The following is a 72,089-nucleotide window of genomic DNA, read 5'->3' as shown; positions in this document are numbered from 1 at the left end:
GACAACAATGATGAGCCACAGACACACCTCGTCCATTACTGCTTCTCGATTATCCGTGCCCATTATCTACGTAACTTCTTCAATAAATTGGTCCAAAGAACCATTGTCTAGTTGCCTCACGATCTTCTCGAGTGAGGGGAGGACTCTACCGCATTCTTCTTTCTCTTCAAGAAGAGAGCTTTTTTTCTTCATTCAACGATATATGATCAGAAGGTTTACTTCTGTTCATAATATATAGGATCCATTTCTTAAAATCTTAAACTTATAACGGTGAGGCAAACAGAAACAATAATTTTTGAAATTTTGTTTTCTTTACCTTCTAGCTTTTATGTCCGTGGCAGCAAAGTTGTTTTGATTAATGAGGAAAACGGCATGGCTTCATGCCTTTGTTTTTCAGAGAAGCTGACTTGAGGTAAGAACATCATCTGCGGGCTTTCTCTACCCTTTGCACCAAAAACCCATCCCATTGCCAACTCCAAGCACGATCTTTAGTCGTGCAAAAATTTATGCTTGTTGAGAGTAAATGGTTCGTGCAAAAGTCCACTTGCAATCTACAGATTTAGGCCATGAAAACATAGCATGTCAATGTAAAAATTCACATATTATTGCTTCTTTGCCATACATGAAGCTTTGTAGATCTCAAAACAAGTTGATGGACTCTTTAAAACAAGTGAGAACTTCATGCATTAACAAATTTTAACTCCTACTAGAAAAACATAATGAAGTAAAAGTAAATTAAAAAGGATAGTGGGAGAAAATTAATATAATGTGGCTTGACAAAATTTTCCATATTTTCCACACAAAGGGTTTATATAATTCACTATGATTTTTGCAAGAATTATATTAGATTAACTAAGGGTATATTACTTAGAAATATTTATTTAATTCTCATGTTTTTATTTTATGTTATCAAATCATATTGGAATGATAATCTTATTAAGTGGATAAATTTATTATAAATAATTTAATATTTTTCTTGTGGTATATACGGAATGTAAATTCAGAAGATTATATAGAAGAAGTAAAAACATTTTTTTGATGAAAATCTGAAAAATATATACCCTTTAAATATTTTAGTGAGACCAAGTCAATGGTAATCATAACTTAATTTTTATTGAAAAATCTACAAAATGAATGATGTGTAGACAGAGAAATAAGTAATCAAGAGCTTATGCAATATATAATTAAAGAACTTACAATCAACAAAAAGATTAAATATGTGTAAATGTATGTTTGTAGTGAAATTTTATTTTTATATTTTAAATCTTACAAAAAAGTATCAACTCTGACTTGTAGCTTCCATTATTGTAGGTTGTATAAAGTACAAAGGATTGGTTTTGTCATTTACGGGAAAATTGGCAAAGCCGGCGGAGAAACGCCGGCGAGAAACTCGTCGTAAACAAAGGTTCTCTTCTCTCTGTTGTGTGAGTGGTTACGGAAGAAATTCTAATCGTGATGGAGATGGAGATGGGTGTTTGCGATGTGCTCTCTTGCTTCGCTTTTTCGTAGGTATATTTTCCCAGAAAGAAATGTTGGTGTTTGCAGATGGAGATGTGTGGTTGCGACGTCCTCTCTTGCTGCGCTTTTTCCTAGGTACATTTACTAAGAAAGACATGTAAATGTTTGTAGATGGAGATGCGTCTTCGTCTTCTACTCTCGCCGCGACGGATAGTCTCCCGGCGAGATTATGTGTAACTCGTTTTGCGACCTCCTCCTCTCTATCTTCCATTCCCATTATATCCTCAACTTCTGCAATTAGTCCACCCATCGTTGTTTCTCTTTTAAGGACAACGATGAACAAGAGCCTTATCTTATGATCAGTGAATAACCCACGATTAATACCAGTGAGGGCAAAAAGAAATTAAGAGCTTCTTGGTCTGTAATTATGTGGTTCAGTGCTTTGCTTTGTCCTGAGTTATAGAGGCATTTGGTCCCGAGTTAACTCGGAAAAGGAAATTCTATGCGTACAATAAAACGCGGCGTTTTATTGTATTGGTCTTTCTATTTTTTTTCTTTTCAATAAATTTACACTCACTCTTATCTCTCTCTGCCACTGTATTGGTTTTTTTTTGTTGTTGTTGTTGTAATTCGATCATTAAACGACATCGTTTCACGCCCTTTTCTTATTTTACAGAACCTGACTTCATCTTCTTCCCCGTTTGGGCTCTGGGCCTATAGGCTTTTCTTTTCCTTATCTTTTCTTTTTCTTCGGCTCGGTCAGGCTACTGGGCTTGCTTTGTCTTTTACTCAGATTTGGGTTTGGGATCCCCTCTTTTACTGTTTCTTTTTCTTTCATTTTTTTTCCTCAACTTTAATTAAAAATGAAATTAAAATTATAATTAAAATTAAATAAGGTAAAGCTTAAGAACAAAAACAACCCTAATAACAATAATAATAATAATAATAATAGTAGTAATAATAATTTTATCACCACAAGCGATTTTAATTTAAATCTTCTCTATACCAATTCATTATTATTATTATTATTATTATTATCTTACTATTTTATTGTTTAATATTATATACACACATTTTTATTCGTTATTATTAATATTTTTTTATCTTTTATATTTTTTTAAATACGACACCTTGAAATGTTAACTCCATTAGTAACTCACCTTGGTTGAAGATTTCTCTTCAAATCCTAGAGCCATGAAATCATATGGATTCATGTTGTAGCGTTGTTTCGTTGTGTTTAATCTTCTCGCTTTATGTATTGCCCGTTATTGCAAGGAGTTCCCTATAACACTTGTTGTAGCTTGTAACACTCTTTGTAACAACCTAGTTCACATGCTAAAGTAAGAAGCATTTTTTTTGTTATTTTGATGTATCAATAAGAACAAGTATAGATTGATCATTGATGCTCATGCATTTTTCTTTTATGATAATCTAATGATGTATTTTGATTAGCTTTTAAATGTCAATCTGACATGTTTTGAGATAAGTCTTGCGACACGAAAACTATACACTTAGAAATAATTACTCTAAAATCTTAAAAATAGAATATCAATCTTAATTATATCTCACTATGGGAAGATATTGTGAGATGTCTTAAATTCCTTCATAAGAAGTTTATGTATTCAGCTTAAATTATGTCATGAAAAGATGTTAGACAATTTCGTCATATAAAGATATATAAAGGAATCAACATTAAAAAAAAATTAAATATTGAAAAAAAAAAAATTTTAAAGAGAATTCTAAAAAGCCTTTCATAATTATTATCATCACTCTTATTCATTTTCTTTATAACATTCAAAATCGGTTAAATTCTTTAGTCTTAGTGAGAGGCAAGTAAAAAAAAAAAAAAGAAAAAATGATGAAAATATATGAAAATTATTTAGAAATAATGTTAAAACGGTCAATTTTTCGTCTTATTTTTTAGGAGTGTCAATTCTCTATTTTAAGTATGATAAATTTATCACACGTTATTTTATTATGAAATGTATGTTGAACGAGCATTTTGCATGTATCTGTCTTCTCCCTCAATCTTTTGATGTTCGATTATCTGTGGATTAATGGAATGAGCATGAGGTTCAAACTTAAGCCAAAGAAGTTCTCTTGGGAAATCTTTTGGAAAGGGCATTACTTAGAAAGAATAGTATTTAGTGTTTAAATACTAATTTTCTTATTACTATATTTTACTCTCCTTTCTCCAAAGTATTCAATTTTCTTTTATTTTTAATGAAAAAAGCTAAATTGTTAAATTATATTTAGATATTTTTGTAAAGGGCTGAAACCTTAAGAAAAAAATATATATATTGTAATTGCGGAAGTAAATAGTAATTTAGAGTTTATATTCCTTACACAATAAATTAGAGTACCCAATAGGACTATATGAATGTCTATTTTTCAAAAGTTAAGATAAAGAAATAGAAATGAAACTAAAATCCTATGGGGTTAATCTCCACTAGCAACTTTGATAGGATTTATGAGGTAACCTTATTCGCAACCCTCCTACTATTCAGGATCTGTATTTTGGTCTTGTTGATCTGAAATAGTTAATAGATGAGTGAGCTACAGTAACCCAATAAGAATATCACATTAATCACTGATACGGAAACCGAAAGTTAGTAAAAATTATAAACTAATTAATGAAGCAATTGATTCAGGTAAATTCATTTAATATAAAATTCGTTTATTCCATACTTACCGTTATACGTTCCCAAAATCGACTTACGAAAATAATAAATCAAATAACATTGTGATTTCATATTCGTTTAAATTTAATTTTTAGTTTTCCAATTAACTGTAAATTACATAAAACAAGTAATACATGCATCAAGAAAATACAATCGAATTATCATACCAATTCCAGTGTATTATCATGCAATCGAAACTGTAAAATTATCAATCAGTTAAACATTACAAATAGTAATAAATAGCAAATTTCAGCTCCCTTAGTAACCTTTAATTATCGATATTTCTAAATTACACAAAATACCATATTATTTATAATTAGATTTTAATTCCATAACAGGGAATAAAGTGAGGAATTATTATTTGAATTGATGTCCGAAACACTAAAATTTCAACTGCACCTACTATCGGTCCCCGGGTTCCCTGAATTTTTCTTCGGGGATTAAAACACGTTTCAAGTATATAAAATATTATAAAAACTCAAAATCAGTGCTAGAAATCTTTTTTGGCCAATTTCAGGATTCCGGCACGGCGGGGTCGCTGTGCTCCAACAATGGCACCACCGACTGCAGTAGAGGTTTGCCTCAGATTGGCCATTTTCGGCCGATTTTGTACTCCTCCCTGCGAGAAACATGTTAAAAGGCCTCAGTTGGCAGAAAAAAGTCAAAAAACAGAGGCTTACCGACGGTGGATTTTTCAGTACGGTGGCTCCACCGGCTCACCTTCGCGGTTGGGTGTTTTACTTTGGTTAACCTGTAGAAAAAGAAATGATAATTATAATGGTGGAAAAATTGCATGAAACAGGAATCGGGAAGGGTCTCATCGGAGGTGATTTTTTATTTTTTCTATAGCAATGTCGCCGGGCATTACTCGCAGTTTTCGGCTCATCCACAGGTTCTTTTGCTCCGATTTGGCCATGGGGGTGTTCAAAATCGAATTTTAAGACATAAATTTTTTTTACCTCTTTTGGCGGTCGGAGGTGGCTCCGGCACGACGGTGGGAGGCGGTCGGCTCCCTTCCCGGCAATTGGTTCTTCTTCTCCGGCAGAGGAATATGGTGACTAGAGTTAAAGTTTGATGTGAAGTGGGCTATTTATATCCGTCTCTTTTTAATCTAGACTGTCCATCGCATTTGATTTGAACCATCCGATCGCGTTTAAATAAGGAGTGAATCTGTACCGTTCATCGTGATTTGATCTGAACCGTACGATTGCGTTTTAAAGGGGAGAACGGATCTGGACCGTCCACACGCGTGAAAATAAATCTAGACCATCCGATCGCGGTCACGCGGATTGCCAGCGTGGCATTCCGCATGCCACCATGCCAGCTTGCCTCACCAAGCAGCATGCTCCGATTCGTCGGGGCTACTGACTAGGCATTTTATGTGGCACATTTTTTTTTTAATTTGCGTTTAACCCTCAATTTTTAATTTTTCTTTCAAAAATAGCCCCAGAATCCAAAATTTCACCATTTTGGTAAAAATCGAAAAAATAACTAATGGAACTCTTACTTTATTTAAATACCTTTAAACTTGAAGACGTTTGTTTGATACTTACCGTAATAAGTTTTTTCAAAAACAATCTACAAAAACTCATATCCATATCACTTTTTACTTTCACGCATAATAGAATAAGAGACAATAATTTTTCTTTCTTACATGCTTACTGGTACTCTTGATGATCTATAGGAATGTCCTCCCTACTCGTGAATTTAATATCAAATTGTATAATTAACCGACCGTCCTCATACCCTATATGGTAATGGGCACCAAACATTCCATCGTCTCGATACCCTGTCCGGTATAAGGGTGAACCATATCTCCCAAACCTTTCTGGTAAGGGACTTCTCAGCCCCGTTAGATTGAAGTAACGTTCATGGTAGGGTTCCCTATGTATCAGGCCCGTCCGCCCTTTCCCTGGATACCCAGTAAGTCTTCCACATAAATATTTTCATCAACACAATAACCAATAAACGCATACCAATATCTCGTATTATATTTACCAATCAATTAAACGACATTTATGTAAATGATATAGTTTGTCATAACAACGAATTGAGTAACCAAATTATCAAATAAACTAAATAAATCAATAAGATTATAGAAATTATAAATTAAGAACAAACACCATATAATAATAAGCGAGTAGGACAGTACAAAAAAATAAATAGAAAATTAAGATAATCGTAAACTAACCAGTTCCGCCTCCACTAATGACATGTAATTATTTTTAAAGTTTTCTAATTTTTTTTACAAAAGTACAAAATTATATATCATTAAGTCTCAATTTACCATAACAGAGAATATGATGAGGGATCCTTATCTGGATCGGTGTTTCGAAATATTGCATTATCTACCACACCTCCTAACCGATATCAGATTTCCTAAATTTTCTCTGCGAAAAAATACGTTAGGGAGTCTCGATTGGTTGAAAAATTACCAAAAACACCGAACTTACCGGCGGGGGTCACCGGGTGCGACAGCTCCGCCGATCCTCCTTCGTTGCTGGGGTTCCTTCTTCGGCTAACTTGCATAAAAAATGACAGTGAACGCAATGATAAAAAAATCACGTAAAATGGGAATCGAGAAGGGGTTCATCGGAGGAATTTTGGGGTTTTGGCATCGGCGGCTTCACTGGGCTTTATCCGCACTTTTTGGCACACCCGTCATCCCTCTCCCTCTAATTTGGCCACAAGGGTGCTCAGAATCAAATTTCGAGCAGGTAGGGAGAATTTTTTTTGTAGGAAATAATAAGAAATTGAGTGTTAAAGTAAATAAAAAATTAAGAACTAAACTGTAATAAGGAAACATTTGGGACCGAATTGAAATAACTGTTAAATTTCAAAGATCATGTAATACCCTTAATTAATTTTTAAAAAATTTAAAATTAATATATGAAAATTTATTTTTTAATTTATAAATTTTTATTTGATGTAAAAATTAAGAAAAATATGTGCATGATGAAATTGAAAAAAAATTTGAAAAAAAATGGTAAAATTTTAGATTCTGGGGCTGTTTTTGAAAAAAAAAATTAGAAACTGAGGGTTAAACGCAAACTAAAAAAAATGTGCCACGTAAGACGCCTAGTCAGTAGCCCCGACGAATCGGAGCATGCTGCTTGGTGAGGCAAGCTGTCGTGGTGGCATGCGGAATGCCACGCTGGGAATCCGCGTGACCGCGATCGGATGGTTCAGATTTATTTTCACGCGTGTGGACGGTCCAGATCCGTTCTCCCCTTTAAAACGCGATCGTACGGTTCAGACCAAATCACGATGAATGGTACAGATTCACTCCTTATTTAAACGTAATCGGACGGTTCAAATCAAATGCGATGGACAGTCTAGATTAAAAAGAGACGGATATAAATAGCTCACTTCACATCAAACCTTAACTCTAGTCACCATATTCTCCTGCCAGAGAAGAAGAACCAATTGCCGGGAAGGGAGCCGACCGCCTCCCACCGCCGTGCCGGAGCCACCTCCGACCGCCAAAAGAGGTAAAAAAAAAAATTTGTCTTAAAATTTGATTTTTAACACCCCCATGGTCAAATCGGAGCAAAAGAACCTGTGGAAGAGCCGAAAATTACGAGTAATGCCCGGCGACATTGCTATGGAAAAAATAAAAAATCGCTTCCGATGAGACCCTTCCCGATTCCTGTTTCGTGTAATTTTTCCACCATTATAATTACCATTTCTTTTTCTACAGGTTAACCAAAGTAAAACACCCAACCGCGAAGATGAGCCGGCGGAGCCACCGTACTGAAAAATCTACCGTCGGTAAGCCTCTGTTTTTTGACTTTTCTCGGCCAACTGAGGCCTTTTAACATGTTTCTCGCAGGGAGGAGTACAAAATCGGCCGAAAATGGCCAATCTGAGGCAAACCTCTGCTGCAGGCGGCGGTGCCATTGTTGGAGCACAGCGACCCCGCCGTGCCAGAATCCCGAAATTGGCCAAAAAAGATTTCTAGCCCTGATTTTGAGTTTTTATAATATTTTATGTACTTAAAACGTGTTTTAATCCATGAAGAAAAATTCAGGGAACCCGGGGACCGATAGTAGGTGCAGTTGAAATTTTAGTGTTTCGGACATCAATTCAAATAATAATTCCTCACTTTATTCCCTGTTATGGAATTAAAATCTAATTATAAATAATATGGTATTTTGTGTAATTTAGAAATATCGATAATTAAAGGTTATTAAGAGAGCTGGAATTTGCTATTTATTACTATTTGTAATGTTTAACTGATTGATAATTTTACAGTTTCGATTGCATGATAATACACTGGAATTGGTATGATAATTCGATTGTATTTTCTTGATGCATGTATTACTTGTTTTATGTAATTTACAGTTAATTGGGAAACTAAAAATTAAATTTAAACGAAAAATTGTTTGATTAAATGAATAGATGAATAGTAGCCTTATTGAATATCTTGAAAAATGGTGGATGGACTGAATATATAGGGAACCCTACCGTGAATGTTATCTCATACCGGACGGGGTATCGAGGATTTATATTTTGATGTTCATGCCAGACGGGGTATGGGGACGGCCTGTTTCACCCTCATACCGGACGAGGTATTGAGGGATGATATCTTTTGGTGCTCATATCGGACGAGGTATGAGGACGACCTGTTAGTTTGAAAATGTTGAATAAAAGTTCACGCATAGCAGAGACATCCCTATGAACCCCCATAGATACTAGTAGGCTGATAAATGAGAAAGTTGTTGTTCCGATTGACTGAATATGAGATTATGATATTATTTATGTTATTGCCTCTATAGGTCGGTTTTAGAAATCTCACTACGGTAAGTATGCAGGAAATAATTTTATTTATGATAAATGAATTTACTTAAATTAAGAGCTCCATTAGTAGTTTTTATAATTTTTACCAACCTTTATTTTTGTGTCGGTGAGTAGTGTGACATTCTTATTAAGATAGTGTAACTCACTCTTTCACTAACCATTTCAGATCAAGAGGACCAAGACCCAGAACCTGATCCACAAGAGGGTTGCGAATAGGATACCCAGTTGTTTACTTTCCAGTTATTTCTTTAATTTTTCGTTATTTCTTTTAAAATGGTCATTCCTTTAACCCTATTGGGTAATCTGAATTATTGTGTAAGGAATGTAAACCATAACACTATTATTTCGCTTCCGCACTTGATTTATAATTTATTTTCTTTTAAGTTCTGCGCTGTTGCATATTAATTTAGTATTTTATTTATTATTATTATTATTGTTGTTGTTGTTGTTTTTATTAATATTTAAAAATAATAATTATTTAAATTATATATATTTTTATTATTATTTTTTAAAAAAGATATATATACTAGAGTACATACAGGTATACACATACTCTCTTTTTAACCATATATATATACACCCACTCTTTTTTTTTAGTTCCTTTGCTTGTCTTCTCTTTTTTTTTTTCTCTGGCTTTCTCTTCACATAATAGATTTTTACTTTCTTTTTTTTAATCTTCTTTTAAATCACCTTACCATCCCTTTTCTAAATCACTTGATCATTTTTTTATGACATTATTCTTTTTTTTATAATTATCATTTAATTTTTTAATCACATGATTTTTTGTATAATAAAGTTTTTTTTTTCTACAAAAATTTTACAAAAGATAATTTGATCACTTTCAAATAATCAAGCCTCACAATCTGAAATCTCTGAAGTTAGATTTATCATTAATGATATTATCTTACCAAATATATGAAATTATAACCACAAATTTGAAATTCAGCTAATGAACACCTTGAAAAAAGTCCAACACTTGCAAATTAAGCTTCCTGAAATATCATGAAGATAAATGTTCAAGAAAGTGAAAGATCATGTATTTAATAAAAAGACTTTCCAAGGGAATGGTCAGATTCATTTCTTATTCTCCTAATGAAAAAATGGGTAACTCGCTGACCGACATTCTCCTAATGAAAGCAGAAGTTTGAGAGAATCGTGGAAAGGGAAAATAGAGAGGCACTAATGGAGGGGGTCACAGTCAGCGAGTTATCCATGCTTTCATTAGGAGAATAAAAAATGAATCTGACCCTTCTCCATCGTCGACGAACACCCACCTTTCTTTCTTTGAAAATGTACTTAGGAGAAAGAGTATCTGACCCATCTCCATCTATAATGTTCTTTCTTTTAGACTCTCGAATCATTTTCTGCTCTCACTGCAATGCGTTCTTTCTTAGTCTTTTGCCGACATTATGGATAACTCACTCTTTGTCTTCCGTTCCCACAATATCCTCAACTCTGCAATCAGTTTGTCAAAGGAATCATCGTCCAAGCTGCTCGGATCTTGCCGAATAGATCGACAGACAGCCATTGTTGTTACTTTTTGATGATAAACAAACCACGATGAATATATTCTATGATCAGTAGTGAACTGATTATTTTCTGTTTATAAATTTATACTAGCGGCTTCTTGCAACCCAACCAACCTGATTAATTTTAACCAACTTCAAACGGCTGAGTTTTGGTCTGAAAGGGATTTTCTTTTGCTGTAAAAATTGGATATACTTTTGGAGGAGTATTTCTGGGTGTACGGGCAAACAGAAACAAAAAGTTCAGAGCGAGAAATGGTAAAGTAAACAGGGTTAAGTTTCTGAATGTAAGTCGTCAGTGAGAAAAGTTTTTCGCAATTTTTTTTTTTTTAGGTAGAAAACCCAATTTTTGGCGACAAAAACCTCAATTTTTTCAGTCTTTTCTGAATATGGAACTCTCCCCCGTCTCATAAACAGCAATATCGTTAGGGGAAGGCACAATGGAAGCGTATGATGGAAAAGAAAAAGGATGGAAAAGGAAGGGAGGAGGCACGGTGGCTAGTATAGCGTGCAGAGGAAGAAGGGTTTTGAAGAGAAAATTCTCTTCAAAATGGATTTCGAGTAAGTGATCGCAAACAAACATGTTCTGATAAATCTACATGTTAGCAATGTTACTAATCATTCATATTATTAAATTGTTCCCGATCTGGATACTTTCAGTTATCAGTTTGTTCTAATGTCTTGTCAAGTACATTTGAATGATCAAATGCTTTATGTACAGAGTCCAAGGACGGGTCATACATTTCATGTCAACACAAAGCAGCATCTTAATTTGATTGACAACCTTTCAATTAATGTCGGCAATGATTGAGCGAGGGAATCTGAGGACAAGGCTTTTTGATAAAGTATGAAGCAAGACAATATCAGAAGAGTTCATTATGTAAAAGCTCATAACCGGAGTTGATTTTCAAATTTCCAGATACAAAAATTTTCAATGATCGGATGTATCTGATTGCTAAAAAGTAGAATATACAAAACTAAACAAACATTATATTTGCAGCAGAAATAATACTACACAGCCTCGTTACAATATAAGAAGAAAAGAAAAAGATTAGAGAAAGAGAATAGTTCTCTTCCTCCTGTACAATTCAGGTGTTGACAGGCTTACCAAATGAGGGCCCCACGCTTAAGGCTCAGAAACCCAAAACATCGAATAATGCCACAATTTTTCCGCTACGCTTTCGCCCAACAATGGCACACTGGGTCCTCTGATCTCCAGCAGGTGCAAATAAATTGAACCCTTAGAAAAGAGTCTCCTAAACCTCAAAAGTAGATCCATATTGAATTGAAGCTTTTTAACACCCGATAACAAATCCTTCAAAAGCATTCTTCAACCTGAGTGCGGAAAACAAAACTTGGAAATACTGTGGTGATGTCCCTGCAGGATAAGCAAAGAGTTCAATGGCTTTGGTTCAAAGAAGGGCTGGAATTAAGAGACAAAAAAACCAGGAGGGAACGGGGACAATGGAGATTAAGAAAATGCAAGCAGGTCTCATACTTCAAATAGGGTAGTGTCATGTTCTTTAGCAGGCTTGGGTTTCGAATTACAAATGCTTTCCACTCTTCCTTGTTGATCTTACCATCCTTGTCAGCATCGGCATCAGCAAATGTCTGCAGGGAGAGCAACCATCCTATAGTGTCAAACTAGTCCAGTAAAAGTAAGCAAATAAATCATGTAAATGGTTGACACTCACATTATCAATGATAGACTCAAGAAGGTCATCCGACAATTTCACATTCGATTCCATCAAAATGGCAACCACCATTTGCTTCACCTAAATTTCATTAAAAGCCGATTAGCTAAAGCAGGCTACAGAGTCATTACAAGCTTAACCGTCAGTAGGTTTCAAATCATGGAAATTAAGCCACAGCTAACAAAGGGCTAAATGCAGTCAGGTGGTACTCACCTCTTCTCGCTCAATAAATCCAGTCTGTCTGAGATCATACAGCCTAAATGCAACTGCAATCATTTTTTTTTGGGGAATAAAAGATTGATGTCACAAACACTGTTTATTAGAAGTAAACTCTTTCAAAAAGATTGTATGAATGTGCAGAAACCATCTCTACCCTTACAATCAATTTTTTCTTCAATAGGGGTAAAGGGATGAAAGACATTGAGTGCATGGACAAATTCCTCAAAATCAATCACGCCATTCCTCTTTTCATCAAAAAGATCAAAAACCTGCATGGCCAACAGACTAGTTAGATGCATGCAATTAGAACTAAAGTAAAAGGAAGAATTAAGTGGCACATAACAGATCATACAACAAAAAAAGAAGAAATTGCATATTATAACTTCAGTAATGACCAGAAAATGCTTTAAAAAACAGATCAAATCACAGGAATGTCATCAGGCATGAAACTTCAACTCACAGTCAATCGATATGGTCATCTTTTCATGAAAGAGATCAAGCCACTCATGCAGAGAAAGATCTTATGATGGTGTCGAAGTACTCTTTTTAAAAATTTCCCTGTAAAGATTGGACCGGAACAAAAGGACAGGGCTATTTTTGTACACTATTTATTTGGCAGACATCAGAATTTTGAATAACTTAACAGAGCTCTAAGCTATAAACTGCAGTATTTAATTCTAAACTGGTCTGTTCATCGTTAATATACTAGTTCTCCACTTCATCATCTGCATCTGCCCTTTTCAATACATGAAACCAACTCAAGACTGTAAAAACTGTTTAATTTTCATTGAGCAGCAGAGAAATTCACTCAGATACTTACCCTGTCCAGAAAGAGATTCTCTCCATACCGAGTTTGGAAGAGTGCTAATTGAAGCTCTTCCTGCAAAATGTAGTAACAAATATTTACATCATAATTGTGAGAACGCAACAAGAGATGGAGGAAACCGCTTGGAGGGTCTCTTAAGACTAAAGAGCAATAACATGGCAGCTTCTTGATAATGACATGAAAGAGGGACACCCTATTTAACAGTCAAACGTCAATGAAACACGTGATATTTGAGTGCAATGGTAATGGAAAAAATGCTTAGAAATTTACAGATTAATGCTCTCAAAAAAAAAAAAAAAAGAAAGGCTTCTGATGTTAAACCCCAAGATTCATGAAATGGCAATGCAAGAGTCTGATTTCCCATAAATGTTTCACTAAAACAACTTCTGCTGGCTGGATTAATCTTATAAAGTAATACAATATGATAAATTTTGTAATACAAAGTATTATACCTAATTAAGTAGGTAAAAGTGCCAGAATTACAAGCTTCTATCCTTTCACAGAAAGTCAAGAAAGCAGATTAATAACAGAAATTAGTAAACCACTCTTGGCACCAGATGCAGAAGATGGATTCTTACAATGCCAGAAAATTTACTGAAATTACCTTGTGGATGAGGCCGTCATCAATAATCGAACTACTCAACTTGGTGAAAAGCTCATACAATGCCTCCACTTCGTTAACCGTGACTGCCACATAACCAGCAAACATTTAACTTCCATTCAACTGATTTCTCAAAACCTTCATTTCCAAATGCAAAGTAAACAATAAGGTCGAACTATTTCATTTTCTCATTAACCAAATCAATCAAAATCCAAAAGTGAGAAAACACTTGCATCGAGATTCATCAGCAAGCCGAGCCAAATATCTGTAATCAAACCAGCCTTTTCTAGGTTTACGCCGGTGCTCCAAGTCGACGCAGAAGCAGCCACCAACAGCAGTTAAAACCAAATCAATTACGGCTAACAATGGCGTAAACACATAGCAGATCCTCTCTCCAAACGTTAAAAAGCTCGATCTCTGATTTCATAACAGATCACAGTCATCAGCTACAAAAAAAAAAAAACAACAACAACAACACACTCAAAGCAAAACCAGAGGAGAGTAATTACAGAGGAAGTTTCAACGGTCTCCATGCTAGCGGCCAAGAGTTGCTCATGTGGAAGCCTGTGGGAAGAAAAAAACGAGTCAGGTCGAGTTCGGAAACTCTGGATGAAGATTTGAATATCACAAAAAAATCATTAATTTTTAGCATATCACAAAAAGCAAACAGACAATGATTGATTTTTTTTACTAAAATGGGAATTTATGAAAATAGAAGATTGAGGAAAATATGTATGAATAAATGGTGATGTGGACATAATTAAATAAATAAATAAATAAATAATTGTTGCTCTTATCCAAACATCCTTTATATTATAATTATCAATATTCACACTTATAAATAAATTTTTTTACCAATAAAATTTGAATATATCATCATGTTTCAACACATAAAATTTAATTAAAAATATTTGAAAAATACAAAAATCAAAAGAAACTTTTGAAAAATTATATTAATAAATTTATACTTATTAAAAAAAATTAAGAAATTAATAAGTCATGAATATAAACTTATAGATCCATTTCATTAAAATACTCAAAAATAAAAGTTTTAAAAAAATTAATAAAATTTTGACGCAAATTTGTACGTCATACAGCAGCGCAGACATAGTTAGAAATTAGAGGAGTTTATTTAAACAAAACATACATGGCGGACAGGAGTTTATTTGCAATACGATGATGAAATAAAAAATTAGGTACCAAAAATTTGAATCGCTTATAAATAAATATATATATATTTTTAAAAAAATTGAGCAATGACTCTGTGGGGTCAGGTGTATCGCTATTTATAGTTGTTGCGATATAAAAGAATTGCATTATTGGGTTTGCGTAGGTCACCACCACAAATAGCGACCTACTTGGAGATCATTAATTGGTGCACATGTTGATGTACACATGAGGAGTTTTATTTAGTCACGTCAATTTTTTGTTTTACTACCCAATTTTCAAAAACTATGCATCTCTTATTATTAATGGGAATAAAAAGTATAAATTGTATTATAATAATACCATGGTTAAATAGTTAAGAATTTTTGTACTTGAAATTAAATATCTAATTTATCAATGTACTATATAGTAATATTGTTAATTTTTTTATTACAAATTTAATTCTCAATTATTTATTTATTTTAAATGTTTAATTTTTTTTAAAGATCATATTTCAAAAATAATTGTAACTAATTAACGAAATAAAATAATAAGAATACTAAATTTGTCTTTTATTGTCATTAATTGAATTACTAAATCAAGAAATTTGTTCTCTTAATTGATTTTTTAAATATTTTAAATGTAATTTAACTATTTAAAATTTTTATTAATAGAAGAAATAAAAAAATTATTAAAAAAAAAAAAAAAAAATCCATGTGTGGTTAAGGTAGTTCTAAATTATGAGGTAACTTTCAGTTGTACTGTAGAGCCGCAAGGGCTATAAATTCCTTTGAAAAATTAACTCCGTCTATCAACGTTCCAATTAACGTTGTCAATTGACAGCGATCCATTCTGCAACTAACAGTGTTCTCTTCCTCGTGATTCGTAGTCATTTACGTAATGCTGATATGTCAAATTAACGTGGTCAAATAAATCATTATTGGATAAAAATTTTGAAAATAAAATTCTTAATATTGACATTAAAAATAATTAAAATTCAACCGAAATTAATATTAATAAAAGAAACTAAACTATCATAAAACAAAATGTATAAATAATTTAAAATTATTATAAATATATATTTATTCTCATAAATGCTGTTAAGTTTGCAGCAAAGTTTTGTGAAGAAGAGTTTCCTTTTCTATTAAATATAATTATTTAATATATAAATAAATAAATTTACATGAAAAGATTAAAATTATTCTTAGTCTTTGAGTAAAATAAATACATGAGATACGAGGAGATCGCCTTCTAGAACTTACATTATTTCCCCTCAAGTGTGGTTGCTGATATATTATATTTATGAAAAAATATTTTTCTTCTCATATATTTGGATATGATATAATTAATCAATTATAGCATAAATATTTAATTTGAAAATTTTACCATTTATTTAGAAATATTTTATTAAAAAAGTTGTACAACATTTTCCTGAATATTTAAATTATCAAAAATAATTATAATTAATTCCAGACTTTAATAGTCAAAAATCAATCACTTCTCGTGACAGTGGCCTGAATGTATTTAAGACGTGTAAAAATAGAAAATAATTTTGAAAAAAAAAATATAATCATTCTCAAATTTTGTTTTTTTTTCATTTAAAATATTTAAATAGATTATTATTTATATTATCACATTAAACAAATAGATAATTTGTAACGACCCTATAAATTTAAAAATAAAAGTAATATAATAATTTGAGTACGGAAACGAAATAAAAGTTAAGGTTAACATCCCTTACACGATAACTCAACAGTACTAACAAACATCACGGAACAAATTCTCTGAAAGAAATACGAAAAATGAAAAAATAAAGGAAACTATAAAGTATCTAGCATCTACTGTAGCCTTTTTGCGGATCGGGCACGGGAACTGGGTCCTCCTGATCTGAAATGGTTAAATAAGGAGTGAGCTACACTAACCAAGTAAAAACATCACAATATATCGCCGTCACAGAAATAAATGTTTGTAGAAAATCAAAAACAACCAATGGAGCACAAATTTTAAACCAATACATTCATTAAAATTAAAATCATTTTTCCTTTTTCTTACCCTTGGAGAACTTGTGAAAACAATCTATAAAGACAATAACGTCATACAGATCATAACTTCATGCGCAATCAGTAACATATAACATATCATAAATTCATATTCATTAACAATAACTAATTATCACCGTTTCTCATTTCACCATCCTACTAGTATTCATGGGGATCCATAGGAGTGTCTTCACTACACGTGAACCATTTCCATTAACAATATTAATTTCAGGACCATCCACATATCTGTCCAGTATGAACGCCAAATGACCAAGTCTCCATACCCCATCCGGTATGAGACAACGTTCACGGTAGGATTCCCTATTAACCCGATCCGTCCACCATCTTCCAGGATATCTAGTGAGGCTGTCATCTTATCCATTTATCATATCACATCCCATTTCTATTTGTCCTTAGTCTCTGTCACCAAATCAAATATAAATACATAAACAAGTAACGTGTATCTAAAAATGCAATCATATCTTAGATTTCCAAAATCAAACAGTAGTGAAGTAAGTAGTGACACATACGTTTAAAACCATAGAATAGATAAACTAGATACCATGATGCATCTAAATTGTAAAATAAATCAAACAGGATTCGATGGAGAATAATGTCCGGTCGCGCTCCATTAGTAATCGTAATTAATTATGCATATCTATTTAATTTGTACAAAATACAGTATTATCATTTATTCAAACTTCAATTCCATGATAGGAAATAGGATGAGGGGTTCTTACTTGATTCGACGCCGAAAACTAAATGGTTACAGCGCCTACGGGCGGTCCTTGGGTTTCCTGAATTTTCCTTCGGAAACTAAAACGCGCTTACAGTACCTACAAGTGTCCCAAATAATCCAAAAATCAGACCCAGGGCCTACTCGACCAATTTCAGAATTTCGGCACGGCGGCTCCGCCGCCCGCGGCGGCAATCCGTCTCGGGTTGGCTGTTTTCGACCATTTTCGACCGAATTCATATGAACTTGCACCGGTTTCTGCGAGAAAACAACCTTAGCGCCCTCTGTGGGCCGAAAAAATGCAGAAAACAGAAAGTCAACGGCGGTAGGGCTCTCCGGTGCGATGGCTCCTCCGGCTCACATTGCGATTGGGTATTTTGCTTCGATCAACCTATAGAGAAGGAAACAGTGGTCATGACGGTGGAAAAATCACATCGAACGGGAATCGAAAAGGGCCACATCGGAGGCATTTTTTGAAACATCCTATGGCAGCGGTGCCGAGCTTCGGCAGTATTTTTCAGTCAATCGGCTGGTTCTTTCACTCTGATTTAGCCATGGGTGAGTTTAAAATTGAATTTCGTGCAAGAGGAGAAATTTTTACCTCGTTTAGCAGTCGGAAATTGCTCCGGTACGGCAGCGGGTGGCGGTGGTCGGCTCCTCGGCGGCTGGGCTGTCTTCTCAAGCGAGGGGATCTGGCAGCTAGGGTTAGGGTTTGGGTGCGGATGGGGTTATTTATACCCATCCGCTTTTGATCTGGGCCGTCCATCACTTTTAAACTGGACCGTCCGATCGCGATTAAATAGGGAGTGAATCTGGACCGTTCATCGCGATTCAATCTGGGCCATCCGTACGCGATTCAATATGAACTGTCCGTGTGCGATGCAATCTGGGCCATGCGTGCGCACGGGAACGGATCTCAGTCGTTCAATCGCGCGCAAGCGGATCGCCCACGAGACTCCCCCCGCGTGGTCTCCCGCGTCAATGTCTCTGCCACCTGGCGCGTCCTGATTAGTCGGGGTTGCTGACCGAGCAGCTGATGTGGCGTAACTTTTTTAAATTGTGTTTTGACTCCCAGTTTCTGATTTTTCTTTAAAAAATACCTCAAGAACCCAAAATTTCACCCCTTTTTCTCAAAATTGTTTTCAATTAAATCCCTAACTAATTGTTTTACCCTTTTTATTATTATTATTATTACTATTTTCATTAAATCAAATTAAAATTAATAAATTAAATTAAAATCATATAAACAATAATTATATTTATATATAAAAATAATAATAATTAATAAAAATAAAAATAATGAAATATTGGGTGTTACAACTCTCCCTCTCTTAAAATAAATTTGGTCCCTCAAATTTGCATCTTACTCTCGATCAAACAGCTTGGGGTACTGGGCTCTAAAATCTGATTTTAGCTCTCATGTGACCTCCCTTGGTGTGTGGTTCTGCCATATGATCTTCACAAAGGATATCTCTTGGTTGCGGAGTAATTTGCTCTTTCGATCTACAATGCCGACTGGTACTTCCTCATAGGATAAATCCTCCCGGAGTGGAAGAGGTTCATAGGCCAAAACATAAGAGGGATCCGGGTTGTACTTGCGTAGCATGGACACATGAAACACATTGTGAACCTTAGAAAGTTCTGGAGGCAATACTAGTCTGTAGGCGGCAGTACCAATCATGTCTAGGACTTCAAATGGTCCAATAAATCGGGAGTTCAGTTTATCCCTTTTGCCGAATCTACTGATTCCCTTAAAATGAGTGATCTTAAGGAACACTCGGTCACCTTCCTCAAACACTAAATCTCTCCTCTGGGTGTCTGCATAACTCTTCTGTCTGCTCTGAGCCGTTTGAATGTTCTTCTTGATCTTAACTATTTTAGATGTAGTCTCCTCTACCACCTCTGGGCTGAATAGTTTTCTATCGCTCACTTCTTTCCAACAAATTAGCGATCTGCATGGGCGCCCATATAATGCCTCATACGAAGTCATGCTAATACTCGCTTGGTAGCTGTTGTTGTAGGTGAACTCTATCAGGAGTAGATGGTCATCCCAATGGCCCCCCGAGTCAAGGACACAAGCTCGGAGCATATCCTCAAGTATACGGATTGTCCTTTCTGACTGTCCATCAGTCTGAGGGTGGAAGGCAGTATTGACAGACAACTTCATTCCCATGGCTTCCTGAAAGCTACAATAAAACCGAGAAGTGAACCTGGGGTCCCTGTCGGACACCACTGTCACTGAGACTCCATGCAATCTGACTATTTCTCATATATACATTCTTGCCAACTTGTCCAAGAGATCAGTCATCCTGATGGCCAAGAAGTGGGAAGACTTGGTAAGTCGGTCAACAATTACCCATATGACATTATGTCCTGAGCGTACCTTAGGTAACCCTTTCATGAAGTCCATGGTGAAATGTTCCCACTTCCACAATGGGATCGATAATGGCTGAAGTAACCCGCCTGAGCGCTGATGCTTTGCCTTGACCTGCTGATATACCAAGCATTTAGACATAAAGTTAGCTATGTTCTTTTCATCCCATTCTACCAAAATCGAGGTCGCATGCTTTGGTACATTTTAGTACTTCCGGGATGCATGGCAAACTTTGAGCTATGGGCCTCTGTCATGATGTCTCTCTTTAACTCACTGTTACCTAGAACACACACTCTGTCCTGAAATCGGAGTAACCCATCGGCAGAGGCTCAGAATTCTGAGCTAACTCCCTATTCTGCATCGTTCTTGAGGACTACTAGGGCGGGATCAGCTGACTGAGTTTCCCTCATTCTCTAGATTAACTCAGGTTGGACGGTCAGATGACCCAAACATGTGACTCTCCTTAAGTCCTGAAGTCGAACCTGTTGTGTGGCCCCAATTTGCCTGCATTCTGAAACCATCAAATGAGCTAAGATACATGCACTTTTTCTGCTGAGTGCATCGGCTACCACGTTACCCTTATCTGGATGGTATAAGATGTCACAATCATAGTCCTTAAGAAGCTCTATCCACCTTCTCGGACGCATGTTGATATCCTTTTGAGTGAATATGTGTTTCAAACTCTTGTGATCGGTATAAATCTAAAAGGTCTCTCCATATAAAAAATGGTGCTAAATTTTAAAGACGTGTATGATTGCGACAAGCTCTAAGTCATGGGTGAGATAATTTTTCTCATGACTCTTTAACTGTCTGGACCCATAGGCTATGACCTTTTCATGCTGCATTAGAATACAACCCAGACCTAGATAGGAGGCATCACTGTAAACTGTATATTCCCCCAATCTACTCGATAAGGCCAGCACAGGTGCAAGAGTCAGCCACTTTTTTAGTTCTGAAAAACTTCTTTCACAGTCCTCATTTTACTCAAACTTGGCATTCTTCTTTGTGAGTCGAGTTAGGGGAGCAGCTAGACTAGAAAATCCGACCGTATTAAAAAATCCCGCCGCCAGTAAGTTTTTATTTTTTTAACTTTTTTCGGCCAACTGAGCTCCATTAACGTATTTTTTCCTAGGGATGAATATAAACCCGACCGATATCGGAAAAAAATGTTCAGTCCGAGGCAAATCGCCGCCGTGAACAGCGGTGCCATCACTAGAGCACGATGGTGTTTTGGTTCTGAAATTCTACGGCGGTGCCATCACCAGAGCACGATGGTGTTTCCGTTCCGAAATTCTGAAATGGCTGAAAAAGGTCCTTAACACCGATTTTGGATTTGTTTTGGGTATTTCTAGGTACTTGAAGCGTGTTTTAATCTCTAAAAAAAATTCAGAAAACCCGGGGACCGTCAGTAGGTGCAGCTGAAAGTTTAATATTTCGCACACTGATTCAGGTAAGAATCCCTTACCTTATTCTCTGTTATGGAATTGAAATTTAATTATAAATAATATGATATTTTGCGTAATTTAGAAAATATCGATAATTAATTACAGGTTACTGATAATACCAAAACCGATTATTTATTATTGTTTGTTCTGTTTTAACTGATTGTTTGATTTTACAGTTTCGAATGCATGATAATACACTGGAAGTGGTAAGATGATTTAGTTGTGTTTTCTTGATGCATGTATTATTTGTTTTGCGTGATTTATAGTTAAATTGTGAAATTGAAAATTAAATGTAAACGAAAAATTACTTGATTAAGTGGATTGATGAATGATAACCTTATTAGATATCCTGGGAGATGGTGGACGAACCGAGTACATAGGGAATCCTACCGTGAATATTACCTCATACCGGACGGGGTGTAACGGCCCCGGAAATTTAAATGAAGATGTATGTATAAAAAAAATCTTAAATGCAGAAGCGAAATAAAAATTTTGATTAACATCCCTTACACAATAACCAGAAACGTATTCAACATATGAAAGAATAAGCTGATTAAAAGAAATACTCGAAATAAAAACTATAAATAGAACTACAAAGTCTCTGGACGTCTAACTTGCCGTCTTTCTGTGAAACGGTCTCGGGAACCACGTCTTCTTGATTTGAAATGGTTAAGTAAGGAATGAGCTACACTAACCCAGTAAAGACATCATACTATCTGTAGCGGCCCCGGAAATATTAAAATGAAATGAGTATTTAAATATATCAAATGCGGAAGCGAGATCAAAATTTCAGTTAACATCCCTTACACGAAAAACTAAAAACGTACTTAAAATATAAAAGATTAAACTAACTAAGAGAGAAACTCGAAAATAAAACTATGAGTATGACTACAGAGTCTCTAGGCATCCCCTTCGTCGTCCTCCTGCGGAACGGGCTCGGGAACCATGTCTTCCTGATCTGAAATGGTTAAATAAGGAGTGAGCTACACTAGGCCAGTAAGAACATCACGATATCTCACCGTCACGGAGGTAAAGGTGGGTAGAAAAACACAAAAAGACCAATGGAGCATAATTTACAACAAACTCGTTTATTAACATGAAAACCTTTACCATCCACTTACCTCGGTGGAATTTATGAAAACAATATAAGGAAAACAATAACATTATCATAATCATTGAATAATATAAGTTGTAAAACATAACACTTATCACGCCTCTTGTAATTCAATCATTGTACAACATATCTTTTTCTCATTTACCAGCCTACTAGTATCCGTGGGGGTCCATAGGGGTTCCGCTACCCGTTAACCTTTAACATTCATAATCAGTTTCCAGGGCCGTCCCCATACCCCGTCCGGTATGGGCGCCAAAACCATGAACCTCAATACCCCGTCCGGTATGAGGGTGAAACGGGCCGTCCCCATACCCCGTCCGGTATGGGCGCCAAAACCATAAACCTCAATACCCCATCCGGTATGAGGGTGAAACGGGCCGTCCCCATACCCCGTCCGGTATGGGCGCCAAAATCATAAACCTCAATACCCCATCCGGTATGAGGGTGAAACGGGCCGTCCCCATACCCCGTCCGGTATGGGCGCCAAAACCATAAGATCTCCATACCCCGTCCGGCATGTGAGACCACAATCCCGGTAGGGTTCCCTACGGACCCGGTCCGTCCACCATCTCCCAGGATATCTAGTCAGGCTGACCCCCATAATACAATTATCAGTCTACACAATCTTTCATTTTCCTTTTCCTCAGTCAGCATCATCAATTCACATACAAACAAGCAAAACAGTAATTCATGCCAAACAGACAACATACAGTATCAATTTTTCAGTCATTCAACCCATGATTAATAAAAACGTAGTATATGCACACAAATCTGTAAAATGAACACATCAAACCTCATTTTGCATTTAAAGCTGTAAACAGGCCAAATAACAGTAAATCACCAATCACACTAGACTCGGGCTCCATTAGCCACCTTAAACAATTTCACACATTCGTTAATTCAAGAAATACCGTTTTATCATTTTGGACTTTAATACCGTGATAGGAAATAGGGTGAGGGGTCCTTACTCGTTTCGGGGTCCTAACACGGCTTCACGGTGTGCCTACAGGCTGTCCCTAATTTTTCCTGATTTTTCCCGGGGAACTGAAACACACTAACAGCACCTGCACGTGTTCAAAAAAAAAACCCAAATTAGGCCCAGGGCCTCTTTCGGCCCAAATCGCAACTCCGGCACGGCGGCGAGTCGCCTCGGGTTGGCTATTTTCGGTCGTTTTTGGCCGAATTCGGCCACACTCGCATCGGTCCTTGTGAGAAAACAACCCTATGGCCCTCGGGGGGCCAAAAAATCACGGAAAAACGGAGCTTACCGGCGGCGGCGCTCTCGGGTGCGGCGGCTCTCCGGCGAGGTTCGTGTTTTGGTGATTCGGCTCTGGTCAACCTGTAGAGAAAAGAATGGTGATCACGGTGATATAAAAATTGCATCAAACGGAGGCCGAGAAGGGCCTCGTCGGAGGCAAAAACAGAGAGGGGGCGCGGCGGCATCGCTGGTCTTCGGCCGCGTATTCCGGCCGTTTGGCCGGGATTTTGGCTTCGATTTGGCCATAGGAGGAATCAGCGTGGAAAAACGAGCCGGGGGTATGAAATTTACCTCGATCGGCGGTCAGAAATTTCCCCGGTGCGGCGGCGGGTGGCGGCGGTCGGCCTCTGGTTCGTCTTCTCCGGCGAGCGGCAGGCGGCTAGGGTTTGTGGTCTGGTGTGGGGGTTCTATTTATAACCCCTTGCCTTTTGATCTCAGCCGTCCATTTTGTTTTAATCTGGGCCGTTCATTTTTTATTGAATCTGGGCCGTCCGTGCGATTGTATCTGGGCCGTCCGATCGCGCGATTGATCTGGGCCGTCGGATTTCACCCACGCGGATCGCCAACGTGGCTACCTTTCGGAGTGACGTGGTCTTGCCACGTGGCAGGCCCTGGTTGGCCGGGACTGCTGACCGGGCCTGCTGACGTGGCTGCTGACGTGGCCTTTTTTTTTTTCCTCCTCCTTTCCGGGTGCTACACTATCTCACTGCCACAGAAGTAAAAGTTGGTAGAAAACAAAAACAACCAATTGAGCATAATTTATAACAAACTCATTTATTAATAATAAAAACCTTTACTGTCCACTTACCTCGGTGAGATTTGTGAAAATAACATATGAAGACAATAACATTTTAACCATCATCAAATCATATACACTTTGTAACATAGCACATGTTATACTTTTGCACTTCAATAATCAGACAACAAATTTCCTCTTTTATCAGCCTACTAGTATCCATGGGGATCTATAGGAGGTCCCCGCTACACATGAACCATTATCATTAATAAGCTGATTCCAGGGCCGTCACCATACCCTATCCGGTATGGGCGTCAAAACCGTAAACCTCAATACTCCGTCCGATATGAGGGTGAAACGGGCCGTCTCCATACCCCGTCCGGTATGAGCGCCAAAATACATAAGGTCTCCATACCCCATCCGATATGAGAGACCACGTTCCCGGTAAGGTTCCCTATAGATCCGGTCCGTACACCATCTCCCATGATATCTAGTCATGCTGTCCACATTATCCATTTATCACTTCAGATAACCTTTTTCCCATTTTCCTTGGTCTCAATTTTTCAATCATACACAAACACGTAAACCAATAATAACAGCAAACAACAACACAACATCGGGTTCACCATAATTCAAACCATAATAAAAGAAACCATGATTCATGCATACGAAACCATAAAATAAATATATCAAATACCATACTGCATTTAATACTGAAAAATAGATCAAACAACAACTGACCAACAATATATCATATTCGGGCTCCATTGGCAACCTCAATCAACTATACATATCTATAAAGTCATAAAATACCATTTTATCATTTATTAGGCTTTAATATCGTGATAGGAAATAGGGTGAGAGATCCTTACTTGTTTCAGGGTCTGAAATTGGCTCTACAGTGCGCCTACGGGCTGTCCCTAAATTTCCTAAATTTTTCTTTGGGAAACTGAAATACACTACCGGTACCTGCACGTGTCCCAAAAAAAATTCTAAATCAGACCTCGGGCCCCTTTTGGCTAATATCAGAATTCCGGCACGGCGGCTCCGGCGACGGCACCGCCACCTACGGCGGCGATTTGCCTCGGGTTGGCCGTTTTCAGCCGAATTCGGCCAAACTTGCATTGGTTCCTGCGATAAAACAACCCTAAGGCCCTCGGTGGGCCAAAAAATCACAAAAAACCGAGACTTACCGGCGACGGTGCTCTCGGGTGCAGCGGCTTATCCGGCGCGAGTCGCGGTTTGATATTTTGATCTGGTCAACCTGTAGAAAAAAAAATGGTGATCACAGTGGTGTAAAAAATTGCATCGAACGGGAGCCGAAAAGGGCCTCATCGGAGGCAAAAACTGAGGGAAGCTGCGGCGGCGCCGCTGGACTTCGGTGGTATTTTTCGGCCGATTGGCCTGTGGTTTGGCTCCGATTTGGCTATAAGCAGATTCAGCATCGAAAAACGAGCAAATGGGAGAAAATTTACCTCGTATGGCGGTCAGAAAATCCTCCGGTGCGGTGGCAGGTGGCGGTGGCCGGCTCCTTCGGCGTCTGGTTCTTCTTCTCCGGCGAGGCACTGGCGGCTAGGGTTTGGGGTCGGGTGTGGGTGAGGTTATTTATAACCTTCCCCTTTTAATCTCAGCCGTCCATCACATTTTAATCTGGGTCGTCCGTGCGTGATTCAATTTGGACCGTCCACACGCGTGAGATCTAGGTCTTCCATGCGCGTGAGATCTGGGCCGTCCACACGCATGAGATCTGGACTGTTCGATCGAGTGCACGCGGATCGCTCACGTGGCTCCATCCGCGTGGTCTTCGACGTCAGCTTTCTTGCCACGCGGCGTGTTCTGGTTGGTCGGGGCCGCTGACTGGGCTGCTGACTGGGCTGCTGATGTGGCGCAACTTTTTTAAATTACGTTTTGACCACCGATTTTTTATTTTCTTTTCAAAAATACCCCCAGAATCCAAATTTTCATCCTTTTTTCCCAAAATCAATTTCAATTAAATCCCAAAAATAATTTTACCAAATTTTATCATTTTTATCAATTTTATTTCTATTAAATTAAATTAAATTATGTTAAACACATAATTATTACAAAATAAATTAACCATTAAATAAAATAAAATCCAAAAAAAAAAAAGATTCCAATACCCAAAAATAAAAAATTTATTTTTGGGGTGTTACACGGGGTATCGAGGATTGGTATTTTTGACATTCATACCGAATGTGGTATTGAGCGATGATATTTTTGGCGCTAATTCTAGACGAGATATGGGGAGGCCCGTTTCACCCTCATACCGAATGAGGTATTGATGGATGGTACTTTTGGCACTCATATCAGACAGGGTATGAGGACAGCCGGTTAATTGACAATGTTGAATAATGGTTCACGTATAGTTGAGACATCCCTATGGACCCCAATGGATACTAGTAGGCAGATAAGAAGAGAAAATTATTGTTCTGACTAATTGAATATGAGATTATAATATTAGTTATGTTATTGCCTCTATAAGTCAGTTTTAGAAATCTCACTATGGTAAGTATGTGGTAAATAATTTTCTTTATGATAAATTAATTTACTTAAATTAAGAGCTCAATTAGTTAATTTTTATAATTTTTATCAACCTTCATTTCTGTATTGATGAATAGTATGACATTCTTATTGTACCAGTATAGCTCACTCTTTCATTAACTATTTCAGATCAAGAGGACGAGGATCCAAATTCTGATCCATAAGAGGGTTGCGAATATGATGCCCAGTTGTTTACTTTTCATTTATTTCTTTGATTTTTCGTTTGTTCTTTTAGAAAGATCATTCATGTAGCTCTATTGATATTACGAATTATTGTGTAAGGAATGTAAACTCTAACTTTATTATTTCACTTTCGCATTTAATTTATAATTTATTTCATTTTAAGTTCCGAACTGTTATAAAGGCAGCTCCACAAGTTCTCTTTCGCAGCTGGGGATTCTTTTCTAGCTAACCTGCATAGAAAAGAATGACGAACACAATGGTCAAAGAATTGTGTGTAACGAAAAACGGGAAGGGGCTCATCTGAGTGGTTTTTGAGTTTCAGTCGCGGCGGCTCCACCAAAGTTTGTTCGCAATTTTTAGCTCACCCGCCGTCCCTCTTGCTCTGATATAACCACATGGAGGCTCGAAATCGAATTCCAAGCGAGTAGGTGAAAATTTTACCTTTTTTTGGTGGTCGACGGTGGCTCCGATGCAGCGGCAGTCGGAGGTCGACCTTGTTCTCTGGTGTTTGGTTCTTCTTCTTTGGTGGGTGCTGGCGGCTAGGGTTGGGGTTCCTCTGCTATGCGATTTTTATATACTCACCCTGCGTTGATGTCATCCATCCGCGTCGACATGGAGCGAGGAGAGTCATCCGATTGTTATCTGTTTAGGTCGATTACATGGGCGAATCTGGACCGTTTATCGCGATTGATCTCGTCCATCCGATCGCACCTAAGGAGGGAACGCATTTGAGTCATTCACGCGCGTGGGATGGAATTTGGGTTGTCGAATCGCTGGGCACGCTGATCACCCGCGTGACCTCTTGCGTGGCGTAAATGTCAACGTGCTTTGCCATGCTGCGTGTTTTGGTTCGTCGGGGCTGCTGATTGGGTTGTCTCACGAGGCTGATTTTTTTTTTTTTTGCATTTTGACCACATGTTTCTTATTTTTCTTTCAAAAATACCTCTCGAACTCAAATTTTTACTCATTTTCCCTAAAATTACTTTCAATTACGTCCCTAACTTATTTTTCTCAAATAATTTAATAAAATAAAATAAAAATAATTTAAAATTACTTTTTAATTATTTTTATAAATGCTAAAATTAATTCTGAGCTAAATTCTGAGCTTGAGTATTACATAATTTATGAAAAGAACATATATATATATATTGCAATAATTTATCATAGATGAATAAGGGAGAGAGAGAATGTGTGAGAGAGAGCAGAGAAATGGGGTGGACAGTTGAGATTTGGGGGGAGGGAGTTTCAACGGATAGGAAGCAAGTTGGGTGGGGGTATAAAAAGGGAATTCTGGATGAAAAAAAAAGAAAAGAAAAAGAGAGAAAAAGGAAAAGGAGAGCAGCCGAGGGAGATACAAGGGAGACATGAAGGAGACGACGAGGGAGAGTGAAATCATCGGGAGAATTCGAAGGACCAGAGGAGTTGAGTGAGCTATGGTTGAGGGATAGGAAATGGAGGCAAGAGGTAAGGAAATTTAGGGCTTCTAACTCAGTATGGTAAAACAAGATCAATTATATATATTTTCTCTTTTCTTAGAATTGGTTGAATGAGGTGATCGGGACTAAACGAGAAAAAGTGTGGATGAAGTCATTAAGTCGAGTGTGGATGTAGTGATCTCTATTGTGAGGAGGATTAGTGTGGCTAGAGTAGAAGCGGTCAGTTAAGAGTATAGGATGAGCAGAAGTTGTGTAGGATAGGGCAAGGCCATAGGATCCGAATAGAAGAGGTGACTTGAGTATTCTGGAGCGAGAAAGGGTCGTGACGTGATCGGTGTACGTGTGTGGCCATTACAGGTTGAGTGTGATAATCTGAGTGAGTGGTTCAGTGTGGCATCTGGTATGTGTGTGTGTGGCAAATACTAGCTAAGGATTATAGGGATTGAATAGGTGAATTTATGTGATTTAGTGTGTGTGGCTCCAGAAGAGTCGTGATGAGGTCGGTGTGTGTGTGTGGCCATTACAAGCCGAGTGTGACAGTGTGAGTGTGTGGTTAGTGTGGCATCTGGTGTGTGTGTATCTGGTAGAGACTGGCCGAGCATGGTAGGGATTGAGTAGGTGAGCTTATGTGATCTGGTGTGTGTGTGAGTATGTGTCGCCTCTATGGCTGTGGTGGCAGGTTGGGTGATGGATATGCGGAGGGCTTTCATTGGCCAAGAGTTGTATGGAAGGAAGTCGTGCTGTGCAGTACTTTGTGTGTAGGGGTGGCCTGTATAGTCTGTTGGTTGTAGTTGAGATGGAGGTGGACTACGTGTGTGTGTGGCCTCTCTAGGTCGAGCATTATCGATTTTGATATGGACTAAGGTGTTGGTATGTGTGGTCTTTACAGGCCGTTGTCCCAGGTTAGACATGGATAACTTGTTGGTTGGATGTGTGTGTGTGTGGCCTTTCTAGGCCGGGCATTGCCGATGTTAGTATGGGCTGGGGTATGTATGTGTGATCTTTACAGGCCATTGACCCTGGGTTATTAAGGGATAACTGACTGAGTGGTGAATGTGGGTGGCCTCTCTAAGACAGAAAAGTGGGAAGGTGTGGGTGTATGGTCGGTAAAGACTGATTAGTTCCGATATTGAGGCTGAGTAGTGGACATAGACGAATTGTGAATGTGTGTATAGGCCTTCAGGACTGTAGTTACAGGCATTGGGTGTAGGAGTATTTCGGTGTTAGTAGGAGTAAGCAGTAGGTGCAATTAAGTAGATATAGGGAACGAAGTTATAGGGAAATGACTATCTTAGGGTAGAGATAGGAGAGTGGATAGGCAGGAGTGAGGGTCTAAGTGAGGAGTGTTGGGGTGGGAAGTTTCTTGATTTCTATACTGTTAGTCTTAAGTCCTACATTTTTCTTACTGGGCCTATTGATACTCATTACCGTTGTTTTCAAATGTGTTATATCAGAAGTCGAAATCGAAATGCATAGTGATGGAGCCCCACACTTATGGAATGGATGAACACTAGTATAGGATGCTAGTTTGATATACATGAGTGCACACACTTTATCAACATCGAGATTATAATTATTGTAACATGGAACTATGCGAATTAACCATGCACTCTCTAGATGTTTAATTGAAAAGAGTTGATAGTTACTTTTGTGGAATCTAATGATAGAAATTTGTTGCATGATAGAAGATATTCCTGAATTGGGATGATAGGTGGTGGGAATGCCCCATCTTTAGGACGGAGCGTTACATATATATTTATAAATGTTATAGTACATAATGTTAAAATTATTATGATAATTTTTTTTTAGAGATACCGAGAATAAAATTCAAATTTAACTCGTCAACTTTATATATAGCAAATATAAATGGGCATAGATTTTTCTTATCACTAATCATTAATTATATATAAATTTTATTTGCATCTATTATTTTTGTGTTTTGTTTTATATAAAATGAACTTTACAAATAATTTAAAATTGTTATAATATAATAGGTAAATTTACTATAATGTACTATATTTTTATTTAAAAATTACTGAATATACTTTTTATAATTGATGTATTTATGTTCAAAAATATTATGATTTCTTCTTATAATATGATATTTATAAGGGTTGTATCATATCATATAATTTTGTTTTCAGAATTTGGTAAATTATCATGAATGTTTAAATTTTAAAAAATAATGATAATATTAATCTTTGAGGTCAGTGTGTCAAAAATTAATCACCTGCGCACAAATGGAATATATGAGGTCTTGATTAAAGAGCTTATCATTAATGGAATGACATTATTTTTAAGTTCCAAAATATGTATACCCCACTTTTGATGGTAACCAATACATCATTTTCCAACAAGTCACTTCAGCCCACAAAAACCACCCAACCCCTACACAGGCTGAAGAGTACGTACACCCACCTGCAGAAAGCCGAAAACTAAGAAGACAAAAGTCTTAGCACCGAAAGACAACCCGATCATCTTTAGAACCACCACACGTACGAATTATGCTTTTGAAAACCCTCTAAGATCCCCATTGGGCCGAGGAAGAGCAGAGACAGGATCCAACAAAATTAGACACTTGTCTTGGACCAGCATAAACATCATCTTCCCTATCCATACCCAACTTGGCAGGCCCATCTACCAGGAATTTTCTCTCTCTGACTCGTCTTCACAAAAGAAACTGACCCAATATTTCTTAATCAGGTTTTTTTATTCCATTCCCCACATTCATTCAATTTCCAATTTTCTTGTATTATTATTATTTTTTCTATACTACTCCCCCCATTCTCCCTTATTATATTTTACTCCAATTTTTTATTTGAGATTAAATTATTGTTTTTCTTAATTCATTTAGATTTCTATCATTTGGGAATTTGATTTTTCAAATTAGATTCACATATTTTTTTTTTCCTTTTACAGAATTCTAATAACATTGATTTTTGGTTTATTAAATTTTTATTTTTAAATAAAGTAAAATATAGCACAAACTATAATATTAAAATAAATATATATTTTCTTGTTTTTCTCTAAATTTTTATCATATACTTTATTTATTTATTTTAATTAAATTCTATTTTTCCTTCCGTTTTCTTACACTCGTCAATGCGCTCTTTCGTCCTTTGCCACGACTGTTTTAAACTTGGGAATTACGCATGGGATCATACTTTTGAGGACGACGACTCGCGCACTCGTCACCGCTGAGTCGCTTCAAATCTCGTCGCCCGGCATTAAACTTTCTCACTCTATATCCTTACATTCGCTTCGTTAAAATGTTTTCTTCTTCTCCATCTTCATCTGCAACAGATGCAGAAACTCTCCGGCGCAACCGCATCCTCTCCAGCAAGCTCTACTTTGACGTTCCTCGCTCCAAGGTTTGTCTATCTGTTAATTCAGATATATTTAAATTCTGCTGAATTTAGGTTTTATCACTTTTTTACTGACAGTTTCGACAGAGCAGGTTCCGTTAATTTACTCATCTTCTTACGATATCGCGTTTCTTGGCATAGAGAAGTTGTAAGTATATCTCTTGGTTTTTTTTTTTTGATCAAATGCACACACAAGGACAATAACCTGTATCCCTCCTGTAGAGAAACCAGAGATGACTAAGCGGGCTAGAAGCCCTCGTAATACTTTTTCGATTTCATTTATGAAACTTTCAGCTCATTTATTTGCTTATGATTCCATTTTCCTGTTTTATGGTCATTTATGATTACTTTACTTGACGGTCAGTTGGTTGTGTTCCCTTTTTGGCTTTGTAAAAATGGTTTTGGTTGTTATTAGTGTGGCCCGGTGAATTACTGTGGATTAATAAAGGAAGTTAATTGGGCTAGAATTATCTCTAGTTGGTACGATTGTGGATTCAATTCATTTTAGCGTGCGGAATGCAAGTTTGTATGGTTTCCACATAATCCATATTGTTGGCCGAAAGCAGATTTTCTTAAATTGGTTGAAAATATACTTTAACTATCAGGACCCTAGGGCTATAAGCCCAATTATGGTACATAAACTCATTAACTGTCTTATATTCTGGTACTAGATGTAATTTCATTCTAGCACCTACTTTCTGCTTCTATCAAGTAGGTAGAGAGAATCGTAAAATGAACTTGAACCTACAACGTCAATCATGAGTACTAGTTATTTAGCTGTTAGCTTTAAATATTTATAGAATGATAATTTTTTAAAAATTATAGTCCACCAGTTAAAACACTAATTGGAACCTCTTATACTTCCGATCTATATACATTGCAGAGACTTCTCAGATCTCTTTTACCTGCCAACAAAATTAGAGGTCGAGTTATACTTCTCTAGTTATGTGCAATTTTCAGTCAAAAGTAAATTATTGGCATAAGTTTACCTATGTTTATACGTTTGTGAAGGAAATTGTGTACGTGATGCTCATTGTCGGAATTGATGTGATGATGTTGAATAGATTGGGATATTTGCCTATTTGGGCCTAGGATATATTGGTTAGACCTACATATCAAAACTTAGGGGTTAGTGTTTGATGGTTATGAGATAGTTGGAGAAGTTTTGGAAAAAGTGGATCATGTGAAGTATGCATTGCAGAATTACTGGGTTCATTGGCAACATAAAACTAATTTATTTTTGATTTTTGATAAAAGAATGCAGTATGGACTGGAATCCTCTTGTTCTCTTTATAGACTCTTGTGTCGTTTAGATTTTTCTAAAAACACTAGAATTTTGTTGTTTTGTTTCCCTTTTTTGGGATGTAGGTGGTTTTTAGAGGATTTTTTCTTGAGGCCAAAACATTTAAGGTCTTCATTGAAGAATCATTAGTTATCTCGGATTAGCATATTGAATTCACTAGAGGAAAGAGATTCATAATTTTTTTTTTGGTTGAGAGTGAGTTAAGTGGTTGTTAAGCAACAGCAGGATTTTGAGAACCCTGTGGAAGGAAATCAATTGATAGTCCTGTAGGGAGCAAAAAAAACACTTTTTGGTGGATGTGAAGGAGAGAACTCTTAGGGTTGTTTTTCTGCTAATAACAGAATATTTTTGGAGGAGCAAGGAGGAACATTATTTTTATCCCTAAAGATGAGGGTATTGGTTGGAGGGAATTCAGTCAGGTTGTTAAGAGTCTATCTTCCTCTACTTGAGCTGTCTGCGGCAAACACTATATTGAAAAAACAGGAGTAGATATGTGTTTCTTTCATTATACTCCATTGCCATAATTCACACAAATAGCTGGAGACAAATCTTGATTAGGTGTATGAACTTGCTATAGGTTGTTGGTGTCTAACTGATTAAGAACCACGGTCGATGCAAATACCTTCACTTTAAAAGGAACTTTGACTTGCCAGAATGCCTTGGTAAATCGACTATGGTAGCAATCAAGGTATTTGGTTATATGGTCAAAAAAGGACTGACAAGTATATGTGACCAAAGATTCTAGGGTACATCCCCTGCAATTAGGCTGTTGGGACGGTTGGAAAGGCTCTAATAAGCTCAACATGGTTAGAAGTTCTTCCGTTTCTCTATCACTTAAATTGTGAAAAAACCAAAAGTTCTAATTTACATTACCTTTGGTAAGGCTGAAGAATTGGTTAATTGGGGCTTATGGCGTGAGGCTAGGCAAATAAGTGTTAAAATTGAGTACTCAGGGGGGATGTGGTATGAAATTTTTATTTTACCCTCAATCTATCAGATAGGGGAGGTTCTTGAGCTGTAGTTTTCACTTCCAGGTACCAGAATTTGGACCTTGGATTTATCACGGTCATACATTTGTAAGTCTTTTTTTTGAATATCTCATCAAACATCATACCCCTAGCTGATTTCATATCGCCAATTTGTTTTGGGAAACACTACCTCCTTCAAAGTTAAAGGTATTAGTGTGGACAACCATACGTCAAAAACTCAACAATAATGAGATGTTAAAATCTGAGCCCGAACCATGGGCTCTCTCCAGACATCTGCGTAATATGTTTTGGAGGACAAGAGGCACGTTCTCATTTATTTTTCCACTGTGAAGTTGCTTTGAAGTTTTGGACTCAATTGTTAACTCTCTTTGGCATTATGTGGATAACTCCTATACTTGAAAGCCTCTTAAGGGAGTATATTCAGGGTGATGGAATGAGAAAGGAAGCTAAGCCTTTTACGGCGAGGGGCTATTTATGCCAGTTTATAGACTATATGGCTTGCATGAAATCAAAAAATCTTTGACAACTGAAGTACATTTTTTCATAAGATATAGGAGAGGGTGACTTTTTTAGCGTCATTTTGGGTCAGGTGCATGGGAAATTGTTAGACCTGCCTATTTGTAAACCCCTTTGGAATTGGGAGGTTATTATTTTCTGTCCTTAATTTAGTATAATTTTTATGTACTTTGTCTATTTGTAAATTTTTGGCTTGCTATAGTCTATAACTTCTGGAGGATATCTCTTTTTCCTCTCTTTGTATCTTTTTCGTCATACCTTATCTTGTTTTTCTATAAAAAAATTTTTGTACTCAGGGGGTGGTCACCCCTCCAGTGATGCTACCTAAATAGAACCTTGGAGCAATCCCCCACATGGTATATGCTGAGCAGAGTGTAGAGCCGCAACAGGGTGGAGATGGCCTTTCATGGGCTTTTTTGTTGGGTGGATCTTTTGCACCGCATCTCGCTCATTCCACAAAACCCCGTCAATACTTTTGATCACTTTATGCTATAAGGAATTTGGTTCATGCGGAAAACGCTGCAACTATTTAATCAATAATCACAAATTTCTAGATTTTAGGTACCCGATGCTCAAATCCCAAAAGCTCTAGCTAGACTTGCAACATACCCTCTACTTTACTAGGTGATCTCTTTGCGTTTCTCCACTCCCTGTGCATAAAAAATCCCTCTTCGCTCCCTCTAACTGCTCAATCACTCTAATTGGTACCTTAAAGAAAAACGTTTGGTATATTAAGGTACTTTGATAAACAAGCCTGAACAAGTGTTACTCTATCCTCCACGTAAAGTAGATCCTCTTTTCAATTCTGTAACTGTATAGACACTTTATTTATCACCCTATCCGAAATGATTTACACCTAGGGGTTGTTGCCGAAGTGGACACCTAAATAAGTGATTGGCCACGATAAAGTTGCGCATCCTATAACCTCAGCTAGGTTACACACTATACTATATGCCACATTTATTCCCACCAAACCACTCTTGGTCATGTGAATATGGAGACCAGAAATATGCTCAAATACCTTCATTAATGTGAGCCCATTAGTAATAGATGTGTTATTATGTGATACAAATAGTATTGTATCATCTGCAAATTGAAGGTGAGACACCTCAATTCTATCATTGCCAATCACAAATTCTTCAATTGCTCCTCTTTCCAAACTCCTAGTAAACATTCTACTTAGTTCATCAATTACCAGGGTAAAAAGAAATGAAAAGGAAGGACCTCCTTGTCGGAAATCCTGAATACTCTGAAATCACTTTTGTGCCTTGCTGATCACTATGATCACAAATGGGACTGAAGATAAACACCTTTTTATCCATTCTCTCTATCTAGATCCGAAACCATTTTGATCCATCACTAGACACAAGCAGCCCAATTCACCTTACCTATACCGTTTTTAGGACCAATGCTTCATTTGGCAAAGTTTAGTAATTCTTCCTTTTGTGGATTACCATGCCTAATTGGTACACCCCTTCTTTGGGATTCTTGTTTTCTGAAGCATTCTTGTTTTCTCACGATCTCAAGTTTTGTGGGCTTAAATTATTTAGAAGGCAAGTCTAAGTTTTTAAGTTCTTGCTGGCTGTTGCTTCAGTATTTCAAAACTCAGTGTCTGGTTTTTCTTAATGGGGAGAATGATGTGTAATAGGGATATTCTATAGTGGATATATTTTACTATTATGAGATATTCACATGATTATAGTCTTTATGTATTATTGGGGACATTTTGCTTATTTAGGAACTACTAAAATAGACATTGACATAATAATTCTTTTCCTAGTTAGTTAGATGTCTTATTTTATTATATTTTTCACTTAGAAATTCTATTCATTTTAGAATATACGGACAGCTTATAGTACATTGTTAATCCATCATATTATTTAATAGATTGCTTACGAAAAAACTACTGATTCGAGTGTCTAACAACTCAGTTATGGCGATTGTGACACTTCGTGGTTGTGGTTCTTGCCGATTCCCATGATTATGGATTGAATTTATTTTTATCTTTTCTTTAATTATTCTTAATCTTTCTAAATCATTTTATCATGTGCTACATCAGTATGGTTCTGAAGTTGATTTGCTTTCATACATGTGATTGATGTAGGCACCCATTTGATTCTTCGAAATGGGGTCGTGTATGTCGATTTCTCATCGGTGATGCTGTTTTGAATAAATATTCTGTTGTTGAACCCTTGGAAGCTACAAAAGATGACCTCCTTGTGGTAGTTTACTGATTTTATGTCGACTTCACTTGTCTTATTACAACTTGGTGTGTTGCCCAATATTTATTCAGTATAGAATTCCTTGTCCCCTCCCCTTTCCTTTTCTGACTGGAGCATTCAGACTAACTAGTGACCTTTCAATAGGTTCATTCAGAATCATACTTGAATAGCCTGAAGAGTAGCATAAATGTCGCCATGATAGTTGAGGTAACTTGTTGGCATTTTCTAGTAAAAGTTGTCATATTTAATTACCTTTTTTGAGATTGCTATTTATGTCTTTGAATTCTTGAATATTTGGTTTCTTAATTTGTTGTGTATCCAAAGCTGTAGTAAGGTCTCCAACCTTATAGGTACAAGGAATCTGTTACACTTCCACATACCTTCTATCTTGTGAGAGAAAAAGTAAAGGTTTTCTTTTTGTTTTTTGTTTTAGAGGGTGTTTAGTTTGAAATAGAAGAGCTTATAAGTTGTGCGCTAGATTAGCATTGTATGAGCTTTAAGTTCTTGAAAAGTTCTGTTAAACGTATGCTTATAAGTTGTTATTTAATTTGATAAATTTATAAGAAGGTAATAGGAACGTTTCCAAACTTGAAATAATTAAGTTTGAGCGTAAATAGTCTTTTAATTTTGTCAACTAGAATGCTCATGACCACCTCAGAAAAAAAAGGCTATCCTCTACCAACTCTCAAATGCTGTCACAAATACTAACTAACCATAAGCGAACCAACTTATGAGCTAAAGCCTTTGGGGAGCACATCTGCAAAATGAGAGTTGGTTGGTATATAGGGTGTGCAGATCAAGTCATTGCCTAGTTTTTCTTTGATGAAATTTCTATCAACTTCACTGTGTTTGGTCCTGTTATGTTATTTTGATTATGGACAATACTGATCGCTAATTTCTGTTATAGTGAAATCATCAGACTATTTTGCTTAACCTTCAAATCTTCCAATATAGTCTTTAACCATAACAGCTTGCAAACCCTTTTTGCGATTGTTCTGAATTCTAATTTTGCACTGGATTTTTTGCTGTCACATTCTGTTTCTCACTTCTCCGTACGACAAGATTTTCTTCAAAGAAGGTACAGTATCCTGTGGTAGATTTTTTATCCTCTAATGACCCAACATAGTCAGCATTAGTGTAGACTACCAGTTCAGTCTAGTATTCTCTTTGAACATATTGCTGCCTGGGTTCTTTCTAGATAGTGCAATCAACTTGTGGTTGGGATCTATTTGTGTGCTTACAGATTACATGCTAGTTTGCGTTTATTTTTTAACAGATCATTAGTGTACTTTTAGCGGGAGATGAAGATTCCTTATTTTGAGTGAGCAACCTCAATTATTAGGAAGTATTTCAGTCTTCCTAATTATTTTATCTCAAATTCCTTTGTCAGACATTATTTGGTGTCAATCTTGTCGTTATTTTCTGTCATAATGATATCATCAACATACACGAGTAGGGTTGTGAATCTGTCAAGTGTTTTGACATGAGTTCTTGAGGTTCCTAGATAACAGAGAAGAGTAAGATTAAGATGAGAAGAAAAGTAACATGTTGGTTAATATATTCTACTGTGCAAAAACACTTTGCTGTGGTCAGTAATTTTATTTTCTATATATTAAAAATAAATTGTCTTAATATATTTATAATATCTAAATTATAATGTGCAAAATTTATTTAGTAATTTTCGTCAATTAGGTAACAAATAATTGGATAATTTAATTGATATACTATTAGTTTTCCACATCAGACCACTTTCCTATCCTTCTGGCTTCAGATGGCATTCAGTGAGGTCCTATCCCCTTTCGCCTAGACAATTTTTTGGTTAAGGCTTGACAATTCAAATCTATGGTGATAGACTGTTGGAACTCCACACAGGTCAGTGGCACCATTAGTTACAGAATTGCATATAAACTCAGAAGGCTGAAACCAGAGATTAGAACATGGGCTAAAGTCACTAGCAAGAAAGAAGAAGAATATGTTAATGAGATTTTGCAGGAGATTGATTTGCTAGACAGGAAGGAAGAAATTTCAGTACTCTCCCCGGCTGACTGGGAAAAGAAGAATGTGCTTAAGACTGATTTGGCTAACCGTCTTCAGATGGAAGCTACCCCCTGGAAGCAAAAGTCCAGGAAAAAATGGATCAAAGATGGTGATAAGAATTCTAAATATTTTCATTTGTTAGCAAGCCATAGAAGACGGGTCAATTTCGTGGATGAACCCATAATTGGGGATAACTGTATCAAGGGTAATGGGCCCTGAGGGAGGAGGCCTGAGCTCACTTCCAAAAACTGTATTCTGAAGATTTCTGCTACAGGCCGAAGTTTGATAATCTTAACGTCAGTAGGCTCGGTGAAAGGGAAAGAGCTCAATTGGAAGAAATTTTTACTGAAACTGAAATCACTGAATATCTTTGGGATTGCGATGGGGATAAAGCTCCCGGGTCAGATGATTTCAACTTCAAATTCCTCCAAACATTCTGGGAAGTCACTAAAAGTGACATCATTGAGTTCTTCAACAATTTCCACAATCACAGCTCTTTTGAAAGGTCTCTAAACTCAACCTTTCTTGTTATGATTATCAAGAAAAGCAATCCCAAACATATAAATGACTTCCGGTGTATCAGCCTTGTTGGATGCATTTATAAATTGCTCTCTAAAGTACTGGCTAAACAACTATCCAAAGTCTTAAATCAAATTACTAGTGAATGCCAACATGCTTTTGTTTATGGCCATCAAATCTCCGATGTTATCTTAATTGTTAGTGAGACAGTGGATGAAGTAATAAGACACAACAAGACTGGCATTTTATGCAAATTCGATATGGAAAAAGTTTTTGATCATGTCAACTGGAATGTCATCGATTACATGCTCAACAGAATGGGCTTTGGTGCAAAATGAATAAGCTGGATCAAAGCTTGTATTTCTACAACAAGTTTTGCTATCATTGTTAACGGTGGTCCCTCCTCTTTCTTCAAGGCCACTAGGGGGCTGAGGCAAGGTGACCCCCTCTCACCCTTATTGTTTATTATTGTGATGGAGACTCTTAACAAGCTTCTGGAAAAGGCAAAAGAATTACAACTCCTAAGAGGAGTCACTGTGGGAAGCATTGGAAATCTGGTTGAAATTTCTCATTCACTCCATGGTGTTTTTGAGATGCATACTTCTCAGTTTTCAAGCTGTATCAGGATTCTGTATTAACATGCACGAATCAGAATTGGTAATGCTGGGTGATTCAAATTCTGGCAAGTCTCTAGTGCAGGTCTTTGGAGGCAAAAAATTCAACCTGCCAATCTCTTATCTTGGGATCCCCTTGGGGGTCAAGCATAATAATATCAGAAGCTAGGATCCTGTTATTGAAATGTGTCAAAACAGATTAGCAAATTAGAAAAGGAAATTTCTATCTAAAGGAGGCTGGTTGACCTAAAAGTACACTTTCTAATCTCCCTATTTACTACTTATCGATGCTTAATATTCCTTCTAGAGTAGCGAAGAGATTGGAAACAATTCAATGCAATTTCTTATGGGGTGGCAGAGATAATAACAAGAAATTTCACCATGTTAACTGGAATGAGGTCATAAAAACCCTCAAAGAGGATGGTCTGGGGCTGTGTTCTCTGGTTAATCTAAACAAAGCTCTTCTTGGGAGATGGATTTGGAGATTTTGGAACGAGAAAAACAGTTTATGGAAAAAGGTCATCAGTTGTAAATGGTTTAAGGGCAATCTATATGATCTCTCTATAATTAGGAAATACAACTATGGGTTGAGTCTATGGAAAAATATCATGAAACTTAGTGACAGTGTTCTTCAATGTTCTAAATGAATTCTTGGCAGTGGCAATAAAATTTGGTTGTGGGAAGATATTTGGTGTGGAAATGAGACTCTTCTATCAAAATTTTCACATATCCATGCTATTGCCAGGAACAAGGAATGTCGAATTTGTGATGTGTCCAGCTCTGATTGCCTGGGTCTGTGGCATATTTACGTTACAAGGAACCTTCAGGATTGGGAGGTGGAGGAATATGAAACATTGCTTCTTACTTTGTCCAATTTTCAGCTTTCAAACCATGATGATAAGTTAAGCTGGAAACTGAGTAAAAATGACTTGTTTTCTATCAAAACTTTTTACCATCACATAAATGGTTCTACCACTAACAGACAACGGGTTTCCCCCTAAAAAATAATCTGGAAATCAGGAGCTCCACCAAGAATTTCCTTTTTTGCTTGGGAGGCAGCCAAAGGAAGGATTCTTACTCTTGACAATTTGATGAAAGAAGGCATAAATACTGTGAACAGATGCTTCCTCTGTAAGAATTTGAAACTTGTAATTATCTTCTCCTTGGTTGTCCTATATCACACAAACTATGCTCCATGGTTCTTGGATTCCTTGGCTTGTCATGGGTCATGGGAGCACTACTGTCGCTGAACTGTTGGCATGGGAAGGCATTAGTTGCAGGAAAAAAGCTGGCATCGTCCCTCTCACTATTGTTTGGGTTATCTCAGAGGAACACAATAACTGTGCCTTTGAGGGGAAAAAAGTAGATTTCAATATTAGAAAAAATAACTGATTTTATTATTTTGGCTTTCCTATCTTGGGCATAACCTTGATAGTATGGTTGATTTTGGTGACATTGTAGATATGCTAATTGACTTATAAATAATTTTGTATATGGGTGGTGCCCTCTTGGCACCTCACTAATACACTTCCTTACACTTTTATTTTAAAAAATTAAAAAAATTAATTATTTTAATTATATAAAGAAAGATTTTATATATTTGAATGTTATATATTGTTTGATTTGAATAAATTTTCACTTACCATGTAATTATATAAAAAATAGGATATATTTAAAACGATATATCATTTGTACTTTTAATTATTTTAAAATTTAATATATAAATATAGATTAATAAATTATAACAGTTTTAATATTATATTAAATAAATAACTAGAATTACTTTTTTTTGAGAATTATATCATATTCATACACATTGTAACATTTAATATAATCATTATAAAGCAAATTTGCTTTATGTTTATATGATGAAGAAATTTAATAAATATTTAGATAAGTAAACTTCTCGACTGTTTCTCTGGCTTCACGACTGTTTCTCTCTCTCTTTTGGCCGCATACGTTGATTTCCTCTGTGTATGTGTGTGTATCTTATAGCACGTTTTATCATCATAGCAAAGACTACAGGGAGTACATCTTCCACACATCTATGGGAGATGTAACTGTGAGCAGTAAATGACTTCTTTACTAGTTGTAATAGCTTAGGGATTCACATAGTATACATGGATGTCTGCCATTTTTTTCTTTGTTTAATACTTCGTTTTTTTCTTCCTGTAGAAGAATCTTTATCCTCCTCCCTTGTCCTCTCCCTTAATAATATCGCCTTTTTCTATAAAAACAATGAAGTAACTGATACTTCAGTGATGAAACTGGTGGTTATATTCAATTAGACTATTTGAATGTCTGTTCTAAGTAATGTAAATTTTTCCCTGATCGTAGCTGTGGATTATATTGGTGACTGATTCATAGAACTTTAATTACAGGTTCCCCCACTTGCTGTATTGCCCAATTGTCTTGTGCAGCAGAAGGTTCTTTACCCATTTCGGAGGCAGGTGAAATAATTTTTTTTTGGATTTAATTATCCTTCTCCTCCTTAAATGTGGTTATATTGATCATGTCCAACTGCAGGTAGGTGGAACTATTTTGGCAGCTAAGCTTGCAAAAGAGCAAGGATGGGCCATCAATGTTGGAGGAGGATTTCATCACTGTTGTGGTGAAAAAGGAGGTGGATTTTGTGCTTATGCGGACATTTCTCTCTGCATTCATTTTTCCTTTGTTCGGTTAAATATATCAAGGTATTTTATTTTTAGCACCCAAGTTTTATCAGCATTGGATTCCACATATGGGATTTTGTTGTTTCAATCTGGAAAATTTTCCAGGGTAATGATAATTGATCTTGATGCACATCAAGGGAATGGCCACGAAATGGATTTTGCTAGTGACAGTATGTGCTTTTGTTTGTCTCACTCTGTTTTATTTTTGCATCTTTTAGATTTCCCCAACTTGTTTTTGTATTACAGGGCGAGTTTATATTCTGGATATGTACAATCCTGATATATACCCTTTTGTAAGTTGCATGCTTTTGGATTTTTTCATGTTTAGATGCAATTTATCTATCCCGTTACTATGATAAGGTCTCTTTATCTGTTTCTGGTTAACCTCTCTCTCTCTCTCTCTCTCTCTCTCTAATAGGATTATGAAGCAAGGAGATATATTGATCAGAAGGTTGAAGTAGTGGTATGCTTTCAGCATGTCCTGATGGGTTTGGGACACTATGCTTCTCTTTGGTACTTGAAAGTATTTGTTTAATATAACATGTTGAGATTGATAACAATGTTAAATGATAATAAAAGATGATATGATCTTTAAAAGAAATGAAACAATTTATTATGTTCTGGAAAATTATTTTTGTTTATACTTGAGTACCACAGACACCTATGGTCTACATATTTTTATGTATAAACATATTGGATTTTAGGGAATGGGATTAGAAATATTTTTTTTGTATCAAAGGGTCATTAGATTTTTCATTATTCTCCATCCTAATCTTTTTCTCTTTCCAATGCCCTTAACAGAGTGGGACGACTACAGATGAGTACTTGAGAAGACTGGATGAAGCACTTGAGGTATATGTCTATTCATTGTTTTTATTTTCAATAGACTCCATCTTTATGTCCTATTGTCTTATTTGACCTGGTTCAAAATAAGGTTTCTGCTATGCCACGTTAAGAATTTAAGCTTATCAATTAACATGGTTTGTCATGTTTCCTATAATACTTTATTATTTGTAATTAGGATAAGTAAGTGTTTTGATTTTTTATTTCATATTAGATCTCTGCCCCATGTTCTTCTGATGTTTGTATTGCCTGCCATGCCTTTTGTTCCTCACAAATATTGGGGGAAATATAAAAAAACTCTTATGTACTGTTGATTGCTCATTTCACATTAGATCTCTGTCCCGTATCTTCTGATGTTTGTATTGCCAGCCATACATTTTGTTCCTCACAAATTAGAATAAGTGAACATTTTGATTTTTAATTTCATATTAGATCTCCGTCCTGTGTTCTTCTGATGTTTGTATTGCCTGCCAGACATTTTGTTCCTCACAAATATTGGGGTAATGTAAACAAACTCTTACGTATTTTAGGCTTAGAATTAATTAACACTTCACAATTTCAATTGTTAAAATTTACACCTTAAGGTTTTGAATTGCACATTTTGTTTAGCTTTAACTTAATAGGATTATTAGGGTATTGTTATTCTCTAAGCTTTTATTTAATTACATTTTCTCTTCTCTCAAGTCCTCTAATCCTGCTTCTCTTGTTTAGATTTGTGCCAGTTACTGTCTCCCTGTTTCATTTTTTGTTTCACCACATCTGCTCTTCCATTTATTCTTTACATATACATCTTATCTCGAAAAAAAAAAAAACTTTACATATTCATAGGAAAAGACTATCTGAGCTGGTCTCAATTAATTTGGATCATTGTAAAGGGAAAAGAAAAGCTCAGCCACCTTCTAGGTACTGGACAAAACCCGGAGACCCTGCGTTCATTGCCTAGAATAAGGAGGATTCCATAATCATGTCCATGGCTATAGAAATAAGCAAAATTGCAATGTTCCTTCCAACAGCAAAAGCGGTGTGAGATCAATCGGCAAACCTAATCCAAATTCAAGATGCCGCACAAATTTTAGATGTATTGCGTTAAATTATGAAAGGCCATTAAGAGGCATTGAAGATGCATTAATAGCCTTTTTAATTTTAGTGCTTGCAAAAGCAAAAAAAAAATTGTGCCCTTATTTTGATTATAAACCGAACTGGCTGAATAATTTCAGCTGGTTCAGTTTTGGTTTTATTACATATTTTGGCCGTTTGGTTCGGTTACCTGGTCAATTTTTTCAGTTTTCCAAAATTTTTTTATTAAACCGACCAAATTGACTTTTTTCTCAGCCCTGTCAATGATGTTTCCATAATATACCATCTTGCTATTGCATCTCCTGCCCTCCTGTCAAGTTTAATTTTATTTATGCTACCAATTTATTTTTGCTTCATAGCCCGTTATAAAGGCCCATGGTCCCCAGCATATTTAATCCCCAACCTCCAAGATATGTAGGTGGGATTATAGGGAGCATCCTTATAGTTTTGGTTTGGAGTTTGATTATTAAATTTAACCAGTTTTGTGGAATAAAACTGTTTGGACTTGTAGCAGTTGTTGCTTGGAAATGATTAATGTTCTTGCTCTCACTGATTCTCTGGCCAGTACAGATCCAATTTTAAGTTCTGGGAAACAGCTAAATCGAAATTACTTTTGTGCATATGTGGCATTTATGATTTTTGTTCTTAAATATTAGGTTGCTGCATCAAGGTTTGACCCTGAGCTGGTGGTTTACAATGCTGGTACGGACATCTTAGATGGAGATCCATTGGGGAGGTTAAAGGTAAATTTCTTCTGTTAGAAAACTAAAATAAAAATAATATCATACATGATGATGCTTCTTGAAGATAGATAGAGCCCCCGATTGTGAAAGGGATTTTAACAATTTTATCTCCATATTCAGCACAGTTTATTTTGATTCTGCCCTATTACAGTTCTGCACTAATTAATAGAAACTAAATAACTCTCAACCTCAAAGCGAGATGTCTTACTTTAGAAAGAATTTACATTTCTAAATTGCTGAATGGGGTTTTTGCTGTCATTGTTAATCAGTCTTATATATAGTTATGTTAACCAAATACGTGAAATGGAAATGGTAAATAATGATGCGCGATTATACGTGTTTCCATGACTTCTGTGATAACAATTATTGATATACGTTATGGCCTTTTAACATGGACTTTAATAGTACCAACATGCATCAATACATGCATGCATGCGGTTATATGCTGATTCATGCATTTAGGAAATGCAATGATGCATTATTATTACTTGAGTTAAATCATTTTGCAACACTCTCTTACTTGATTTAAATTATCTTAGCATATATAAGTTTATTACATCAAGGTTTGAACTTTTACATGGTGCAAATACACAATAGTTTTCTAGAGAATGTCATCAACTTAAAAGTTAAGAAAGTAAGTGAATAAACTTTGAACTTAAAAATCAAGTAGGAACTATGTGGATAAACGTTGGGCTTAGAATGCTTAAATTTGTCTTAGATGGACAACCTTCCAACTTTGAACTTACCTTGAAAACAAAGAGCCTCAATACATTCATTTTTATTTTTTTCTTACTTCTGCAGGTAGTATTGTTATAATCTGAGTTTAATCCTAAAATTACTAAATACTCTAGAGTCTTGTCAAGTGTCAATGTAACGACCCCGAAAATTTAAAAAGAAATACATATAATAATTTGAGTACGGAAGCGAAATAAAGTTTAAGATTAACATCCCTTACATGATAACTCAAAAATACTAACAAACATTACAGAACAATTCTCTGAAAGAAATACGAAAAATAGAAAAAATAAAGGAAATTATAAATTATCTAGCATCTATTTGTAACCTTCTTGCGGATCGGGCTCGGGAATCGGATCCTCCTGATTTGAAATTGTTAAATAAGGGGTGAACTATACTAACCCAGTAAGGACATCACAATATATCGCCGTCACAGAAGTAAAAGTTGATAGAAAACCAAAAACAACCAATGAAGCACAATTTTTAAACCAATACATTTATTAAAATTAAAACCATTTTTTATTTTTCTTACTCTTGGAGAACCTGCGAAAACAACCTATAAAGACAATAACATCATACAGATCATAACTTCATGCCCAATCAGTAACATAGAATATATTATAAATTCATATTCATTAACAATGACTAATTATCACCGTTTCTCATTTCACCAGCCTACTAGTATCCATGAGGGCCATAGGGGTGTCCCCGCTACACATGAATCCTTTTCATTAATAATTTTAATTCCAGCACCGTCCCCATACCCCGTCCGGTATGAGGGTGAAGCGGGTCGTCTCCATACCCCGTCCGGTATGAGCGCCAAGGCATTAAACCTCAATACCTCGTCCGGTATGAGGGTGAAGCGGGTTGTCCCTATACCCCGTCCGGTATGAGACAACGTTCATGGTAGGGTTCCCTATGAACCCGATCCGTCCACCATCTCCAAGGATATCTAGTGAGGCTGTCATTTTATCCATTTATCAGATCACATCTCATTCCTATTTGTTCTTAGTCTCCGTCACTAAATCAAACATAAATACATAAACAAGTAACATGCATCCAACAATGCAATCATATCTTAAATTCCCAAAATCAAACTGTAGTCAAATAAGACAGTAATACACGTATTTAAACCATACAATATGCAAAGCAGATATCATCATGCTTTTAGACTGTACAATAAATCAACAGTAATCGACAGAAAACAATGTCCGATTTTTGGCTCCATTAGCAATCCGTAATTAATCAAACACATCCATTTAATTTGTACAGAGGACCATATTATTATTTATTTGAACTTTAATTCCATGATAGGAAATAGGGTGAGGGGTCTTTACTTGATTCGACGCCGAAAACTAGATGGTTACTGCGCCTACGGGCGGTCCCTAGGTTCCCTGAATTTTTCTTCGGAAACTGAAACGCGCTTATGGTACCTACAAGTGTCCCAAATAACCCAAAAATCAGACCCAGGGCCTACTCGGCCAATTTTAGAATTCCGGCACGGCGGCTCCGCCACGCTTCGGCGACGGCGATCCTCCTTGGGTTGGTTGTTTTCGGCCAAATTTAGTCGAACTTGCATCGGTTCCTGCGAGAAAACACACTTAGGGCCCTCGGTGGGCCGAAAAAGTACAGAAAACTGAAACTCACTGGTGGTGGGGTTCTCTGGTGCAGTGACTTTTCTAGCTCACGTTGCGGTTAGGTGTTTTGCTTTGGTAAACCTGTAGAGAAGGAAACTGTAGTCACGACGGTGGAAAAATCACATCGAACAGGAATCGAGAAGGGCCTCATCAGAGGCATTTTTCGAAACACCTTGCGGCGCCGTCGCCAAGCTTTGACAGCTTTTTTCGGCCAATTAGCCGGTTCTTTCACTCTGATTTAGGAATGGGTGGGTTTAAAATTGAATTTCGTGCAAGAGGAAAAATTTTTACCTCGTTTGAAGGTCGAAAATTGCTCCGATACTGCGGCGGGTGGCGGCGGTCGACTCTTCGGCTACTAGGCTGTCTTCTCCGGCGAGGGGCTCTGGCAGCTAGGGTTAGGGTTTGGGTGCGGATGGGCTTATTTATACCAATCCGCTTTTGATCTGGACCGTCCATCACTTTTAATCTGGACCGTTCGATCACGATTAAATAGGGAGTGAATGTGGGCTGTTCATCGCGATTCAATTTGTGCCGTCTGTGCGCGATTCAATTTGGGCCGTCCGTGCGCGCGGGAACGGATCTCAGCCGTTCGATCGCGAGCACGCGGATCACCCACGTGGTTCCTCCCGCGTGGCCTCCCGCGTCAGCGCCTCTGCCACCTGGCACGTCCTGGTTGGTCGGGGCTGCTGACCGGGCAGCTGACGTGACGTAACTTTTCTAAATTGCGTTTTGACCCCTGATTTTTGATTTTCCTTTCAAAAATATCATCAGAACCCAAATTTTCTCTCATTTTCCTCAAAATTGTTTTCAATTAAATCCTTAATCAATTTTTACCATTTTTATTAATATTATTGTTATTATTTTCATTAAATCAAATTAAAATTAAATAAAATAAATTAAAATCATATAAATAATAATTATATTTATATAAAAAATAATAATAGTTAATAAAATAAAAAAAATGAAAGGTTGAGTGTTACGACTCTCCCTCTTAAAAGAAATTTGGTCCTTCAAATTTGCCTCTTACTCTTGATCGAACAGCTGGGGGTACTGGGCTCTAAAATATGATTATAGCTCTCATGTGGCCTCCCTTGGTGTGTGGTTCTGGCATATGACCTTCACAAAAGATATTTTCCGGTTGCGGAGTAATTTGCTCTTTCGATCCGCAATATCGACTAGTACTTCCTCATAGGATAAATTCTCCTGGAGTGGAAGAGATTCGTGGGTTAAGACATGAGAGGGGTCCGGGTTGTACTTGCGTAGTATGGACACATGAAACACATTGTGGACATTAGAAAGTTCTGGAGACAGTGCTAGTCTGTAGGCGGCAGTACCAATCCTGTTTAAGACTTCAAATAGTCCAATAAATTGGGGGTTCAGTTTCCCCCTCTTGCCGAACCTACTGATTCTCTTAAAAGGAGTGATCTTAAGGAACATCTAGTTGCCTTCCTCAAACGCTAAATCTCTCATCCGGGTGTCCACATAACTCTTCTGCCTACTCTGAGCCGTCTGAATGTTCTTCTTGATCTTAACTATTTTAGATGTAGTCTCCTCTACCAGCTCCGAGCCGAACAATTTTCTATCGCCTACTTCTTCCCAACAAATCGGCGATCTGCATGAGCGCCCATATAATCCTCATACAGAGCCATGCTAATACTCGCTTGGTAGCTGTTGTTGTAGGCGAACTGTATCAGGGGTAGATGGTCGTCCCAATAGCCCTCGAAGTCAAGGACACAAGCTCGGAGCATATCTTCAAGTGTACGGATTGTTCTTTCTGACTGTCCATCAGTCTGAGGGTGGAAGGCAGTATTGAGGGACAGTTTCGTTCCCATGGCTTGCTGAAAGCTACTCCAAAATCGAGAAGTGAACTTGGGATCCCTGTCGGACACCACTGTTACTGAGACTCCATGCAATATGACTATTTTCCTGATATACATTCTTGCCAACTTATCCAAAGAATCGGTCATCCTGATGACCAAGAAATGGGAAGACTTGGTAAGCCGGTTAACAATTACCCAGATGGTATCATGTCCTGAGCGTGCCTTAGGTAACCCTGTCACGAAGTCCATGGTGATATGTTCCCACTTCCACTCTGGGATCGGTAATTGCTGAAGTAACCCGCCTAGGCGCTGATGCTCTGCATTGACCTGTTGACATATCAAGCATTTAGATACAAAGTCAGCTATGTCTCCTTTCATCCCATTCCACCAAAACCGGGGTCGCATGCTTTGGTACATTTTAGTACTTCCGGGATGCATGACAAATTTTGAGATATGGCCTCTGTCATGATGTCTCTATTTAACTCACTGTCACCTGGAACACACACCTTGTTCTGGAATCGGAGTAACCTATCGGCGGAGACTCGGAATTTTGAACTAACTCCCTGTTCTGCATCGTTCTTGAGGGCTACTAGGGCGAGATCAGCTGACTGAGTTTCCCTTATTCTCTGGATTAACTCAGGCTGGACGGTAAGATGACCCAAACATGTGACTTTATTCAAGTCCTGAAGTCGAACTTGTTGTGTGGCCCCAATTTACCTTCATTCTGAAACTATCAAATTAGCTAAGATACCTGCACTTTTTCTGCTGAATGCATCGGCTACCACGTTGCCCTTACTCGGATGGTACAAGATTTCACAATCATAGTCTTTAAGAAGTTCTATCAATTTTCTCTGACGCATATTGAGATCCTTTTGAGTGAATATGTGTTTCAAACTCTTGTGATCGATATAGATCTGAAAGGTCTCTCCATATAAATAATAGCGTCAAGTTTTCAAGACGTGTATGATTTCGGCAAGCTCTAAGTCATGGGTGAGATAATTTTTCTTATGATTCTTTAACTGTCTGAACCCATAGGCTATGACATTTTTATGTTGCATTAGAACACAACCAAGGTCTAGATAGGAGGCATCACTGTAAACTGTATATCTCTCCGATCCATTCGGTAAGGCCAGCACAGGTGCAGTAGTCAGCCGCTTTTTTAGTTCTGAAAAACTTCTTTCACAGTTCTCATTTCACTCAAACTTGACATTTTTCTTTGTGAGTCGGGTTAGGGGAGCAGGTAGACTAGAAAATTTTTCAACGAACCTGCGGTAATAATCCGCCATTCCCAGAAAGTTACAGATTTCTTTAATTGATGTCAATTTCTCCCAGCTGAGCACCGCTTCAATCTTTTCAGGATTCACTGATACTCCATCTTTTGATATGATGTGTCCCAGAAAGGTGGTCTGCTCAAGCCAAAATTCACACTTACTCAACTTCGCATACAACTTCTTTCTTCTGAGAACCTGCAAAATCTGAGCTAGATGGTGAACATGTTTCTCTCTGCTTTTTGAATAGATCAAGATGTCAGCAATGAACACGATAACAAATTGATATAAGAATTGTCTGAAAACCCTGTTCATCATATCCATGAAGATGGTTGGGGCGTTGGTTAGCCCAAATGGCATGACTAGAAACTCATAGTGTCCGTACCTGGTTCGAAAAGCCGTCTTGGGGATGTCTTCTGTTCTTATTTTCACCTGATGGTAACCTGATCGCAGGTCTATTTTGGAGAAGACCTGCGCACCCTGCAACTGATCGAAAAAGTCATCAATTCTGGGAAGGGGATACTTGTTCTTGATTGTAACCCTCTTCAACCTTCTGTAATCAATATATAATCTCAAAGTTCCATCTCCCTTTCTGGCAAAAGTCACTTCGGCACCCCAAGGGGACACACTATATCTGATAAAACTACTGTCTTGCAATTCAGTGATCTGTTTCCTCAGTTCCTCCATCTCAACGCAGCTCATGCGATAAGGGGCAACCGAAATAGGCTGGGTGCCTGACTGTAGATCTATGGTGAATTCGACTTTCCTGTCCACTGGCAGTTCGAGTAGTTCATCCGGAAACACATCTGAAAAGTCTCGGACTACCGGAATCTCTTGAATACAATTCTCTTTCTTGGATTTACCTAGTTAGAGAAAACAGCAAGGTTAAGGTACTCGACGAATAAGAAAACTTACCATCAAGGAATAAGTACTAAATGATTTTATTAATTTGTAAATGGCTCCTCATTAGAAGGATTGAATACAACATTCTTGTTAAAACAATCTACGGTGGCGTGATACGCCGCTAGCCAATTCATCCCTAAAATTACATCAAAATCCCCCGTGTCTAATTCTATTAGGTGTACACTCAGTTTCTTATTTGCTATCTCTACAGCACAAGCCCTGTAGACAACTTCTCCCAATAGTGTTACACTCCCAGCAATAGACACAAATAACATTGAATCAAGTTTATCAGGTAATACATTAAATTTTGATGCAAAAACAAGTAAAACAAATGAATGCGATGCACCAATGTCAATCAAAACATGAGCAAGATGGTTATAGATAGTGTACATACTCTATACCACGTTCGAGTCGGCTTCGGCATCCTGCTGGGTGAGATTGTAAGCTCTGCCCTGAATAGGAGGTCTGCCCTGATTCTGGTTCCTTGGCACTCTCTCGCATAATGTTGGGCACTACCACATATGCGACAGGTGTTGTTGAGGCGGTAGCAAGGTCGGTCCCCGTGATCCCTACCGCAATGCTAACAAATCTTATCACGTCCTACCACTGGAGCCTGAGGGGGAGCCTGGATCACCGGCCTGGGTCTCTTGTTCTGTTGGATAGACACAGTAGGTGCTGGTGTACGGGGTGGAGCTGAGAGTCTGAGGTTCCCTGTTGCCTGAGGGAGGGTATGGAAGCTCATCTCCACCAGCTGTGCCTTGGCCAGAACGACCGAATAGGTCTTGAGCTCCAGCACGAACAAATGCTGTCTGATCTCTGGGCGAAGGCCCCACTGGAATCTCCTAACCTTTCTGCCCTCATCCAACAGCGTCTCAGGGGAGTATCGGCCCAACATCAGGAACTTACGAGCATATTCTAACACAGTCATGTTCTCTTAGACTAAGTAGACGAACTCCATCTCCTTCAGATGTCGGAGATGCTCTGGGAGGTACTCTGCATGAAAGGCTGCTAGGAACTGTTCCCAAGTAACTGGAACGGGAAGGGTGGTCTGCTTGAGTTCCCACCAGCGGTCTGCTTCTCCCACTAGCATGTAGGTAGTAAGGGTGACCTTCTGCTTAGAAGTCACCCCTAAGGTCTTGAAAGCTTTCTCTGTCTCTACCAACCAGTACTCAGCATCTTCAAAAGAAGATCTCCCTGCAAAAGTGGATAAGTTTAGTCTCTTGTACCTCTATGTAGCCCAGGTCAATCGTGGGAGGCATTGGGTCATGTGGAAAAGGGACTGGGCCAAGCTGATGGTAGACTGAGGGGCCCTGTGGTGGTACTTGTTGATACGGCGGGGGCACCGGATTATACTGTGGCGGTGGTATCGGGCGGTACTGTGGAGGAGCAGGGTCGTACCGGGGTGGCTTAGGATCCTCTCGCTGCAGTGGTAGCTCAACCTGTGGCAGCAGGGGAGGGTCAAGTAGCTCCCTTCTCTCATCTCGGCCCTGCTGGGCCACAATAAGTCTTTCTAACATCTCAAATATCCTGTCTACGTCTTCCCTGAGCGAACCCTCCCGGGCTGCTCGGTTTAGTAGGGATCTTCCTCTTCTCATTTCTCTGTACTTGCATTTCATAAGGAAAGGTTGAGTGATAATTCATTGTTTGGTGTTTCTCTAAGTATTATTGTGTAAGGGACGGGTCCGAGGAACGCGGCTCTAATACCAACTGTAACGACCTTGGAAATTTAAAAAGAAATGCATATAATAATTTGAGTGCGGAAGCGAAATAAAGGTTAAGGTTAACATCCCTTACACAATAATTCAAAAGTACTAACAAACATCACAAAACAATTATCTGAAAGAAATACGAAAAATGGAAAAAATAAAGGAAATTATAAAGTATTTAGCATCTACTTGTAACCTTCTTGCGGATCGGGTCCTCCTGATCTGAAATAGTTACATTTGGGCTCCATTAGCAATCTGTAATTAATCAAGCACATCCATTTAATTTGTATAGAGGATTATATTATTATTTATTTGAACTTTAATTCCATGATAGGAAATAGTGTGAGGGGTTCTTACTTGATTCGACGCTGAAAACTAGATGGTTACTGCACTTACGGGCAGTCCCTAGGTTTCCTGAATTTTTCTTCGGGAACTGAAACGCGCTTACGGTACCTACAAGTGTCCCAAATAACCCAAAAATTAGACCCAGGGCCTATTCGACCGATTTCGAAATTTTGGCATGGTGGCGATCTGCCTCGGATTGGCTGTTTTCGGCCATTTTCGGCCAAATTCAGCCAAACTTGCACTGGTTCCTGCGAGAAAATACACTTATGGCTCTCGGTGGGCCGAAAAAACGCAGAAAACCGAAACTTACCGGTGGTGGGGTTCTCCGGTGCTGCGGCTCCTCCGGCTCACGTTGCAATTGGGTGTTTTGCTTCAGTCAACTTGTAGAGAATGAAACGGTGGTCACGATAGTGGAAAAATCACATTGAATGGGAATCGGGAAGGGCTTCATCGGAGGCATTTTTCAAAACACCCCGTGGCGGTGCCATCGAGCTTCGGTGGCGTTTTTCAGCCAATCGACCTGTTCTTTCACTCTGATTTGGCCATATGTGGGTTTAAAATTGAATTTCGTGCAAGAGGGAAAATTTTTACCTTGTTTGGCAGTCGAAAATTGCTTCGATACGGCGGCGGGTGGCGGCGGTCGGCTCTCCGATGGCTGGGCTGGCTTCTCCGGCGAGGGTCTCTGGCGGCTAGGGGTTAGGGTTTGGGTGCGGATGAAGTTATTTATACCCATCCGCTTTTGATCTGGGCCGTCCACTTTTAATCTGAACCGTCCGATCGCGATTAAATAAGAAGTGAATCTAGACTGTTCATCACGATTCAATCTGGGCCATCCGTGCGCAATGCAATCTAGGTCGTCCATGCGTGCTGGAACAGATCTCAGTCGTTCGATTGTGCGCACGCGGATCGTCTACGTGACTTCCCCCGCGTGGCCTCCCGCGTCAGCGCCTCTGTCACCTGACGCGTTCTGGTTGGTTGGGGCTGCTGACCGGACAGCTGACGTAGCGTAACTTTTCTAAATTGCATTTTGACCTCCGGTTTCTGATTTTTCTTTCAAAAATACATTTTGGAACTCAAATTTTTACCTATTTTTTCCAAAATTATTTTCAATTAAATTTCTAATTAATTTTTACCTTTTTTATTATTATTATTTTTACTAGATTAAATTAAAATTAAATAGATTAAATTAAAATTATATAAATAATAATTATATTTATATAAAAAAAAAATAATTAATAAAATAAAAAAAGTGAAAGGTTGGATGTTACACTCAATTGAAGTGATTAGCTTGAAGACGGGTAAATCTATAAAGTGTCCCTTGTCTAACACAGTCAAAATGGCTTATGGACTAACTAAGAGAATTATCTCATCCTCAAACAAATTTTGCATTTAAGTAAAAGCATAAATCTTTGGATGCACTGAATTTGTCCATGTTCATTATTAGATAAGAGGAAACTTAGATCCCAGAACTATTAATTGTATATTGTCGGTTATTCATCAACCTAAAAGGGGTGCAGGTGTAATCATCCGCCTACCAATAAATTTGTCTCTATGAATGTCACTTTGAGGAGAAAAAATTATATTTAGCTTTACATATCCTTGAGGAAGTCCTTTTCATCCATTAAAGATAAGGACAAATGCTTGTTTTTACTAGACTTCTCCACCAACACAGTCATCTATGTACCAATCCAGCCTGTACCACCTGCAAAATCACCTCAATTTGTGTCAACAGCCTCATCCATACGCTTAATGTCCTAGCTATTAAGTGTATATTTGCTAGTTATTCTCCAACTTAAAGGAGTACAAGTGTTACCGTCTATCTATCATATTTAAGAGCAGTCCCGGTTGTTTATTAAAGATAAGGAAATAAACTTATTTTTGCTTGACTCTCCTACCAACAAAGTCGTCCCTGCACTTGTCCAACCCGTACCACCTCTGAAATCACCATAGTCCTAGAGGTTGTTCAAGACACTCTAGGTGATATTTTATTGTGGTTTTGTTCATGATCCTGGTGATTGCGAATCACTAATTTTTCATGATTGTGGATTGGATTTTTTTTTTGTGTTTCCAAAGCTTAATTTTTGTTTCCACTGTGCTAGATTGTTGTAAGACTGAAAAGAGAAAACCACAATTTCTTAGCCACAAGAGTGATGCTTCCAGAGACAAGGTCCCCATGGCCATAACCAATTTTTTCAGACGTCTGACACAAGGAATACTTGTACAAATTTCATCTTTTGGAAGTTTAGTGTTCAAATGCAGTTTAGGTCTAGGATGCGAATGGTGTAATTATTTCTTAATAAAAAGGATATTCATGCTACAACATGAAGAAGTAAGGCTCTGTTGGTACATGAAAATGTTTTTCGATTGTCAATTTTCTAAGTTTATATAGATTTGATTAACCAAATAATACAAGTTAGTTAATAATGAAGAGACCACTAGTGAAATGAAAGTGGAGATAAAAGTTAAAATGTTATTTTTAGTATTTTCTAAAAATAAAATGTGTTGGTTATTCCACAAATATGAAACTTTACATACGTTCATGAGCAAACAAACGCATAAACACGTGCAAGTTAAATAAACTAAAACTCAAAATTATTTTTATCCACCGTATGGAACCTAAGATGTTAATGGAAATTACTGTGCATGATAGTATGATTGTTTTCATCTAAAATATTATCTAACACTTCCTGATGCTCCTGTTACAGATAAGCCCAGATGGAATCATCTGTAGAGATGAGAAAGTTTTTAGGTTTGCCCGTGAGAAAAATATTCCTCTGGTTATGCTTACATCAGGTATACTCAGAATCCGTTTCAAGAAATTATTTTCTGTTTTAAGAAGATTTGTGCATATTTACGTATCCGATGTGTTTTATACTCCTTTTCGCTTTCCAGTTTTTAGTTTTATGTTATGCTCCCCCCATATAGGTATACTGATTCCAGGGCTGATTTGGACGCTACCTAAAATGAGAAAGTGGCTTCGTTTAGCTGGGAATCACTTCTGGATTCTCATGTTTCTGCCGCTTTCTTATGTTAATGACCTGGATTATAAACCAAGAATCTTGTTTACCTAGAAACTCGTGCAAAATATCTTTGTGACGAGGAATAGGCAAAGGTAAAAATATGTTGACCTATCCTACTTTGAAAGAGTTTAAAAGATGCAGATGCTGGAAGGACACCTTGTTGAAGAAACATTGTCTTTTGCAGTTCAATCTCATGGTCTGTGTCTGTGGAGAAGCTCAATGTAGGTGTGGAATAGTAGAATCTGGTTACTGTGACAATCTTAAGCAAAAAATATAGGTCATAGCTGTTGAATCAAACAATATAATTATCAAATTGTTTACTATTATTCGTCTATGATTGTCATTTATTCATGCAAGCCAAATTGTTTTTTTTTTTTTTTTTTTTAAAGTCGATCAAACTGATCCATAATATTGGGGGGGTCCTGAATTTCACTTCTCAATCGTGCGAGCAGGAATTAGTCTAAACCTTTTTTCTGTGTCAGGTGGTTATATGAAGTCAAGTGCCAGAGTTATAGCTGATTCCATCACCAATCTCTCAAATAAAGGATTGATAGATATGCGGCATTCTGAGTAGAAACATAATTACCAGTCACTGTTCAAATTCATGTTCTGTAAAAAGGTTGTAAATTTAGTGGAGAAAAATAGTAATGTGCAAGAAGGAGAAGAGGAGTGTAAACTTATTGTGATATTTAATATACCAGTCGGCAGTGTGCCTGGACGTCCAGTTAAGGGACGACATGTATGATCTCATATGTGAACGCATGTAATAATCGATGTCTAGAAAAAGGGGACTAAAACAAATTTAAAAACCTGTGTATATAATGGACATACACATATATATATATATATATATAATCTCTGTCGAGTGAAAAATTAGAGAGAGAGAGAGAGAGAGAGAAAGAGACAAACGTAACGTAACTGACATGAAAAGCGAAAAAGGAAAGTCTGCTCCTTGTCTGAGGGCTTGCAGGATGCGTGGGTGGTGAGAGAGAAAGGGTGGTTTCATCTTTTTCCTGTTTATATTCCATCGTTGCCTGCAAACTGTATGTAATTTCCTATCAGTGGCTACAACTTCCAACAATTTAATATATTTCTGAACACTCATTGAGATATGAGCATTTATTTATTTAATATTCCTCGAGTTAGTATAAATCTAAATTTCTACTTTAGTTTTTAGTGTTTGCTATATATAAGATATAATTACATAAATATTATTTTATATAATTAAATGTTTATACAATGTATAATTCTCATAAACAATGTATAATTTTATTTTTTAAACAATATTTCGGAAAATGAATAAATATCATATGATAATTGTTGGTCTTTCCTTTATATATATAATAGATATTTGAACTTATTAGAGAGTTTTTTACCCTTGGTTTGTCTCATTTATTTATTTTTTAATTCTGAACTATTTTATAGAATAATTAACTGAATAAATTAAAATTTATAAATTATAAGAAAATAACAAATAATTTTGAAAGAATATTTAAATATAATCTGGTTAATAATAAATATAAAATAATATTTTAAATATTTAATATTTAAAATTTTGATTAATAATTTATAAAAAAAGGCAGGCCCAGACGACATTTGTCTCCTACTTATTTCAAAATTTTAATTTTTTTACTTGCACTCTGTTTTATAAATTATTAATTATATACATTTTTATTTAATCATATCTGTGTCGAATATAGACAAGTTGGCAAATAATTCACCCCAAGTTACATGGCTCTCTTTGACCTTCGCTGTTGTTTCTACTCTCAAGCTATTAAAGATACTGTCAAATTTAGCAGCTTAAAAAATAAATGAACTTTACCCAACTCAATTTCCGAGAAAAAAATATTAGATTTCAAGAAAATGAAATGTTTTCTTTCCAGCAAGAGAAAAAAAAAAAATGAAGTGTTTTTCTAGTTAAGCACAAAGCAATATTTTACAAAGTTCATAGATTTGAACTGAATACATATTTTCCCAAACAACACAACAGATTTGATATTCCCAAATAAGTTCCTACTTCATGTAAGCACTTCTCCCTCCCTGTGCTTCAAGGAGCTTTTATGTTGATAAATGGGTTTTGAGATATTAACTGAATATGGATTAGAAACAGCATTACAGAATGCTGCTGACTTGTTTAGAAACTGAAACTCATCCATGGATTGTCTTTGGGTTCTGCACCCACCTTTCTGCTTTGCTTTAGTTGACTCAGTCAGGCTCATGTAATTTGGCTTGTTACTACTATCTTCTGTTCTATCAGAAGTCAAGCCAGAAGCTGGTGTTGCAGAGGTACACATGGATGATGATGCAGAGCTCTCATCATAATACCCAAATTCCCAACTAGGACTTGAAGGTTTTGCAGATATTCTAGTGGTTACATTGTTCTTTCTAACTTTAATCTTTGGATGTAGTGTTGCCTCTGAGCTTGAGGGATCAGCTTGTGACTGTTCCATTAGTCTGCTCTCCCATGGCTTGGCTGCCATCCAACGCTCCAGCCAACTCCATCCCCAGCTAGTCTTGTCAAATTCTTGCTTGGTAAGCCAAGAACCAGAGCTTTTCTGCAGTGTGCTTGAACTGGGATTTGTTCTCCATTGCTAAAGAAATCCAAAAACAAGATAGATATGTATATGGTTTGCAACAAACAGAGATAACGACGACGACGATGTAATGGAGTTGATCTGTGCATGATTTTACCTTCTGGGCAAGAGAGTAAGCAATTGCTCTTTCTCGTTTAAAAGCTCCTTCTTGCCTCATTTGTAACTTTGCTTTAACATCCTCCAAAGTCCCTTTACTGTCACACCATCCTTGCTGAAAATTACAAGAAGAGAAGATGAGAAAAATGAAGTTTGATAACAATAGAAACTAAAGATGGCTTAGAGTAAGGATTAATAGTTTACCTCAGCCTGCTTCAACAGATCCATCTTACTTCTATGTTCATCAAGAATCTTTTGCACTGCTTGTCCTTCAATGGACATTCTCACTCGTCGAGCTCTGACTCGGGCTTGAACTCGAACCAGAGCCTGCATGCACCGCAATGTCACAGCTGCCTGCTTCCTCACTTGTCGACCTCTAACCAGAGCTTGAAGTCTCACCACCCCTTTCAATGCCCTCAACGCCCTTCTTGCCTACAATCAATTGGTTGTAAGAGCTGATTAAATCAAACAGCTAAAATGTGCAGAAAACAAACATGTGAAAAACCAGTTTACCAAGAATCCACGAAAAGCAGTTTGGATCCGGATTGCAGCCCATTCTTGTCGAACAACTCTGAAATCTTTAGGAGGAGCTCGAACCACTGTGGCCACTGCAGCTGAAAAAGCATCAGCCACAGATGAAGATTCTGATCCTTCTGATTCTGCCCCATGTTTACCCTTGAAAACTCTCCATGAAGACACCATTTCCCCCGAAGAACTCCTCCACAGCTTCCATTTTTTGTTCTTCACAACTCCCTTCTCCTAAAACACACAAACCTGAGCTGTTAACCATTAATTTTTTTTTTTAAACTGTTAAAAGCAAGTATGATAAGAGACCATAATTTGGAGCTTACACTCTCGTCTTTCTCGGTCTTTTTGAGACCTATTAATGATTTTACCCACTTCCCTGAAGCACCCATTGAAGAAACAGCAAGCGTCCTTTGAAGTTAGAAACTATATGAATCAATAACGAGTTTCCAATGATGGAACAAGTAGAAGTGGAATACGAAAAAACGAATCTTGAAGAGATCTAAAAGCTTCAAACCTCAGAGACCAAAACCTTGGCAAGTTAAAAAACATGGGTATTTGATTTGAGTGGAAAAAAAAAAAGAAAAGAAAGGCCTTGAAGTTAGAAACTCTGATTGATTAAATGATTATCAGAGACGACGCAGACTTGTGGGTATAATCTGGGGGGGGGGGTTACAAGGTTTGATATTTGAAATTCAAATTAAGAAAAAAACAAACAAGCAAGCTGCTTCTCCCGCTCGATTTCATTTGTTGGTATTATATTCTCGAAAGGAGAGAGCAGACCCACCAACCAGTTTGTGGGTAAATGACATGAAAAGGCACGAACCCTTTTCTCTCCTATCAGAAAGAAGAAGAATATGAAAAGAAGAGAAGAAAAGCAACCCGACAAACAAATCTCTCATACTCCCTGCGCCAAAGATTTGGGTTTTTTTTTTTTTTTTTTGGCAAAATTTCCTCAATTTCTTCAGAATCTAAAAATATAAATATTTAGTAAAATATAATTTAATATTTGATTTATATTAGAAAAAATATAATCCAAAAAACAGCGTGCTTTGTAGACTATTTTCAGCAAAAGTTCAATGTTCTCTCTCACTCTCTTGTAACCGCGTGTATGGCACTTGCCATTTTTTTTAATTATTATATATTTATTTTATTTAAAAATAATAAATCTCAACAAAGACAAATCAGTCTTTTAATATTTGTTTTGACAAAACCTTCTCCTAACTGCATAAAAGTATAAACTCCATCAAACCTTTTTAGTAAAATTTTTATTATTTATTGACTTAAAATCAAAATATTAAAAATAAATCTTTTGGTAAATATCATATTTTACATGAATCATATTGTTGATGCGATTTAAATTTTAGTTTAACTGGTATTCGGGATATTTTAATAATATTAAATATTCAGAGTATTATGATAATATTAAAATTAATTTTGTTTAATTTAAAAAAAATATTAATATTTTAGATATATTTGAATTTATAATGTAATTAGTAAATATATCATTTTCTTATCGTTATAGTAAAACATATTTTGTCTTTTTTATCCGTGGACATAATTATCTTTGCTGAACTATGTAAATCTCGTATTTTTTTTCTCTATTTTTTTTTTTTTTTTGTGATGGTGTGTGCGGTTGAGATTGTTTTCTTTAACATATTGATTAATTTAATATTTTTATAGTAAATATAAATAGTTTAAATGTCTTTATTTTTTTTGTTCTTTTTTATCATTTTAATAGTTACTACTAATTATATAAATATAATACTATGTCAAAAATATATATTTTTTTAAAAAATGAATAAGCTAATATTATTTTAAATAATATTCAAAGTATTTTTACTAGCTCAGGCCAAACAAATGCTTATACATGAGACATTGCATGGAGGAGCCAAAAACTTTTTACATTCTTTCCAAAAATCTTTTTGCATTCTCCATCTCCTCCTTCCATGGTGAATTTTTAGGCTTGTCTTTAGGATTTTGGAGACCCACTTTGGATGCTTTAAATAAAGTTCATTTGTTGAATTGTTTCATAAGAATTTTTGAAAGAACTAGACTTTCCAAAAGGAGAAATCCACAGCTAGAAATAGTTTCTATCATTTATTTACTCTATTTAATTGTCTTATATATTACGTGTTAACTAGAAATTTACTAAAACTGTGTTTAAGAACCTCTGGTAGTATTGTCATAAGCTAAATCTATGACCAAAATAAAAGAAATAACTAAGAAAAAAATATAAAACAGTAATAATATGATAACAAAATTTGATTATGTAATAATTGGAAAATTTAATGGAAGAGAGTTCATCGTCATTGTGGGATTATTAAAAGAAAACCCAGCTGTTTGAATCCACTTCACTCAGAAGGCCCAGCCTGGACCCAAAACCCAGCATGAAGATCCCAAAGTGATGTCAGATCCCTAAGGCTTCATTTTCGGGGGGACCCTTTTCTCTTTTTAGCATGGTGGCTGAAGGGGAAGTCGTGGCGTGCATGAGGGGAGGACTCCAGAAAGTTTCAAGCTTGAGCAAATTTGTTGGGCATGATGCACATTAGGTATTGTTTTCCCTTCCTAGCTTACTTTTCTGTTTACCAATCTAAATATGTGATTTTCCATATGAGGGATTTAGAATGAAGATGATGCAATGTTGTTGATATTATCCTGTTATGCTTACTTTAAGTAGGTGATTACTACCCATGATTAATATAATATCTTCCCTCTTAGTTTGCATGATGAAGTTTCTGTTAGTGAAAACGATTTGGAGTAGAAGTACTGTATTGGTTGTGATTAATGAAGCTTGAAAAACAAAAACTATTTAAGAAAATTAAATTGTTTACACATTTAGGAGTATTATTGTTTTGTTTATTAGTGTTTGATTTAGATGTTGAGGTTAGTAAATAGTTGTAAATGTTATTTATCCTCGAGTTATTTGCGGCATTGATGTTGAATGTTCAGTTTACCAGTAGAGAAGAGACGAAGATGGAATAGTTTTGGAAATGTGAATAAGTTATGTTGTCTCTGTTTGACCAAGCTTTAGCTAATTATGGCATTTTTAATCAAAGTTAACCGGGAGAAAATAAATAACTAAATGATATAAAAAGTTAAAAATAAGGTGACAAATGATAAAAAGTGAAGTCAACAGAAAAAGGAAGTGGATCTTACGGATTATAGAACAAAAAGAGAGTTTGGATACCTTGGTGCAGATTCAAAACGATGAAGACCTCTTGAAGAAGAGGGACATTTGAAGACGATTACTTTGTAACTTTCACCTTTTTAGGTTTTGCCCGGTTGTGAGATCTATCACAGACTGGTTTATGTGGATCAAATCTCAATCCTATAACAATTAATATCAGAATAAGATTTTTAAAAATAATTGTTTGTGGTTTTTAATTCAGGTATTATGCAAGCAGGTTAATAGGAAATTGCTCATGGGTGTACTGCTGATGAAACACTGTTCTTGGTAGAAATATTGTAAGTCCTGCTGAAGTTCATTGGTGCCCTTCAAAAGAAAAGTTAAAGAACATGAGAAATTGACCTGTATAAAATTTGAAAGCATCCTTTATGATCTCATTTCTTTAGACGAAGACGAAGACGATGACTAAGGGAAGAAAACTAATCGCTTAGTGGGTGGTGTCTTCTTGGTGAAGATAATAGTGCAAGGGAAATTTGTTGATGGTGAAGTCACCAGAATAGTGACAATTCTTGAGCCAAAGCCTTTTAGTGGCACGACAAGTGCCAAAAGCCTCAAGATGATTTTTTATGGGACACGACTTAATACTTTTCAACTGTCCATATTACTAGAAAAGAAGATGAACGATGAATGTACTAGCATATATCTTGTAGGGAATGCCCAACTTTGGTGTAAGACTATAGTAGAGGATTTAACTTGAGCTCGGATTATTTTGTGGGAGATGTTGAAAAAGATTTTTTAAGAAACAATGTCTCACACTCAATACACCTTATACAAAAGAGTTCAGTAGATTTCAAGAAACAATTTAATTTCTTAAAAAAGGGATTGTAAGAAATAAATAATTAATCTTTCTATTGCTTCGATATTGAATACAGTTAATAAAATATTTGAAAGTATTGATTATATAATTTATAGTTCCTTAGTTTATAATATAAAATTTTTTAAAGGATTTATTTGAGACATTTAATTTTTGTGAGGTACAGATAATACTTAAGTGTGTCGTTGTTATTTGTTTGTATCTCTAAAGACTCAAATCGAATCCTTATTCTTTTCAATCTCCATTATGAATTTAATAAAATTTAAAATTTTCGTATTAAAATTTGCTCCTTTGATTTGAGACGTACTCTTTGACATTATTTAATAATTGAATAGTAATAATTATAAAAAAAATTACTGGAATGATTTTACTTAGAACATGTGGCTGCGTGAAGCTGTTTGTGTTTGATTACTTCAAAGGCAATAGAGAAAGTTGTGCATGGCGGGGCGTGCTTGTAGACATCCATTGGAGATTAACAGTGACTGGTTCTAGGGTTGACTATAAAGGCCAACTAGTGGTGGGGGTGGTCGGTGTTGTGATGGTCAATAGCAAGAGGGCGACGATCAGCTGACTAGACTTTTCTATTTTAGTAATGAAGGTTGAATAGAATTTGTAAAAAATTTCATGAATTTTTTAACCTAAAGTTTTGATATTATATTAAGAATTATTTTTTAATTGATATGTATTTTGTTAAATATTACAATCTAGACAAAAAAACTTAATTATAATTAATTATAGAATATATAATTTACCCTTATATCTTGATTTTTTTTCTTTAACATTTTGATTTATTTCCTCTTTAATATCCTGAATTATTTTCTCCATAGTATTATGATTTACTTACTCTTTAATGTTCTAATTAATTTATTTCTTTAATATTTTTATTTACTTAATTTTTAATGCTTTTGATTTATTTCTTTAATGTTCTTATTGATATGTAATTGTTAAATATTACAATATAGATAAAAAAAATTAATTACAATTAAGTACATGATATATAATTTACCCTTATATCTTGATCTTTTTCTCTTTAACACCCTAATTTATTTTCATTTTAATATTTTGATTTATTTTTTCTTTAATATTTTGATTTACTTCTTCTTTAATGTTCTGATTTATTTCTTTCTTGAATATATACAGAGAATCTTATGACTAATTAAGTATGCCTTGTTAGCATGTTGAAAAAATAATTAGGTTTATGGAATTTAATTAATTAATTATCTTGTATGTATATGAATCGTTATTATAATGTTATCAATCCAAATATATTTATTATATAGTGAGATATCTTGTTAATCTTATCTTAACAAATAGTTATATATTTACATGGAGTTAACACATGACTTCACAAAAATACAAACTTTATTCATCAAGAGAATATCTACAAGTAGAGAGAATTAAAAATATCAACATGAGGTGTGGAGCATTTTTTGTTCTTTTCTGTATCCTCGTTTCGGGTTTGCAAATGAGCCTTGCTCAAGGTAATCTCAAAATCTAATCATCACTTAATATTTTCAACATATATTATATTAGAATTTATAAATAACAATTTTATAAAAATTTTATATTATTTTTTGTAGATCCACCACACTGTCCTAAAACGATGACATTTACTGGTGCATGTGGTCCTAATGGAAGTACACAATGTCTTCTTGAGGTCATGGGAGCACTAGGTGCAGGTAGCATGCCCAAGAATTGCGTATGCACTAATAAAGCTCCTAAACATACATGTCAGTGTATGGTGACTTGTAAATGATACTAAATGTATGTAATTTTATGTTTCGTATAATATTCTCTTAATGAATGAAATAATACAGTAGCAATCATATATCATGAAATAAGTTACAATTAATAAAAACATTTCTTTTTTTATTATTATAAATTTGTTATCCCGTAATTTCTCATAATAATATAAAATAAAATTAACTTGAGTTATTCATTAAAGGAATATATACAAGTAAATAAAATTATAGCTATTAACATGAAGTCACTCGTGGAGAATGTCTCATTCATGCAAGAAAGATTTTTCACTAAAAAAGTGACAATTCCTGAGCTGAAGCCTTTAGTGGCACAACAAGTGCCAAAAACCTCAATGATTTTCTGTTGCAAATAAGGCTAAAAACACTCAAAATACTCAAAGAGCATCAAAAGGTGACTTAGAGCAAATTTTAAATGATATAAACACAAATAGAGTTTCAAACTTAGAAAGTTTCAGCGGATCAGTAACAAGATCAAAGGTAAAAAAGTTTAAATAATTGCTCTAAGTTTTCACTCAAAAACATGTGAATAATGGGCTGGCCATTTGTAGAAAGTTCAAATATGAGTTTTTTGAACATGCCAAATTCGTAACTTTAATTGGGTTTAAATGATTTGGGATAATTTGAGCTTGTTTGAGTCTTACTGGTAATGGGTGAATAAGCCTTATGTATGGTCTGGATTAATTGAGTTGTTTTAATTATTTTAAATTGTTTTATTTTAGTTTGAGTTAATTAAACCCATATAGTCAAGTGTAACTCATTTGGGTTTAAGTTTTGTCTTAGTGTTATTACAAGAATGAGCCCATAACTATATGGTGCTACAAATAATTAGTAGTGTTGGTTAAGAAGATTGGAGTTACAAGAAGTTATATAACAATTATATATCTATAATTAGCTTAGTTATTGTTGGAGTTACAATTGTAATTATCACATAATTAGTCTGGTTATTGTGGGAGTTACAATTGTAGTTATTGTGTTGTAACTTATCATTGATTTCTTTGGCTATAAATACCAAAGGAACTCTTTTTTGTGGACATCAAGAGTGGTAATCAAATATTTTAGAATTGAGTTAAGGTGTTTTGACTTTCTTTTCACTTTATGCACAAGGTGTTGATTTGAAATACAATTGTTATCACTTTTATTCAATTTTAATTTCCTATTTCAATTGTTCTTGGTGCTTGTTTGGATTGAGTTCAAAGGATATCATTTATCTTCCTTGGGTTCTATTTAACTTTTACCATTTGGGTGATTGAACAAATTTGCTTCATTTTTACTTGTGATTTAAAATATGTTCTAAATCGATTGAAGAGTTCTAAGGTTCAAACAAGGGTCTTGGTTTCGCATCATTTTCTATAGGACATGATTTAGTACTTGCAAACTATCCATATTATTAAAAAAATAAGATGAATAAAATAGTGTATCCTTCTAGAGAATACCCAACTTTGGTAGAAGCCTATAGTACAGGATTTAACCAAAGCCTATCCTATTTTGGAGGAGATGTTGAAAAAAATATTTAAAGAAACAATTTTACGTACTTAATACATCTTGTGCGACGAGAGAGTTTAAAAAAAAATTAAGAAGATGGGTATAATGCATGAAGACATGAAGGAATTAGTTCCTTAATATTGGACATAAGGAAAAATTACGAGGAAGACAAGTTTTTTAGTTTCATATATCGTTTGAAATCACAAGCCCATATTCCCCAAAGAAGGCAGTTGAAGACTTACTCATTATGGTCGTTACAAAAGATAATATCGTATTTTTCAAGCATCTCAAGTTTTTGAAGAAGATGATGGGAAGTTAAAAAATAAAAAATAAATGGTAAGCATTTGCAAAAAGAATAAATCTAAGGGAGGTAATGACAAGGGAAGTTTGATGAAAACCCTAAAAAGAATAGGAACGCAATAAGTTGTTATTACATTTTTTTATCGTTTGCATTATACTGAGAATTGTCCTAAGCAAAACAGTCTAACTACCTTTGTATCCGAGGTAGGAACCAGATGCCACAAGAACATAAACAAAATGCGAATATTAACTCCTTACCGATTTTAAATTGTTTGAATAGTAGCTCAATATAAAAACTCAACAAATTATTGTACCTCAAAATGCTTATCAACGGTATAAAAATGCTAGTGATAGTGGACATTTGCGTAACACACATTTACTATCTAAAAAAAATCATTAGGATCTTTAGTATATTTATGATCCAAAGATCTATCATAGTAAAGGTGGTAAACTCTTTGACTAAGCTAGTTCTTGGCGCGGGTAAGAGTATGGCATCGTGACATGAACAATATGAGGATAATACATGAGTTTTCAATAATTAACTTGAGTGACTTTCATAATATTATGGGTTTTTCCTTTCTTGAAACTCGAATTTAATGATAACTCCACTTGTGCGGGACATACATAGAAGATACGAAACGATATTTCATCCCTCAAACTACTATATTATAGTGGAATAGCTAGACATAATCCGGGAATAGTTTTGTAGTGTAATTAGAGTATGGAGTAAGGAAAAAAGAAGAGATGTATCTAGCTACCTAGAAATCAAGTCTAAAATTGGCAATTTTGGTTATGCAATTAATTAATTATTTGCTTATATAATTTTATATAAATATTTTTTCAAAGAAAATAAAGATAGTCCTTGGATGATGAACATGTTATCCAAGACATCTGAAAGAATAAGATATCTGAGTGATTTTGTGATACCACAGAGAAGGTGTGTGATCAACGAAGCCCCCAATGGATGATTGCGAGCTGCACCATGCCCTCAATCAGTATTTGAGGAGTTCCACAACACATCTACAAAGAACTCAATGAACAAAAAGAGAAATATCATAGAAGGCTTGGAGATGCATACTAGAGGACCCAGCTCCGTGCACGAGCATGTGAATCGGATGGCAAGTTCATTGTTTTTCACTATTTAATTAATAATTATTTTTTAAAATTACATAAAATTATTATTAGTATTTTTTTTTTGTTGAATTTTACAAGTAAAAGGGTTGGATAGGACATCGGAGCATCGTGAGGTACTCTTGTAGACTCATCGATGGGCTTATCAAACTTTTGTTAAAGAGGGGGATCAAGGAGATTTATGTAAGTATAAACAATAAACTTTAATTTAATTTTATATTTTTACTGATATTTTATTGATCAATTATAGATTAAAATTTAACATATTTCCTTTTTTCACAGAAAAAAAATTAATCACCTAATTGGTCTCTATGACTAATTAGGTATGCCTTATGAGTATGTTGAAAATCTTATTAGGCTTGTGGAATGTATTTAATTACTAATTAATTAATTAATTATTTTGTATATAAATCCTTATTATATTATTACCAATCCAAATATATTTATCCAAATATATTTATTTTATAGCAAAATATCTTGCTAGATTTGTCTTAATAAATAACTTTATATTAAAACGGGGTTAACACATAATTCTTCATAATAATACAAAACTTATTCATATATCTTAAAAAAGAAGATAGTGGACTTAATACTTTTCAGCTGCCCATATTACAAAAAAAGAAGATGAACGATGAATGTACTAGCATATATCTTGTAGGGAATGCCTAACTTTGGTGTAAGACTATAGTAGAGGATTTAACTTGAGCCCATATTATTTTGTGGGAGATGTTGAGAAAGAGATTTTAAAAACAATGTCTCACACTCAATACACCTTATGCAGGAAAAGAGTTCAGTAGATTTCAAGAAACAATTTAATTTCTTAAAAAAGGGATTGTAAGAAATAAATAATTAATCTTTCTATTGCTTCGATATTGAATATAGTTAATAAAATATTTGAAAGTATTGGTTATATAATTTATAGTTCCTTAGTTTATAATATAAAATTTTTTAAAGGATTTATTTGAGACATTTAATTTCTGTGAGGTACAAATAATACCTAAGTGTGTCGTTGTTATTTGTTTGTATCTCCAAAGACTCAAATCGAATCCTTAGTCTTTTCAATCTCCATTATGAATTTACTAAAATTTAAAATTTTCGTATTAAAATTTGCTCCTTTGATTTGAGACGTACTCTCTGACATTATTTAATAATTGAATAGTAATAATTATAAAAAAAATTACTGGAATGATTTTACTTAGAACATGTGGCTGCATGAAGCTGTTCGTGTTTGATTACTTCAAAGGCAATAGAGAAAGTTGTGCATGGCGGTGCGTGCTTGTAGACATCCATTGGATACTAACAGTGACTGGTTCTAGGGTTGACTATAAAGGCCAACTAGTGGTGGGGGTGGTCGGTGTTGTGATGGTCAATAGCAAGAGGGCGACGATCAGCTGACTAGACTTTTCTATTTTAGTAATGAAGGTTGAATAGAATTTGTAAAAAATTTCATGAATTTTTTAACCTAAAGTTTTGATATTATATTAAGAATTATTTTTTAATTGATATGTATTTTGTTAAATATTACAATCTAGACAAAAAAACTTAATTATAATTAATTATAGAATATATAATTTACCCTTATATCTTGATTTTTTTTCTTTAACATTTTGATTTATTTCCTCTTTAATATCCTGATTTATTTTCTCCTTAGTATTATGATTTACTTACTCTTTAATGTTCTAATTAATTTATTTCTTTAATATTTTTATTTACTTAATTTTTAATGCTTTTGATTTATTTCTTTAATGTTCTTATTGATATGTAATTGTTAAATATTACAATATAGATAAAAAAAATTAATTACAATTAAGTACATGATATATAATTTACCCTTATATCTTGATCTTTTTCTCTTTAACACCCTAATTTATTTTTACTTTAATATTTTGATTTATTTTTTCTTTAATATTTTGATTTACTTCTTCTTTAATGTTCTGATTTATTTCTTTCTTGAACATATACAGAGAATCTTATGACTAATTAAGTATGTCTTGTCAGCAAGTTGAAAAAATAATTAGGTTTGTGGAATTTAATTAATTAATTATCTTATATGTATATGAATCGTTATTATAATGTTATCAATCCAAATATATTTATTATATAGTGAGATATCTTGTTAACCTTGTCTTAACAAATAGTTATATATTTACATGGAGTTAACACACGATTCTTCACAAAAATACAAAATTTATTCATCAAGAGAATATCTACAAGTAGAGAGAATTAAAAATATCAACATGAGGTGTGGAGCATTTTTTGTTCTTTTATGTATCCTCGTTTCGGGTTTGCAAATTAGCCTTGCTCAAGGTAATCTCAAAATCTAATCATTTCTTAATATTTTCAATATATATTATATTAAAACCTATACATAACAATTTTATAAAAACTTACATTATGTTTTGTAGATCCACCACACTGTCCTAAAACGATGACATTTACTGGTGCATGTGGTCCTAATGGAAGTACACAATGTCTTCTTGAGGTCATGGGAGCACTAGGTGCGGGCAGCATGCCCAAGAATTGCGTATGCACTAATAAAGCTCCTAAACATACATGTCAGTGTATGGTGACTTGTAAATGATACTAAATGTATGCAATTTTATGTTTCGTATAATATTCTCTTAATGAATGAAATAATACAATGGCAATCATATATCATATGATAAAATAATAATTAATAAAAATGTTCTTTCCTTTTTTCTTATTATAATTTTGTTGGGTTTTTCTTGTTTAAGTCATAATGATTTGTAAACTACTATTAGATTTCAGTATCACACAGTACATTACTGTTGCTCAAAATATAAGATTTAAATTGAGATGATACAAAAGAATAAAATATTAAATATTAATTTAGTCTTAATTTATAATATTTATTTCAAATTTAAAATGACTATTTTAATCAGTCAGTTCAGTTGGTAGGAGAAGTGTTATAGTGTTATGGTAAATAGTAATATAAATTATATAGTATTGTTAGTGCACGTTTTGTGGATATGCTAGTGTGACACATCTAGCAATGTTTAAACTTTTGT

The 72,089-nt window shown here is 35.8% G+C and overlaps 3 protein-coding genes and 1 long non-coding RNA gene across 9 annotated transcripts; 2 read left to right on the top strand and 2 right to left on the bottom strand.

The window, feature by feature from the left end:
• Window positions 1-9,900: 9,900 nt before the first annotated feature.
• Window positions 9,901-11,530, top strand: LOC148252905 (uncharacterized). Of its 2 annotated transcripts, XR_015813249.1 has the most exons (3): window positions 9,901-10,752; window positions 10,883-11,026; window positions 11,187-11,530. It is a non-coding gene; the product is annotated as an uncharacterized LOC148252905 (long non-coding RNA). The 2 variants fall into 2 exon arrangements; XR_015813248.1 differs by having other exon boundaries at window positions 9,901-11,026.
• CBL10 (calcineurin B-like protein 10) lies at window positions 11,342-14,508 on the bottom strand. Its single transcript, XM_022052025.2, has 9 exons — window positions 14,315-14,508; window positions 14,039-14,222; window positions 13,809-13,891; window positions 13,199-13,258; window positions 12,539-12,647; window positions 12,373-12,425; window positions 12,160-12,240; window positions 11,964-12,076; window positions 11,342-11,843 (listed from the first exon to the last, which is right to left on the bottom strand). Exons 1-9 carry the CDS (start codon window positions 14,336-14,338, stop codon window positions 11,783-11,785), a joined length of 768 nt encoding a protein of 255 aa, XP_021907717.2. The 5' UTR covers window positions 14,339-14,508; the 3' UTR covers window positions 11,342-11,782.
• A 17,415-nt stretch (window positions 14,509-31,923) lies between these two features.
• HDA2 (histone deacetylase 2) lies at window positions 31,924-58,280 on the top strand. 4 transcript variants are annotated; one of them, XM_022052000.2, is made up of 14 exons: window positions 31,928-32,205; window positions 32,292-32,347; window positions 37,112-37,229; window positions 37,374-37,436; window positions 42,781-42,849; window positions 42,926-43,092; window positions 43,177-43,241; window positions 43,318-43,364; window positions 43,490-43,534; window positions 43,873-43,923; window positions 45,648-45,734; window positions 56,854-56,941; window positions 57,074-57,260; window positions 57,353-57,500. In XM_022052000.2, exons 1-13 carry the CDS (start codon window positions 32,104-32,106, stop codon window positions 57,217-57,219), a joined length of 1,104 nt encoding a protein of 367 aa, XP_021907692.1. In that variant the 5' UTR covers window positions 31,928-32,103; the 3' UTR covers window positions 57,220-57,260; window positions 57,353-57,500. The 4 variants fall into 4 exon arrangements, with proteins under 4 accessions (XP_088063151.1, XP_021907692.1, XP_021907691.1 ...); XM_022051999.2 differs by having other exon boundaries at window positions 31,929-32,205; window positions 57,074-57,500; XM_022052002.2 differs by lacking the exons at window positions 57,074-57,260; window positions 57,353-57,500 and adding an exon at window positions 57,651-58,280 and having other exon boundaries at window positions 31,932-32,205.
• Window positions 58,281-59,061: 781 nt separating this feature from the next.
• On the bottom strand, window positions 59,062-61,224 carry IQD6 (IQ-domain 6). Of its 2 annotated transcripts, none has more exons than XM_088208195.1 (5): window positions 60,710-61,224; window positions 60,372-60,632; window positions 60,063-60,290; window positions 59,860-59,973; window positions 59,062-59,759 (listed from the first exon to the last, which is right to left on the bottom strand). In XM_088208195.1, exons 2-5 carry the CDS (start codon window positions 60,558-60,560, stop codon window positions 59,187-59,189), a joined length of 1,104 nt encoding a protein of 367 aa, XP_088064321.1. In that variant the 5' UTR covers window positions 60,561-60,632; window positions 60,710-61,224; the 3' UTR covers window positions 59,062-59,186. The 2 variants fall into 2 exon arrangements, with proteins under 2 accessions (XP_088064321.1, XP_021907679.1); XM_022051987.2 differs by having other exon boundaries at window positions 60,372-60,617.
• Window positions 61,225-72,089: the final 10,865 nt, after the last annotated feature.

This window comes from Carica papaya, chromosome 7, assembly GCF_054855325.1.
Source record: "Carica papaya isolate Zhongbai chromosome 7, ASM5485532v1, whole genome shotgun sequence".
Taxonomy (NCBI): Eukaryota; Viridiplantae; Streptophyta; class Magnoliopsida; order Brassicales; family Caricaceae; genus Carica; species Carica papaya.
This window is presented reverse-complemented; position numbering and strand designations above follow the sequence as displayed.

What these genes read in the sequence shown, in the direction of transcription:
- IQD6 (XM_022051987.2), bottom strand. Translation starts at nt 60,775, where the DNA reads ATGGGTGCTTCAGGGAAGTGGGTAAAATCATTAATAGGTCTCAAAAAG. An exon ending in AGACCGAGAAAGACGAGAGT is followed by an intron (nt 60,618 to 60,709) that starts GTAAGCTCCAAA and finishes TGTGTGTTTTAG; the next exon opens with GAGAAGGGAGTTGTGAAGAA. An exon ending in CTTACTCTCTTGCCCAGAAG is followed by an intron (nt 59,760 to 59,859) that starts GTAAAATCATGC and finishes GGATTTCTTTAG; the next exon opens with CAATGGAGAACAAATCCCAG.
- CBL10 (XM_022052025.2), bottom strand. Translation starts at nt 14,338, where the DNA reads ATGGAGACCGTTGAAACTTCCTCT. An exon ending in TATTGAAGAAAAAATTGATT is followed by an intron (nt 12,426 to 12,538) that starts GTAAGGGTAGAG and finishes AAATGATTGCAG; the next exon opens with TTGCATTTAGGCTGTATGAT. An exon ending in TTGAGTCTATCATTGATAAT is followed by an intron (nt 12,077 to 12,159) that starts GTGAGTGTCAAC and finishes CTCTCCCTGCAG; the next exon opens with ACATTTGCTGATGCCGATGC.
- HDA2 (XM_022052000.2), top strand. Translation starts at nt 32,104, where the DNA reads ATGTTTTCTTCTTCTCCATCTTCATCTGCAACAGATGCAGAAACTCTC. An exon ending in TTTCTTGGCATAGAGAAGTT is followed by an intron (nt 32,348 to 37,111) that starts GTAAGTATATCT and finishes TGATTGATGTAG; the next exon opens with GCACCCATTTGATTCTTCGA. An exon ending in CAAAAGATGACCTCCTTGTG is followed by an intron (nt 37,230 to 37,373) that starts GTAGTTTACTGA and finishes ACCTTTCAATAG; the next exon opens with GTTCATTCAGAATCATACTT.